The 72,089-nt window shown below is 38.8% G+C and overlaps 1 protein-coding gene across 1 annotated transcript; it reads left to right on the top strand.

Moving 5' to 3' along the window:
- The first annotated feature begins 30,419 nt into the window (after positions 1–30,419).
- On the top strand, positions 30,420–64,184 carry LOC121383678 (chitin synthase chs-2-like). Its single transcript, XM_041513770.1, has 15 exons — positions 30,420–30,481; positions 31,010–31,081; positions 36,663–36,758; positions 39,590–39,727; positions 40,972–41,194; positions 42,462–42,593; positions 43,420–44,729; positions 45,639–45,827; positions 47,063–47,142; positions 48,212–48,329; positions 55,612–55,765; positions 59,631–59,690; positions 60,335–60,572; positions 61,416–61,610; positions 62,060–64,184. The coding sequence occupies exons 1-15, from the start codon at positions 30,420–30,422 to the stop codon at positions 63,907–63,909; spliced, it is 4,917 nt and encodes a 1,638-aa protein (XP_041369704.1). The 3' UTR covers positions 63,910–64,184.
- Positions 64,185–72,089: the final 7,905 nt, after the last annotated feature.

Raw genomic sequence — 72,089 nt, 5'->3', positions numbered from 1 at the left:
ACAACAGAGTCCTAACTGTGGTACGAATAGAGTAATCATTAAATTCAATAAAGCTGATATATTGAGACAGTAACCAATTATTCTCTATGCCACCTCACTTCAAACTAGGGACAAACTACGACTATTTAGTGTTTATTGTATGTACGGTGTCAGTTGTTCTGTGATAACATTGAGTAATCTATTTAAATTTGGAAACGCTTCAAATGATGACCGGTGAGGAAGGAAGGAAGGAAAAAATTAATATTTCTTTCAGCTCATTTAAATCCACGATTATAGAGAGTATTGTACTGACTGGTCATTATTCAGTTATCTATTTAAATTCGGATAAACTTGAAAGTTTGACTCGTTGAGGAAGGAAGGAAAAAGGAAATACTTGATTCAGTTCATTTAAAACTACTAGTGTTTATTGAGAGAGAGAGAGAGAGAGAGAGAGAGAGAGAGAGAGAGAGAGAGAGAGAGAGAGAGAGAGAGAGAGAGAGAGAGCAAGTGGGTACAAAGAGGATAGAGAGAGAGGGGGGCGCTAACATCATCGATATAGCAGCAAGGGATCTTTTCTATGCAATTTCTCATAGACAGTACATATTGCGGCCAGTTTGTAGGAAGGGGAAATAAATCGATTCCACCGAGGGTGATCGATCTTGCGACCCGTCGTACCTCAGGCTAACACTTCACCACTGAGCTACATCACGCCCTTTGATCCGGTGAGATGTCTTCCCATGTCTTGGACACATTTTTCGGCCAACTCGGAGGTTGTGCAGAATTCAGACGTGCTTGAACCTTCAGTGAATGTAAACACGTGTCAAATGGTTGGTTGATTGATTGGCGAGGTGCCATTTGACTTTGAATCTAATGGTAGTAAGATAATTATATTGATCGCAGCTGGCGATGTTTGACGTTTAAGGACACTGTTTAGAAATATACTCGGATCTAGGAAATATTTTAGGTGGGTGGAGGACTAAGGGAAAATGGGTACATTAACCATACTGTGAGAAGGGCAAACTAATGAAAATTTAAAATCCTACAAACCAACAACAAACATAACCCCCCACCCCACCCCAACCAAAACAAAACAAATAAGAAAGGCACTTGAATATATTTAGTGGTCTCCTTGGATCAGCGTCGGCAAAATTAATTGGGCATTTTCATATAATTAGGATCCTTTTTTTTTTGTCCCGTTCGGAAAACTATTTGTTGCATAAAACAATTAGTCAAACTTGTGTCATTCATATGAGTAATAACTATTGCCCAGAAACGTTTGGTCTCTATAATCTACAGACATTTTAAAACTATTTCAAATAAGCTGAGTGTTCCGGACGGGACAAAAAACACACAATTAGACTCTTATACGAAATGGACCAATTAAAGACCAGCATATATTTTCGGCATGTTTTATATATATATATATATATATATATATATATATATATATATATAGTATTCTGGCCCTTAATTAATTTTGAGTGTATATAACGCCGTGGTAGTATCTGAAGAGATACGATTGAAAAAAAAAAAAATATATATATCGCCAACTTTTACTGCACCTTGTGTGGACGTAAGACTATTTCAAAGAGAAAGATATTTTTATCGTTTTATAATTCTGGAGACACTGATATTTTTGTAATTTAAATTGTTGATCAACGGGTGTACATCCGTGTATGTTGGTTATGTCCTTATCGCAAAACACAACCTGTCAATCAAATATTTAATCAACTACTTCAATAATGTATAAACATTGATCCAGCTAATATCTTCCTGTTTGGTAAAGCAAACCATGAGCGTTCGAGACGAGGTGGAGGGGTGGGGGTGGGGGTCAACTGCACTCTCCCTCCTTCACAGTGCTTGAACAAATCCTCGAATTCGGACAAAAACGAAAGAAATATTTGGACTAAAAGTCCTTACCTGAAACCTTTTTTGGAGGAATTTCTATCATTCTATTCTTAATATTAGTTGTACAGAAATTGTAGTGATTCGGTTTGAACCGTGTAATAGCTGTTTGTTAGTGATACAGATATGAATAAAAGTTGTTATCCAGAATCGAGCATTTTCGTTTAATTCGGGCTAACATCAGCCTACCCCCAACTCCAGCCCCACCCCCATCCCCACAACAACAACTCACCAGTGTGAGTAAAAAAGGCAATGTTTGTGAATCTGTTGTTAAATCTATTATGATTAGCAACTTGAATAAGCTAACATACCATTTTGTAGACAATAAAAATAGCAATACTGAGTCCAGTCAGTCTAAATGTCCCTTTCACATGTTTTACATAAGATATATTGCGTGTGTAAACGAACGCGTGTACGCGCGCACGTATGGGTCAATGAACGATAATACGATCATTAAATATTTTATTGTAAACAGATGAAAGTGTCACTGGTATAAAATTCTCTCATAAATTTACTTTCCGTATACACGTTGCTTTTATCGCCAGTGACATTTGGTCGTTAAAATTCAGTTTAAAAACCAACAACACCCCCTCCCCCTAAAAACAAAAATAAAATTAAATTAAATTAATAATAATATAAAATCCCCACAAAAAAAACACAAACAAAAACCAACAACTACTAACCAACAACAATAACAAAAACCGAAGCAGACCCCACCCCCCACCCCCGCACCAAACACCAAAGCACACTCACAAAAGCGGCAACAAAAATCCCAAAACCAAAACAATGGTATTAGCTAGAAAGGATAGATTATGGACATAACTCCCTAGAAATGCAAAAATGTAATCTAACTGACTTAGGCCAACCGCTATGATATTGGCTGGAAAGGCTAGATTATTGATACAACTCCTTAGAAATTTAATGTACCGGTAATGTAATTGACTAAGGCTCGGCCTCGGTGGCGTCGTGGTTAGGCTATCGGACATAAGGCTGGTAGGTACAGGGTTCGCAGCCCGGTACTGGCTCCCACCCAGAGCGAGATTTAACGACTCAGTGGGTAGGTGTATGGCCACCTCTTCTCTCTCACTAACCACTAACAATTAACAACTAACCCACTGTCCTGGACAGACAGCCCAAATAGCCGAGGTATGTGCCCAGGACAGCGTGCTTGAACCTTAATTTGGATATAAGTACGAACATAAGTTGAAATGGAATATCTAAGGCCAACCGCAATGATATTAGCTAGAAAGGCTAGACTATGAACACAACTCCATAGAAATGTAATGTAATGTAATTGACTTAGGCCAACCACTATGATATTAGCTAGAAAGGCTAAACTATGGATATAACTCTCTGGAAATGTAATGTAATTGGCTAAGGCCAACCGCTGTGGTATTAGCTGGAAAGGCTAGACTATGGGCACAACTCACTGATATTAGCTAGAAAGGCTAAACTATGAAAACAACTCCCTAGAAATGTAATGCAATGTAATTGACTTAGGCCAACCGCTATGATATTAGCTAGAAAGGCTAAACTATGGATATAACTCTCTGGAAATGTAATGTAATGTAATTGGCTAAGGCCAACCGCTATGATACTACCTGGAAAGGCTAGACTTTGGACACAACTCCCTGATATTACCTGGAAAGGCTAGATTATGAATAGAACTCCCTGGGAATGTAATGTAACTGACAAAGGCTAACCGTTAATGTATTAGCTAGAAAGGATAAACTATGGACCCAATTCCTTGGACATTCGGAGGATGCGTATGTTCCCAGGTCACGCGTTCTTGAACCATCTCCGTGGATGTAAACACGTGTCAAATGCTTGATTGATTAAAAGGTGTTTGGGTTACTAGCTGTCTATAAAACGTCTTGTAATGTAGTGAAATATTTTAAGATAAAACCATTCCTGTAAACAGATTTTAATGAATACTTCTTTATCTGAGATAGAATCCTAGATCACCCATTCATCGTAGAAACTATTTAATTAGGAATAGCGATGGCCAACACCTGCTGATTCCAACCCGTCAGTGCTTGTTTTCATGTTCTGAGCTTTTCTGCAGTTTCTGTTTCAAGAGTGACACGAAATGGCTTTCGTTTTTTTGCATGACCCCAATGTCATCAGAGGCGTAGCCGTGTCTGGTCCAGGGGCGGGATGTAGCACCAGTGGTAAAGCGTTCGCTTGATGCGCGGTCGGTCTAGGATCGATCCCCGTCTGTGGACCAATTGGGCCATTTCTCGTTCCAGCCAGTGCTCCACAACTGGTGTAACAAAGGCTGTGGTAGGTATTTCTGTCTGTGGGATGGTGCATATAAAAGATCCCTTGCTGCTAATCGAAAAGAGTAGCCCATGAAGAGGCGACAGTGGGATTTTTCTCTCAATATCTGTGTGGTCATTAATCATATGTCTGACGCCATATAACCGTAAATAAAAAGTGTTGAGTGCGTCGTTAAATAAAACATTTCCTTCTTCGGTTTGGGGCGGGACGTAGCCCAGTAGTAAAGTGCTCGCTTGATGAGCGGTCGGTCTGGGATCGATCCCCGTCTGTGGACCCATTGGCTATTTCTCGTTCCAGCCAGTGCTCCACAACTGGCGTAACAAAGGCCGTGGTAGGTACTATCCTGTCTGTGGGATAGTGCATATAAAAGATCCCTTGCTGCTAATCGAAAGAGTAGCCCATGAAGAGGCGACGGCGGGATTTCTCTCTCAATATCTGTGTGGTCCTTAAAGGGACAGTCAACTCAAACAAGCGCCTTATGTGTTGGAAAGATGCATACCAACACATACTGACACTTTAACAAATGAAAAACGTGTAATTAATAAAAACCATGGTTATTCCTGCTAACTGGGGGCAGCCATTTTGTTTCGTTTTCGTGGCGTCTGGTGCTATAGCTTGGGGCGAAGTGACGTTAGCTCCGACCAACTCCTGTATGCACAGTGGAAACAAACGCTCTAATTGACAAGGCGCTTCACTTTCATCAACCTGACTTGTAAAACAGCATAAATGACTTGATAATAAACTATTTAACTAAATATATTTCAATTTGCATCAATAGAACGAAATGCAGTTATAGTATTTTTCTCTCTTAAAAAATCCAAAGAAAAAATACATATTATTAGGCCTATTGGTGGAGTACGTGGGAGCAAAAACGACCACTCACGATACCCAAGTGATAATTTTCTTTTCTTTGAGACTATGTAATTTGTCAGTTTTGTGATTTTTTATGGGAAAGTCTACCTAATCAAGGGTTTTACAGAATTACTTACACTAATAAAGCAGGACGGCTGATAATGTCCGTTACGATTTTAGGGGTGTCCGCGCGGTTATCACACAATACCCTGTGATCTTAAGAAAAGAGACACGTATTTTTAGTGTGTCTAGACACATCGACTGGGGACCGTCTAAATATACACCTGTCAAGCAGGAACCACGGGTACAGGCCAAGGAAAGAAAAGACTATAGACAAAGCATTATACAGTTATTTCGACATTTTGACAATGGTGGTTTATTTTGTATTGAAAAATAATATATACTTATTGCTGGGATGGATATTTTACAGAACATTGCGATGCATCCGCAAAAATCAGGTACGTTTTGCTTCTTCAGTTCTAAGACTATTTCCTGACGTGACACGTTAGGTATTACGTAACCACTGGCTCGCCAGAGGGCGTATTCACTGGGATGGTACAAAATGGCTGTGCCCGTTATATATAATAGCCGTCACATTTAACCGTTTTATTAATTAACTATATGATTATACTTGTTGATATTAAGCAATAATGTGCATTATATATCGTTGAATATGTATACCAGTCCAAAGGCCATATAACCGTAAGTAAAATGTGCTAAGTGCGTCGTTAAATAAAACATTTCCTTCCGTGTCTAGACTAGGAGGGTTCGAATATGAGTGAACCAGTTTGTTTACATTTGTCTTTGGACACCTATACGAATAGCCTAATATTGCACTGTTTTAACTTCAGTGGGAATAAGGAGTAGGAGTTGGGGTGGGGTTCGTCCTGGAACCCCATGACCTCCCCAATCTACGCCCCTGACCCTCTTCATAGATACTGCGGAGTGTAGTTCAGTGGTAGAGCACTCGCCTGGCGTTTGATGGGTCGTAGAATCAACCACTCCTTGTGGACCTGTCATTTTTTAACTGAGGTTGTTATTCAGATTTTGGGCATTTTCGTTTATTTCGGGCAAACATCAGTCTGTCCCACTACAAAAATGAGAGCCCTGTAACGCCGCATAGAGCTCCCCGAGAAGCTCAATGGGAGCTCGGCTGTCCCACTAACGCGTCATCGTCCCGCAAAAATATCACCATCGTTGTGGACGCCATCAACATCATCAAAAACAACAAATCACCATCGTTGTGGACGCCATCATCATCATCATCATCATCACAATCATCATCCGAATAATCATCATCCATGTTCTAAAACTTTCGTCTGCGATCATTTGCCTCTCATCAATGTAGGTTAAAAGTTATCTTTGGCTTAACATGTCGATTAAATTATGGCTCGAGAGATCGGTGTCCCGATTAAAAATGATTTTCTCTGTGAGATAATAAATGCGTATGAGATTACTGGCATGGTGAATTCCATCTCTTACAAATGCAGGGGTCTACTGTGTGATATAATAATGGAGCACATTCACCGAGGACCAAATAGGTAAAACCGAAATACGTTTCGCTACAAAGTCCAGTATAGGCGCTGCTGTGACAAAATGGTACACCGCATGATCAATATGTTTAAAAAGCTATTAGAATTCGCAGAGCATCATAGACATTTGAATTATCTATGTTTCTATACGTTATAGATTTTAAAGCCCTGGTCATACATTCACATGTGGATGCCGACTCACGCCGACTATTCGTGGAGCTGTTTGTCATACTGGGTCGTGTTGAATCGGCATCTACTACCCGACTCAACAAGACTCACGACGACTTAGTACGAATTAGCCACAAATTGTTTTTGTCGTCGTGATTCGGGGTGCATTGTCCCGATTCGTACTTTTGTCGTCGCGGGTCGTGTTACATCGTCCTGAGTCGGCGTGAGTCTTGACCGTTGTCATCGTGCATCGTACTGGTATCGTACCAGATCTTGGTTATTCGTGATTAAAAACTGATGCCGACTCAGGACGATTCATCGTAGTATGCCGACTCGCTATGACCAGATCTTGGATTTTCGTGATTTTTGAACATTTCAAAATAGTCGGCGTGCTTTCCCGACTTAGCAGGACTTAGGACGACTTACCAAGATTCAAGCCGACACCAGCACGAACCATCAGCGAACCAAGTCGTAGCCACCGTGACAGTGTGACCAGGGCTTAATGTCTGTGATGCTCAACGGAGTCTAAATGATACGTACTGTAAGATATTGAGCATGCATTGTACAATTTGGTCGTAGCGCCACCTACACTGGACTTCGTAGCGAAACGCCCATTCGTTTTACCTAGTTGATCCCACGTGCCATGGATCAAGAAGCTATTCATCAAGAATTTGATATTATTGAGATACTTCTGTACACAACGCAAGAATAGCTATGATGATTATTTAGACACCGCATATGATGATGTTAAGGGTTGTACTGATTACAGTGAGTCGTTATCGGAAGTGGGGAGCTCTATGCGTCAAGGTGAAAGACCCATTTTAAAGTTGATGTGTACCTTCGATCCATAGAGCTCGCGGGAGCTCTATGCGTTGTGGCCTAACGCATAGCACTCCCTGGGAGCTCTATGCGTTGTGGCCACAACGCATAGAGCTTCTCATGGAGCTCTATGCGGCGTAACAGAGACTGTACGCTTATGTGTGCAGACCATGGTCCATATGTATGACGGCTAAATACGTTTAAACCCGAATATCTCCTATATCAACAACAGTATGTTCTGTTTAACGACAACACCAGAGGCCATTGATTTATTAATCATCAGCTAATGGATGTCAAACATTTGCTAATTTTAACATTTAGTCTTAGAGGGAAAACCCGCTACATGTTTCTATTAGTAGCAAGGTATCTTTTACGTGCACCATCCCACAGACAGACAGCACATACCACACCACGGCTTTGTATATACAAGTCGTGGTGCACTGGCTGGAACAAGAAATAGCCCAACGAGGAGCCCACCGACGGGCATCGATCCCACATCGACCGCGCATCAAGCGAGTGCTTTTCCACTGGGCTACATCTAGATAACTAAAGTATATCCTCAGATTAGCTCGCTTCAACCTTAGATAGTTAAACACACGCAAATCAAGATGGACTGTACGAAGGTTTTGCAGAGAAGGAACGAAATTAATTGTAATGTTTGATTCTACAGGTTAACAAATGAAATTTAAAGTTTGTTTTGTTTAGATAACATTGATTTATTAGTCATCGGCTAGTGGATGATGCCAAACATTTGGAAATTCTGACATAGTCATAGACAGGAAAGCACTGCATTGTTCCATTAGTAGCAAGAGATCTTTTATATGCACCATCCCACAGACATGGTAACATACCACAGCCTTTAATAAAACAGTCTTGGTGCACTGGCTGGAACGAGAAATAGCCCAATCGGGCCCACTGACGGGGATCGATCCTACACCGACTGTGCATTCGGCGAGCGCTTTACCACTGGCGAAAAAAATGAATTATTAAGCCAATAGTTGCTTTGAAATTGTGATGCTTGGTCTTGAGTATAAAGATCGTACCCCTCCCCCCTCCCCCAAATCCTATAGTTTGCCTTACTGCTGAGCATGGGCTTTTGATATACTAATTGTACGACACTGGCTGCGATTGCGAAACAAATGAGGCAAAATATATTTAAGCTATACTTTATTAAAGACTATGATTAAAGAAAAATAGCCAAGAATTATATGGCCACAGACCAAATAGCAAACCCTGTATATGGGCACAGCCGTTATGGCAAATTTTGTCTGTGGGCACAGCCGATATGGCAAACCCTGTCTGTTGGCACAGCCAATATGGCAAATTCTGTCTGTCACAGCCGATATGATCAATCATGTCTGTTGACACAACCGATATGGCAAATTCTGTCTGTTGGAACAGCCAATATCGCAAATTATGTCTGTTGGCACAACCGATATGGCATATTCTGTCTTTTGTTTGTGGGCACAGCCGATATAACAAATTCTGTCCCGAGTGGCGGTGTCGGTTTGTCAAACAGAAAGGTAAACGAGGATTATAGCCGGTATCAAGAGGAACTCACCAGAGCTGGTCATTTCAAATCCGTTTCCAATGGGGAATTGTAAGACATGTCTCGTTGCACAATATTCTAGTAGACTAGGTAAAAGAGTATACTTCGAAACAGATTGACGCGTTTCCACTAGCGCGCTTGAATAACTGCGCTATACTGGCGATCAGCGATCCATTTACGCGACCAGTTATCGTCCCAGCATTATGCAAATCTCGTTGGAACATGCTTATGCCTAGCAAGGTTCTTATTTGCATGACGACATCCCAATCGTTCAACTCTGCAGATCTATCAGTAACGTGCAGGTTCGTCATATTAAACGGATTCCTCTTCAAGATACTTACAGTTTTATCAACGATTAACCGTATGGCCCCTTTTATCGTATTTTCAATCATTTTGGGTGTTCTGTCAATTGCTATTACTTTGAATTTAATTATTATTACGAAATAAAAAAACCCATGCGAGCATGTTCCATTAAGCAAAGGATACTGTCGTGCGCATTGAACTTCCAAACAGGAAAACTGAATTTTACCATTTTGGCTGCAATGGATTTCCTCAAAAGGAAATATCTTTTTTGTCATTGTGATCTTCCATATTCCTTTGCTGACATTATATTCTAAGACTCCTGGATACTTGATGCCTGAGGGTTTGTCCAAAGATTTCATTTTAGGGACCGTGCATTGCATTTCTGCACCGGCGCACATTAGACAGTATTTGTTTGGAAACACCTTAGATCTGGGTCCACCTAGAACAAAGGACCAAAAGGCCTCGCACTTTTCTCGGATCTCCGTCGGCTGACAATTAGACTTGACTGAGCAGGTATTCTCCTCCTGACGAACGCAAAGTCTTGTCGTCGACTCGTCAAATGGTGCTTTCCAAAAAATAATGGAGAGATCCCGCATCGACTGGAATAATCCTTCTTTAGTTCTTGCTTTAGCTATCTGGTCCCTTCGAAGTGAAAATGTACCCGACCAGCGCACGGCAGTCCCGTTTACTACATTACACCGATGACAGTAAATATTCCTAAAATGATTTCCACTCTCAAGATCGGTAACTGGAACAAATTCTTCGAAGGAATTCCACTCGTCAGAGTGACATTTTTGGCTGATTTCGTCTTCCACACTGATATCTGAACAGCCGCTTATGAACGTTTGACCCGGATACCCAGAGCACGTTAGATTGACGGGGAGAATGTCTGACCATTTTTCCAAACTCTCCTTGCGCAGACTCGGGCACTGTTGGTTGAAGTCTTCGCAGCAGGTGCGGTAGATGATGCAACGTCCATCGCAAGAACAAGGCAACGCCTGCAAGCGTCCGCATTTGTTCTTGCAAGACCACGGCGTTTCGTCACAGATGGACACGTTTTGAGATGTTGTGGTGTTGCAGACGTCGATGTCATCGCTCGCCACTGACCCAGGACACAGCAGCAGTGCTTGTAACGCAACCATCAAACGGAACCGGTACATAACTACCGCAATTAACCACATCTGCAATGTCTAAAAGGTTAAAGGATTCCAACAGTTCAATCTCTTCAGTGTAATAATGATGATGACTGCAGGTTTCTGCTCTAAAACTGTACCAACATTGGTTGTTGACTATGGCTTCAGCACCTAACAGACGTCGATCAAAAAGTGAGCTGAGGAATGTTTAAGCATTCAGTTCCTTCTCATCTTCTCCATTGATCTAATGTTTACTGTTTGATTTCACAAGTCTTGTCTTGCGTCCAAGAATAGTGGTGACCGCTGCTAACCAATCATTTCTTCAGCGAATAGACGACAATACTGTGTTGGGCGTTGGCGAAGATAAAGTTTCTTTCGGAAGTGCATGGAAGGGCGTGGACGCGTGGTCTTGCGTGGTCTTGCGAATAAATATACTGATAACTATGATTAAATCTGCTGTTGAAAATATATATGTTTTAATTTTAAGCATTTAAAAGATTTTATTTTATTTTACTAACACCACTAGAGAAACATTGATTGATTAATTATCTGCTATTAGATGTCAAACAGTTGATAATTCCGACACGTAGTCGTTAGAAGAAATCCCTTACATTTTCCCCGTTATATCTTTCATATCTTCTTTTTCAATACGGCCTTTCGTTGGTCACTGGCTGAAATGGTGAAACATATGAGGGATGGTTCAACTCTACGATAAAAGCACCCCAGGCGAGCTCTCTGCCAATGAAAATATGTCATGCACAATCGGTGTAGCTACACGGTGCAGTAAGCAAAACCAAATGCCGAGAAGACTTATGATGCATGAAGGTAGATCGCGAAAAACGTCATAACTGATCAAAACTAAGGGCCGAATTCATAATGTCTGGGTGCTTTTTTTATTATATTGAAAATGTATGTAGTTACATACGTGTAAGGCAAAACCGGCGTTTTACTTGTGATTTTTATTACTAAATTTGATAGAAATCGGAGGCTGCATCGCAGTTAAAGGGACATTTCTGAGTTTGCTGCATTGTAAGATGTTTCCGACTAATAAAATATTTCTACGATTAAACTTAAATATTAAATATATTTTCTTGTTTAGATGTTTCAATGTGTTTCTGGTAGTCTTAAAATTTGTAAGGAGCCCAAACTGAATTTTATCATCAAATATTTTTTAGGAAATAAAATGAAATTTAACCTAGTACAAATATTAGAACGATCAGAAACACGTTTAATATAGAGCCACTAATATTTTATGCAGAAAAATATATTTGATATGTTATTACAGTCGTCAAAACGTCTCCGTTAGTCGATAACAATTGCAGCAAACTCAGGAATGTCCCTTTAATGACACGTTGTTCTTTTGTTTCCAAAACCCACCAAAATAAGAACATCAAGCATTTGGTTATTCTGGCTAACTGTGTCCATAGTACAAAAAAATAAAAATAAAAATATCGCAAATGAAAACTCCCTTATACAAAGACACTACTATAATCCATTCCACAGGGAACGCCTTTTTCATACTATGAAATTTACTATAAGTTATTTATTTCTGAGCCGATTGATTTGTAAATTGCACACAAAAATAGTATGTTTGTGTTATTTCCAAAACACATATTTTACTTGTCTTCTTACGTCAAACCAAAATGAAATTTACTTTGTATTTACAAAATGTATTTACAAAAAATATTATTATAGGATGATGGTACGGACTATAGACTACTAGATCGATATGAGTACATCGTGTCGTGAAGTTATCTTGAACGGCTATTTGTGAATTTGGTTATTCTGGCTATTTGTTTCCATAGTAACATAAACAAAATATCGTAATGAAAAGTACCACATAGCAAAAGACCACTAGATCAATATGTGTACTACCGTCATGTGTACTTGAAGTATGCTTGTAAGCTAGCAGTGGTGGTGTTTGTTAGATATGTTCCCCATTATAAACAGACCAGGACCAGCTAAAATGGTTTAGCACATACAAGATCCACTACACAGTTGATTTGTCCTTTCAGGTAGCCCAGTGGTAAAGCGCTCGTTTGATGCGCGGTCGGTTTGGGATCGATCTCAGCCAGTGCACCACGACTGGTGTAACAAAGGCCGTGGTATGTGCTATCCTGTCTATGGGATGGTTCATATAAAAGATTCCTTGCTGCTAATCGAAAAGAGTAGCCCATGAAGTGGCGACAGCGGGTTTCCTCTCTCAATATCTGTGTGGTCCTTAACCATATGTCCGACGCCATATAACCGTAAATAAAATGTGTTGAATGCGTCGTTAAATAAAACATTTCCTTATTTGTCATTCCAGGCTGCTTGGAGGATTCATCGGACTGGACAGCAAAGTAAACGCTTACTTCATATGATATCTTGACGGATAGGGGCGGGATTCAGCTCAGTCGGTTGAGTGCTCACTTGAGGTGCTTGCGTCGCAGGATCGAACCATCTCAGTGTATCCATTCAACTGTTTGGGTTGTTTCTCGTTCCAACCAGTGCATCACAACTGGACAAAGGCCGTGGTATGTGCTTTCCTGTCTGTGGGAAAGTGCATATAAAAGATCCCTAGCTGCATTAGAAAACAAAATGTAGCGGGTTTCTAAATGTTTGACATCCAATAGCCGATGATTAATTAAACAATCTGCTCCAGTTGTGTCGTTAAACAAAACAAACTTCTTGAGGTATATTGGTTGTAAGAGCCAAGGAAATCAAATCGAATTGTTTGAGATTTGCAGCTAAGCCATTCCTACCCTGTCAAAAACTAAGCTGTCAACTATCGTTGCTGCCACAATTCAACTGTACATCACGTCTAGGAATGCTGCAGAAGCACCATCGAATCAGCCTGTTGTAGTGTAGTCGGTGTTGTGCTCAACCATGTTCTAGGTCTCTTTCCAAAATTAGTTCATGGACTATCTAAAGTGTAACTCATTTTTCAGTACATGACACTGCTAACTCGAACCAGTCGTAAATATGATATTACGTATAGGGGAATGTCCGAGTAACTCTCCATTACTGAAAAATACAGGAGACGAGGCCAGCTAGGACCGAGTCCCATTATTTTTCAGGAATAAAGAGTTACAAGAATATTCTCCTACTTAAAATACATCAATAAAAAATATTATGTATCAAATATACTCTTCAAAAAAAGAAACGCAAAAGGGTACAAATGGGTTATAACTCCGATTTTATGTTTCCTACCGGTTCATGCTTTGTGAATATAAGGTCATTGCATGTCCCAAACACATTCCCACGGTTACATTCGATAAAACGCAGCTACTGTACAATAAAGTTCCAAAATGTGAATATTCGCAAAAACGCAGCAACGTGCAAACCATGTCACCACTGCACGTGCGTTGTCTGCACGTGCAACATGAACACCGACAGTATAAAAGTGCAGGGTGTTCGCTTGCCTGGCCTCTGTATCTGGCCGACAGTTGACAATCCAGGACATGCCACGTCTCAGTGAACCGCAGAGAAACAATGCCATCGGCCGACTAGACGCAGGCGAATCCAGAACGGCCGTTGCCAGGGCATTCCATGTGTCCCCAAGCACCATCTCCAGACTGTGGGACCGTTACCAGCAACATGGATCAACACGTGACCTCCCTAGATCCGGTCGACCACGGGTCACTACCCCCTGGCAGGACCGCTACATCCGGGTACGCCACCTTCGGGAACGATTGACTACTGCCACCTCCACAGCCGCAGCAATACCAGGTTTGCGCAGGATATCCGACCAGACCGTACGGAACCGCCTACGTGAGGTAGGAATTCGTGCCAGGCGTCCAGTTCGAGGTGTCATCTTAACACCACAACACCGTCGACTCCGACTGCAGTGGTGCCAGATTCATCGACAATGGCCTCAACTGCGATGGAGACAGGTGTGGTTCAGTGACGAGTCCCGATTTCTGCTCCGACGTCATGATGGAAGATGTCGCGTGTATAGGCGTCGTGGTGAACGTTATGCGGCAAACTGCGTGCAGGAAGTGGACAGATTCGGCGGGGGTAGTGTCATGGTGTGGGCAGCCATCTCACACACTGGCAGAACTGACCTGGTCCACGTGCAGGGCAACCTGAATGCACAGGGCTACATTGACCAGATCCTCCGGCCACACATCGTTCCAGTTATGGCCAACGCCAACGCAGTGTTCCAACATGACAACGCCAGGCCTCACACAGCACGTCTCACAACGGCTTTCCTACAGAACAACAACATTAATGTCCTTCCTTGGCCATCGATATCACCGGATTTGAACCCAATTGAGCATCTATGGGACGAGTTGGACCGACGCCTCCGACAGCGACAACCACAGCCCCAGACCCTGCCCGAGCTGGCAGCAGCCTTGCAGGCCGAGTGGGCCACCATCCCCCGGGACGTCATCCGTACTCTGGTTGCTTCAATGGGCAGGCGGTGCTAGGCAGTTGTCAACACACGCGGAGGCCACACCCGGTATTGACTCCAGATGACCTTGACCTTGGTGGTGTGTCCTATCACTTACTCACAATGGACTAGAGTGAATTGTGAACAATCCTGCAACATTTGGTAATTATCGGACTCACCATTCAATAATTAAATCAATTCTCCAAATGTTACGACAATGTGGTTTTGCGTTTCTTCTTTTGAAGAGTATATGTAAGTATAGATTTTAACGTTAGTGCTTCTGGAGGGGTAATAAACTAGTGGGTTGTTTTTATCCATTACTGAAAGGTAATGACAGATTTTCAATGGCTTAACAGTGCAGGTGTATTGTAATCTGCAGCCATAACTGGGTTTTTTACTAAATGCTTGAAACGGGTAACGTAACGAATGACTGTCACTGAAGAGAAACGGATAGGATCTTTTAAAATTATCTTCTAACATATCATACGATGACTGGCCTATCTAATCTATACTCCAGTGGCATTTCCTCGCCGTGTAAAGTAATATAACAAATGATTTTTTTTTAATGCAAAAATTGCAACCATTTTTCAGTCTTCTTTGCTGAGCAGTCCTTAACCATATGTCCGACGCCATATAACCGTAAATAAAATGTGTTGAGTGCGTCATTAAATAAAACATTTCTTTCTTTCTTTGCTGAGCACGTTTGCCAAGCTGAATAAAAAAGCAGGCGATAAATCGTATCCATAATATTAGGATTCGAATCATACCACCCTGCATCTTTGTAATAACACAAAATGGCCACATACCCATGTTACGGTTGGTCACGAGTACAATTAAAAGGTCTAGATCTGGAGAAAAATACAAATGGTTTGTGATAAACACCTATTTTCTTAATATTGTTTTCCCACTACCGGAAGGAAGGAAATATTTTATTTAACGACGCACGCAACACATTGTATTTACCGTTATATGACGTAGGACATATGGTTAAGGACCACACAGATATTGAGAGAGGGAACACGCTGTCGCCACTTCATGGGCTACTACTTTTCGATTAGCAGCAATGGATATTTAATATGCACCATCCTACAGACAGGATAACACATACCACAGTCTTTGATATGACAGTCGTGGTGGATTGGCTGGAGCGAGAAATAGTCCAAAGGGCCCACCAACGGGGATCGATCCCAGACCGACTGCTCATCAAGCGAGCGCTTTACCACAGGGCTACGTCTCGCCCCACATCAAACGAAGTACTAGAAGAGGAAAGAACGACATATATGCAGCGACCGACCGCGCATCAAACGAGCGCTTTACCACTGGGCTACGTCTTGCCCCACATCAAACGAAGTACTAGAAGAGGAAAGAACGACATATATGCAGCGACCGACCGCGCATCAAACGAGCGCTTTACCACTGGGCTACGTCTCGCCCCACATCAAACGAAGTACTAGAAGAGGAAAGAACGACATATATGCAGCGACCGACCGCGCATCAAACGAGCGCTTTACCACTGGACTACGTCTCGCCCCACATCAAACGAAGTACTAGAAGAGGAAAGAACGACATATATGCAGCGACCGACCGCTCATCAAGCGAGCGCTTTACCACAGGGCTACGTCTCGCCCCACATCAAACGAAGTACTAGAAGAGGAAAGAACAACATATATGCAGCGACCGACCGCGCATCAAACGAGCGCTTTACCACTGGGCTACGTCTCGCCCCACATCAAACGAAGTACTAGAAGAGGAAAGAACGACATATATGCAGCGACCGACCGCCCATCAAACGAGCGCTTTACCACTGGGCTACGTCTCGCCCCACATCAAACGAAGTACTAGAAGAGGAAAGAACGACATATATGCAGCGACCGACCGCGCATCAAACGAGCGCTTTACCACAGGGCTACGTCTCGCCCCACATCAAACGAAGTACTAGAAGAGGAAAGAACGACATATATGCAGCGACCGACCGCGCATCAAACGAGCGCTTTACCACTGGGCTACGTCTCGCCCCACATCAAACGAAGTACTAGAAGAGGAAAGAACGACATATATGCAGCGACCGACCGCGCATCAAGCGAGCGCTTTACCACTGGGCTACGTCTCGCCCCACATCAAACGAAGTACTAGAAGAGGAAAGAACGACATATATGCAGCGACCGACTGCTCATCAAGCGAGCGCTTTACCACAGGGCTACGTCTCGCCCCACATCAAACGAAGTACTAGAAGAGGAAAGAACGACATATATGCAGCGACCGACCGCGCATCAAACGAGCGCTTTACCACTGGGCTACGTCTCGCCCCACATCAAACGAAGTATTAGAAGAGGAAAGAACATCATATATGCAGCGACCGACCGCGCATCAAACGAGCGCTTTACCACTGGACTACGTCTTGCCCCACATCAAACGAAGTACTAGAAGAGGAAAGAACGACATATATGCAGCGACCGACCGCGCATCAAACGAGCGCTTTACCACTGGGCTACGTCTTGCCCCACATCAAACGAAGTACTAGAAGAGGAAAGAACGACATATATGCAGCGACCGACCGCGCATCAAACGAGCGCTTTACCACTGGGCTACGTCTCGCCCCACATCAAACGAAGTACTAGAAGAGGAAAGAACGACATATATGCAGCGACCGACCGCGCATCAAACGAGCGCTTTACCACTGGACTACGTCTCGCCCCACATCAAACGAAGTACTAGAAGAGGAAAGAACGACATATATGCAGCGACCGACCGCTCATCAAGCGAGCGCTTTACCACAGGGCTACGTCTCGCCCCACATCAAACGAAGTACTAGAAGAGGAAAGAACAACATATATGCAGCGACCGACCGCGCATCAAACGAGCGCTTTACCACTGGGCTACGTCTCGCCCCACATCAAACGAAGTACTAGAAGAGGAAAGAACGACATATATGCAGCGACCGACCGCCCATCAAACGAGCGCTTTACCACTGGGCTACGTCTCGCCCCACATCAAACGAAGTACTAGAAGAGGAAAGAACGACATATATGCAGCGACCGACCGCGCATCAAACGAGCGCTTTACCACTGGGCTACGTCTCGCCCCACATCAAACGAAGTACTAGAAGAGGAAAGAACGACATATATGCAGCGACCGACCGCCCATCAAACGAGCGCTTTACCACTGGGCTACGTCTCGCCCCACATCAAACGAAGTACTAGAAGAGGAAAGAACGACATATATGCAGCGACCGACCGCGCATCAAGCGAGCGCTTTACCACTGGGCTACGTCTCGCCCCACATCAAACGAAGTACTAGAAGAGGAAAGAACGACATATATGCAGCGACCGACCGCCCATCAAACGAGCGCTTTACCACTGGGCTACGTCTCGCCCCACATCAAACGAAGTACTAGAAGAGGAAAGAACGACATATATGCAGCGACCGACCGCGCATCAAACGAGCGCTTTACCACTGGGCTACGTCTCGCCCCACATCAAACGAAGTACTAGAAGAGGAAAGAACGACATATATGCAGCGACCGACCGCGCATCAAACGAGCGCTTTACCACAGGGCTACGTCTCGCCCCACATCAAACGAAGTACTAGAAGAGGAAAGAACGACATATATGCAGCGACCGACCGCCCATCAAACGAGCGCTTTACCACTGGGCTACGTCTCGCCCCACATCAAACGAAGTACTAGAAGAGGAAAGAACGACATATATGCAGCGACCGACCGCCCATCAAACGAGCGCTTTACCACTGGGCTACGTCCCGCCCCTCAGATTACCGTACCTTCGGAAATCCCGCAAGAATGTTTTGTAATACAAGATCCCGAGTCTGTGCACCACTGGTTGCTTATTCTAGCCAGGACGTGATAGGAGTTTTCCTAGCAGTAGCACAGTTTTATCTGGGAGGAAAGGTATGTTTGTTTTGTTTAACAACACCACTAAAGCACATCGGCTATTGAATGTCAAACATTTAATAATTGTTACATATAGCCTTAGAGAGGAAACCCGCTACATTTTTCCATTAGCAACAGGGGATCTTTTAAATGCACCACCACACAGACAGGATAGCACATACCACGGCCTTTGACATACCAGTCGTGGTGCACTGGCTGAATTATCTGGGAGGACCTGAACAGACTAAGTAATTTAATTCCTTTCGTTACCTTCCTAATATGTTTTTGAATCATTTCCTCTATAACATATACATGCATGTATTAATAGATCTCCTGGGTTGAAGATTAGTAGGGTACGCTCAAGACATCATTCCCAGTCTGGAGCTCCACGCGGTAAGACGTGTTTGTTTCGCTGGTGCACACTGCACGTGCTTTCGTGCTCGACTTAGGAATCCTTCATTTCGTTGTTTTTGTCAGCGAAATGAAAGAAAGAAAGAAAGAAGTGTTTTATTTAACGACGCACTCAACACATTTTATTTACGGTTATATGGCGTCAGACATTTGGTTAAGGACCACACAGATTTTTAGAGGAAACCCGCTGTCGCCACTACATGGGCTACTCTTCCGATTGGCAGCAAGGGATCTTTTATTTGCGCTTCCCACAGGCAGGATAACACAAACCATGGCCTTTGTTGAACCAATTATGGATCACTGGTCGGTGCAAGTGGTTTACACCTACCCATTGAGCCTTGCGGAGCACTCACTCAGGGTTTGGAGTCGGTATCTGGATTAAAAATACCATGCCTCGACTGGGATCCGAACCCAGTACCTACCAGCCTGTAGACCGATGGCCTGCCACGACGCCACCGAGGCCGGTCTGCGAAATGAAGTTTCTACTGGGATGTATGCGGCCATTGGAACTGATTGAACGCTGGAACGTTTCTCGTTTCGACAGTCTGCACCACCAGGTTGGATTCTTTTTCAGCGAGATTCCTCGCCTCCACGTCATTTCTCCGTCTGACTATGTTGACTTGTTTTTTCGTGACTCGTATGACGGCCATTCTGCAGAACGCCACGGTTGTTCGCGTTTAGTCTCTACATGTCCGAGCCTGTCCTAACAGCACTGGAAGATTGACCGCCCCACTCTAAGAAGAAATAGGAAGCGGGGTCGGCCCCTACTACTCTTAAAAAAGACTTTACTTTGCTTTATAGTGATACCATCTCGTATCCTCCGGAGTCGAGCCCGTCCGCACCACTATACCAACCCATGACGACTGGACTATACCCTAGTCTGATATTCTCTCTCGTTCAGACGGATCCGGCTTCTCAAGATCTGTATTTCAGCACATCACTACACCTTCAACGTCTATCGACTGTCAATCTAGGGGTTTTCTTGACGGGATGCAACCCATCTCGTCCCTATAAGTTGTGCACACAAACGGCCTTAACGAGGCCACTCACGTGGACATATCGATCGGACTTTAAACTTTTAGATCTGCGTTCAAAAGTTTATGTCGAAATTACTCTTTTTTTTATTATTAAATAGTCCGATCCTCTCTTCTTTCTCTTATTTAATTTTGGACTGTCCTAAAATGCTCCAAATTATATAAATATTCGGACGAGCAGTCAATTCTTTTTATTTTTGGCTTGTAACTTTTTTTTTTTTTCTTCTTTTTTTTTAAAATTTATTCTATTAAACTAATTGCTATTTTCAAAATTCTGCCCATTTTCAACTCTACACCCCCCCCCCCCCCCCCCCCTTCTCCATCCCGAGTCAGGTCACCGATCTTATCGGAGGTCGGACTCGGGATGGGCGTGTTCGAAACCCAAGTGGTATATGGGCACGTTAAACAAGTTATCATTCATCATCATCATCATCATCATCAAGACATCACCAGTCAAACATGCAGACGCCAATACAAGGGCGGTTCTGGAGATTCTATCCTTATCCTCAGCTTCGAAGTGTCTGGAAAACGGTGTTTAAAGGGACATACCCTAGTTTTTAAACACTAAGGCAAATTTGTCACTATTAGAGCCGTTTTTGATAACTGAAATCATACTTTACTTAGATTTTATTGTTTAGATTATCCATTTCTGTACCTTTCTGTTTTTTGGTCATCCTTGTGTTTCTATCACAAAATGCATTTCTCATATTTTAAAAAATGCATATGCTTCTGAAAAGTAACAGTTATGGAAAGGAAATGTGTTATTTAACGACGCACTCAACACATTTTATTCACGGTTATATGGCGTCAAACATATGGTTAAGGACCACACAGATATTGAGAGGAAACCCGCTGTCACCACTTCATGGGTTACTCTTTTCGATTAGCAGCAAGGGATCTTTTATATGCACCATCCCATAGACAGGATAGCACATACCACGGCCTTTGATATACCAGTCGTGGTGCACTGGCTGGATCGAGAAATATCCCAATGGGCCCACCGACGGGGATCGATCCCAGACTGACCGCGCAGCAAGCGAGCGCTTTACCACTGAGCTATGTCCCCCCACTAACAGTTATGGAGTCGAGTTTTAGTCTATTTTTAGAGGCTATTTCACCATTTCAAAGTCATAGACTAATGTTTCACTGAATTTTAACTTTATCCAGATGTGTTACAGGTTTGTAGATTAACTAAACTTAGTGTCCATTTTCACGGGCTCAAACTAGGGATTGCGACTTTAACATATTAATATAATTCATTCATTCTTTTTAGAGGAAAATAATAGGTTGGAAGCTGGGTTGGGCAGTTTTCTTTGTGGAGGGTTGTTTGGGAGTTGTTTTTTTCTGGGTTTTTTTTTAATGCACCACGTTTGTAGAAAATAAACTTGCACCCGCTTATGAATTAGTTTTTTCAATATTTTCTTTTCTTTCTACTTGTCTGGTTATCTAACTCTGCCTTATATATAACGTTTGATAAAACTTTATTGAGTGAATGACAACTTCGCGTTACCAGACGTGTGCAGTAAGATTGATATGATGACCATGAGGCATTTGGTTTATCTAAGGTGACGGTGAGATTCCGGCTTAAAGTGAAGTCCCCTAACTGGCCAGCTGATAAGGTGTTCCGCTATTCGTCTAAAACAGTGCAGTCATAGTTTATTTATCCCCTGAATATTATCGACTGGGTATTAAAATTTGTAGATCGTTTCAAATGTCAGGGTAAGTTGTTCATTGTATTATTATTAGGTGGGTTTTTTTTATATAAATTGTCGATCATTAATATTGCTGCTACATGCTATTTTTATTTATTTATTTATATATTTATTTATTTATTCATTTATGATGACAGTGTTATCTTTACACAAAAAAAATATTTTTACTACATTTGTTACAATTTTACCGAAGATACTGACAAAAAGGTAAATTTGTGGAGATAAATAAAACGAACAGAATAGAATAGATGTTTAACGACACCCCAGCACGAAAAATACATTGGATATTGGGTGTCAAACTATGATAAACAAAACGGGCCATAGGTTAGTCAAAATTCAATTACAATGGTTGTCTATTGTTTTAAGGATTTCAGAATTATCAGCAAAACATTAGAAATGTATAGAATGTAACATAAATTAAAAATATTATGCTGAAATAGTGTGTTCTCGTGTATCTCAATATGGCTGAAATCGTGCCTCATACTACAGCATTGTCACAAACAGTTTTTACAAACTTACGTGTGATGTGGCTTCGGATCCATCGAGGCACATCGTCAGCTGTCTCCAATATAACAGTGCAACTCAAAAACACACATATTGCAGACCATGATCCATTAATTTCATGAATATTACTTTTGTTTTCGTGCTTGTGTTAATTGAATTTCTAAACCCGCTATCGGTGACCCACACCTCGGCTATCTAACTGTAAACCATGACAATGTGTTAAAGGTTAATAATAAAAGAGTGCCTTTGTACCTATAGGTTTAGCTTGTGTTTGAAACTCGCCGTAATTGATGGTTGAAGCCCGTATTGGGATACGAATGCATTACCAATATAGATTGTTATTAAATCTGTAATGTATTTAACCACTACGCCAACGCTTTAAATGGCCAATAAATTCCCACTATTAGTAATTGTACTGAAACAATACCCCAATAATGCAAAATGAATGCTGTAGCAATGGTCTATTGTGTATTGAGACTTAAATTGTAGGAAACCAATAATGCTTTAAAGAAGATAGAGTATTGATATTAGTAATTGTAGGCTTAAACAATACCCCAATAATGCTTTAGGTGGTGCTGTAAACGCTCGCTCGTGTACGCGGTCGGTAATTGGGATCGACCCATTGGGCCAATAATGCTTTAAATGAAGCCAGTGCACCACGTGTATTGACGGTATATCAAAGGTAGTGCTTATGTACTACCCCAATAATCTTTGGGATGGTGCATACCAATAGATCTACTTGTGCTAATTGAAAAGATTAGTAATGAAGTAGGCGAAAGCGGGTTTCCCAATAATGCTTTGTGTGGTCCTTATCCATAGGTCTGACTTGTGTATATGAAGGTAAATAAAATGTGTTGAGTGCGTCGTTAAATAAAACATTTCTTTCTTTGTACCAATAGGTCTACTTGTGTATTGAGAATATTAGTAATTGAAGTCTTGAAGAATACCCCAATAATGCTTTAAATGAATGCTGTACCAATAGGTCTACTTGTGTATTGAAGGTATTAGTAATTGTAGGCTTAAACAATACCCCAATAATGCTTTAAATGAATGCTGTACCAATAGGTCTACTTGTGTATTGAAGGTATTAGTAATTGTAGGCTTAAACAATACCCCAATAATGCTTTAAATGAATGCTGTACCAATAGGTCTACTTGTGTATTGAAGGTATCAATAATTGTATTCTTAAACAATACACAATAATGCTTTAAATGAATGCTGTACCAATAGCTCTGCTTGTGTATTGAAAGTATTTTTGAATGTGATCAGTCTATGTGGTATACATTTTCTATAAAGACACTTTCGAGCGTGCAAACGTATTTCCAAACACACGTGGTTACAATTACATTAGACAAACTATTAAAAAAATTTTTTATAGCAAAAATATATAGAGTATACTCCCCAGGTGTCTTGTGATATCATAATTTATCAGCACGAGTTGATAAAAGTATGAAAACCGAGGCGTGCTGATAAATTATGATATCACAAGGCACGAGGGGGGTATTCTTTTTATCATCCATTATCATTCTTTTCATTTGCGACAGTTGTAAACAATGTCAGTAGAATGTCAGCGGTAGACTCGTTAACTAGCAGAACGGCAGTGGCGTGACATCACTTAATGGTAGGTTTAGCGCTAAAACAAACACAGTAACGTAACAAAACATTGTGTTGTGATTAAAATTTTACCAATCAAGATTATAAAAAGCGATATGGGATAAAGCGATTATGGCATAAACGGTAAATTTTTAAAAATTATCTACCAAATGTATAAAGGCATAAAGTCATTAATATATGCAAACAATCAGAAATCTTCATTATTCCCATGCAGCAAACGGCGTCCGTCAGGGTGAAAATTTATCCCCAGTCCTATTTTCCTTGTATCTAAATGACCTAGAAAAATATTTAATTAATTTCGGATGTAAAGGAGTTACCCCCATTGATGAAAACCAACAAAACCCGCTCGACATCGGCATTCACTTACTTTGCTTACTTTATGCAGATGATACTGCTATACTAGCTACCAATGCCGCTGATTTACAACACACACTAAACGTATTCGATCAGTACTGTAATAAATGGAAACTAAAGATAAATATCTCAAAACCTAAAGTATTAATTTTCAATGGAAATGCCAGAGATTATAAATATACTTTCAAACTTGGAAAATATGTTCTTGAAAATGTGAAGGAATTTAAATACCTTGGGGTCACTTTTAGCAAATTAAATAATTTTAAAACGACCAAGGCTCAATTAAAACATCAAGCAACTAAAGCTATGCATTTTGTATTGGCGAAATCTAAAGACAATAATCTATCGATTGAGTGTAAAGTTAAAATGTTTGAATCAATGGTTCTCCCAATCCTGTTATACGGTTGCGAAGTTTGGGGATATGGAAAAAACCATATATGCGATTCTGTTCAAATAAATTTCTTCCGACACATCTTGCCAAAAAAAAAATCCACCCCATTATTTATGTTATACGGAGAATTGGGGAAAGTGCCCGTGGAATTAATTATTAAAAGAAGAATGGTTTGTTACTGGGCACGCATTATTTCAGGGAAACAATCAAAATTATCATTTCTTCTATACAGATTTATGTTGACAGATCATGTTACAAATAGAATAAATTATAATTGGCTCACTAGTATTAAAAATATTTTGGAGCATTTAGGAATGAGCGATGTTTGGATATCACACACCTTTTTATCGTTAACTTGGCTCTCACAACAAATTAAAATTGGGTAAAATGATCAATATTTACAAATATGGAATAATAGCATATCAATGTCATCAAGAGGCAAAACCTATCAACTTTTTAAAGAAGAACTCATTTTTGAAAAATATTTAAATATAATTCCCGAAAGGTTGTGGAGATTAATTATAAAATTTAGAACGTCAAATCACTATTTACCTGTCGAAACTGGAAGGTGGAAAAACATATTATTTGAAGACAGATTGTGTACTTTATGTGATGAAAGTGACATTGGTGATGAATTCCATTATTTATTTGTATGTATATTTTTTCATAATTCCCGAGTAAGATTTTATATCCCTATTATTATACTAGACCAAGCATCTACAAATTCAAAGTACTAATGAGCAGTAAGAAAATAAGTGTATTAAAGAAGTTGGCGAAATTTATAAATGTAATTTGCCAGGTTTTTAAACGTCCTGGTAACTGAATAACTCATGTCACAATCAAAACTGTTTCCTAGCTATATTACTATTATTATTATTATTATTATTATTATTATTATTACTGTACCATGCACTACCATTACTATTACTACTACTGCTACTATTATTATACTACTACGACTACGCTACTACCATTATTACTGCTACCACCATACTACTTATTATACTATACTACTACTACTACTACTACTACTACTACTACTGTACTACTAGTCACAGTTATTATCAATTAATATCATATACAAGTAAATGCATGTATTATGTATTATCATATGTTATTATTTCATCCTCCTGTAAACCATCTTGTCACGTTTATACTATTTATTATGTATGTTCCTCTAACGCCGTTGTGGAACGGCCTGAGTGTAATAAAGTTCTGTTTCTGTTTCTGTTTCCTGCGGAGAATATCGCAGGAGATATCACAAATTATAATGCCAGCGATATCTCCTACTAAAGCCTTTAATGGATGATAAAAAGTGATATCTCTTTTGTATAATCAAAACCTATTACACGAAAAAATTGGTATTTGTGTATTAACTCACTGAATAATACGACCTTAAAAACCGCTAAAGGAAGTCTACTGTTACTGGAGATTCACTAATATATACTCTTCAAAAGAAGAAACGCAAAACCACATTGTCGTAACATTTGGAGAATTGATTTAATTATTGAATGGTGAGTCCGATAATTACCAAATGTTGCAGGATTGTTCACAATTCACTCTAGTCCATTGTGAGTAAGTGATAGGACACACCACCAAGGTCAAGGTCATCTGGAGTCAATACCGGGTGTGGCCTCCGCGTGTGTTGACAACTGCCTGGCACCGCCTGCCCATTGAAGCAACCAGAGTACGGATGACGTCCCGGGGGATGGTGGCCCACTCGGCCTGCAAGGCTGCTGCCAGCTCGGGCAGGGTCTGGGGCTGTGGTTGTCGCTGTCGGAGGCGTCGGTCCAACTCGTCCCATAGATGCTCAATTGGGTTCAAATCCGGTGATATCGATGGCCAAGGAAGGACATTAATGTTGTTCTGTAGGAAAGCCGTTGTGAGACGTGCTGTGTGAGGCCTGGCGTTGTCATGTTGGAACACTGCGTTGGCGTTGGCCATAACTGGAACGATGTGTGGCCGGAGGATCTGGTCAATGTAGCCCTGTGCATTCAGGTTGCCCTGCACGTGGACCAGGTCAGTTCTGTCAGTGTGTGAGATGGCTGCCCACACCATGACACTACCCCCGCCGCCGAATCTGTCCACTTCCTGCACGCAGTTTGCCGCATAACGTTCACCACGACGCCTATACACGCGACATCTTCCATCATGACGTCGGAGCAGAAATCGGGACTCGTCACTGAACCACACCTGTCTCCATCGCAGTTGAGGCCATTGTCGATGAATCTGGCACCACTGCAGTCGGAGTCGACGGTGTTGTGGTGTTAAGATGACACCTCGAACTGGACGTCTGGCACGAATTCCTACCTCACGTAGGCGGTTCCGTATGGTCTGGTCGGATATCCTGCGCAAACCTGGTATTGCTGCGGCTGTGGAGGTGGCAGTAGTCAATCGTTCCCGAAGGTGGCGTACCCGGATGTAGCGGTCCTGCCCGGGGGTAGTGACCCGTGGTCGACCGGATCTAGGGAGGTCACGTGTTGATCCATGTTACTGGTAACGGTCCCACAGTCTGGAGATGGTGCTTGGGGACACATGGAATGCCCTGGCAACGGCCGTTCTGGATTCGCCTGCGTCTAGTCGGCCGATGGCATTGTTTCTCTGCGGTTCACTGAGACGTGGCATGTCCTGGATTGTCAACTGTCGGCCAGATACAGAGGCCAGGCAAGCGAACACCCTGCACTTTTATACTGTCGGTGTTCATGTTGCACGTGCAGACAACGCACGTGCAGTGGTGACATGGTTTGCACGTGGCTGCGTTTTTGCGAATATTCACATTTTGGAACTTTATTGTACAGTAGCTGCGTTTTATCGAATGTAACCGTGGGAATGTGTTTGGGACATGCAATGACCTTATATTCACAAAGCATGAACCGGTAGGAAACTTAAAATCGGAGTTATAACCCATTTGTACCCTTTTGCGTTTCTTTTTTTGAAGAGTATTTAATAAGATAATTATTTGTGTTATGCAATATGAAAGAAACAGATTATTTCAGGGCCAATTTCAAAAGATGTAATAAAAAAAAAACATTTCGGAATACCAATTTGTATAATTTGTCATTCTGGTGCTAATTAAGGTCAATATTATGTAAACAGTAACGTATTAATGGAACTAGTGTTAGCACATTGCTTCAACATTTAGCATTCCTCATTTTCTTTCTCAAGTTAAGAAGGTGACCAAACGTACAGTTTCAAAGTTTCAAATCTTTGTAACCGTTACTACAGGTCGAAAATTGTTTTGTCTTGTGAATTTAATTTTGTGGAATTATTCACTTAACTTCAGGTTTATTCGAGAATGAAGTGATCACTTATTAAGTTTATAAAATAATGTAAGTTTTAGAAACATATTGCTGTTAAAGTTTTGGTAATTAGTTTCATCATTGTAATTATTAAATATAGTATTAGCATTATGCTACATAGTGTTTATTAATGTTTCCGATAGATCTTTATTAATATTACGAGTAGATGAACTTGCAGGACACTGAATTCTACGATGAAGGAATCGCTATTATGGTGGGAACAAAATTGAAAAAAAAAAAAAGATGAGCATAGAATAAAATGTGTATTGTTTTTGATATAATTTACCAGGTTAGGAGTTTATAAATAAATTTAAATGCATACACTAAATTTTCAAAGATAACAAGAACACAAGCATGCACTAAAACATTAATTAATTTTTTTTAACAATCTTTATTATACAGGCATTGGCACTTATACATTTTTCCTTTTTTGTTAGGCTTCAACGAGAACTCGGTTCATTTTAAATTGGTAGGATAAAAGGTCACATAAATGAGAGGAAAGCAATGAATTCTACGTTGAAGGAATAGAAAAATTAGTCTAGCGTTGTGCGGTGGAGACAACATTGAAAACAAAATATAAATAGATGAGCATAGAATAAAATATGTATTGTTTTTGTTCTTATTTGACATGTATACTCCAGAATATATGTCCTGTAAACTTATTCTTGGACTTCCCCTCGTATTTGGCTCGTGTGTTCACGCTGTACATTCCTAGTCTAAAGATCGTAACGATTGGACATGATCTTTTTTTGTGCGTGTGTCACAGCACGTGCTTTTCATGTACATGACTGCTCACCTTGGGCGTCCTCTATTTTGTTGTTTCTGAATGGAAATGAAGTTTTCTACTGACGATATATGCGATTATTTGAGACTGATTGGATTTTAAGACGCAGAACGGAACAGAACTTTAATACAACTCAGGCCGTTACACAACGGCATATGAGGAACATATAATAAAAATATTTTACAATGACATTATTACATAGTCTGATCCTCTCTTATATACATTTTTAGCCGAGCAGTCAATTATTTATGTTTCCTTAAAAACTAATTTTGGTTTCTTAACTTTTTATCCATTTTTTTTTCATTACGTTTTACTCCAAATTGTCCATAGCCCGCCTTTAACGTCCTTCCCCTTCTCATTTTGGGTATACACCCTGAATATGTCAACATTGTAAACAAATTGTATCAACTATATAGTGATGTAATACATTCGGTATTTCTATTTGTAGCACTTGCAACAACCATATGGGATTGACATGAGCCAGTTTTTCAATTCAACCTCCAGGTTTGATATAGCTCTTTAATGTAATGATGTCAGAACAAATTTTCAAAAGATAGTTATTTATGAACATAGCAAATAGAACTGCCCGAATGCATTAACCCTGACTAACTCACATATTACATGGTATTAACACGATTATATCATTTTAATTCCATATACTACTACTACTACTACTACTACTACTACTACTACTACTACTACTACTACTACTACTACCGGTACTACTGCTACTGCTACTACTACTACTACTACTACTACTACTACTACTACTACTACTACTACTACTACTACTACTACTACTACTACTACTACTACTACCGGTACTACTACTACTACTACTACTACTACTACTATTACTATCACTACAATAATAATAATATACTACCAATATAACAATAAAATAATATTAATGATGATGATGATGAAAAAAAGAAAGAAAGAAATGTTTTATTTAACGACGCACTCAACACATTTTATTTACGGTTATATGGCGTCAGACATATGGTTAAGGACCACACAGATTTTGAGAGGAAACCCGCTGTCGCCACTACATGGGCTACTCTTCCGATTAGCAGCAAGGGATCTTTTATTTGCGCTTCCCACAGGCAGGATAGCACAAACCATGGCCTTTGTTGAACCAGTTATGGACCACTGGTCGGTGCAAGTGGTTTACACCTACCCATTGAGCCTTGCGGAGCACTCACTCAGGGTTTGGAGTCGGTATCTGGATTTAAAATCCCATGCCTCGACTGGGATCCGAACCCAGTACCTACCAGCCTGTAGACCGATGGCCTACCACGACGCCACCGAGGCCGGTGATGATGATGATGATGATACATCTCTATCGTATTTTCATGTTGGCAACCAAATAAAATATACGATTCAACTGTACCTCATCTTCCTGTTAAGTCTACCTAGGACAGAGATTAATGGTGTAGTGTCACAGACAAAAATCACTGTCGTCACACAGGATACTCTTAGCAATTTGATGTAAAGCCAGTTTGACACGCAATATCGTCTATTCCAGAGGTCGCATGAATCCCGTGTACGAGGGTGATCATTATACCATACCCGAGTCGCATCTCCAAGGATACAGGTAAATGTCACGTGATTATGGTTTTGTGATCCACTTCATCACTACAAACAATATGATAACAGTAAAGTGAAAAAACAAACAAAAACAATATCTAATTGAAATGATATAAAATACAATTATTTTATTTTAAATGAAATTGTTTTTGTGGTTTTATTTTTATTTATTTATTTTTATTTATTTATTTTTATTTATTTATTATTATTAATTTTTTTTATATCATTTATTATTTGATACTGTTTTGTATTTAATTAATTGTTATTCTTATTAAAGAAAATAAACCTGTTGTGTGAATCCGTAAGACTAGTGACCGCTTACATGACCAATATTTCGCCTGATTTTTTATTTTTCTAAAAACACACACTCAGTTTCTATTACTACTACTACCACTTCTACTACTACTACTACTACTACTACTATTACTACCACTACCACTACCACTACCACTACCACTGCTGCTACTACTACCACCATTATTATTATTATTATTGTTATTCTTGTTGTTGTTGTTGTTGTTATTATTATTATTAGTCCCAGTGAGCTGAAACCTCTTGAGGAATATGACGAACCCCCACAAGACTATTCGCCTGAACCACGGAAACGGTGAGCGTCATTTATTTAATCAGTAACTAGTAGCCAACTTCAATTGTTTGTTGTTATCGCTATCGCTTGTGTGGGGTTGCTATAAAACACACAATGACCCCAACCCTTCCGTGCTTATAAACTTTTAGTCCAGACTATAATGACGTCACACGCATACAGGTCTTGTGCTTATAAAAAATTTAAAGACTAGACTCGATACTAATAGTCTGAGACAGTAATGTCATGACAGCGCCATACAAATTGTATGCGTGTGACGTCACTTGAGATTGAGTCTGTAATAGAGTCTGAGACAGTAATGTCATGACAGCGCCATACAAATTGTATGCGTATGACGTCATTTGAGATTGAGTATGGGCTCTACAGGTTTTATAAGCACCAGGCCTGAGATTATTTCTTGTTTACCAGAATACACCCAGTCTTACAATTTTCGTCTCATATCATTTTTTGCCACTACAAATCTGACTGGTGTGTTTTCCATGGAGTTCCGTATAGGTATTTTGGACTTCTGTGAAATAGTTATATAAGTAAGACAACAACTTTAAGACTGAACAGTGTTACTGTTTGTAAAAACCTCTTAGGAGCTTACGGTAATTAGTTAATAAATACATTCCCTAAGCTGTGTTCACACTTTCACCACATGTGGGCGGGATTTAGCTCAGTCATTTGAGTGCTCGCTTGAGGTGCTTGTGTCGCAGGATCGAACCACCTCGGTGGATCCATTCAGCTGATTCTGGGGTTTTTTCTCTCGTTTCAACCAGTGCACCACAACTGGACAAAGGCCGTGGTATGTATTTTCCTGTCTGTGGGAAAGTACATATAAAATATCCCATGCTGCATTAGAAAACAAATAGCTGGTTTCCTCTGATGACTACGAGTCATAATGACTAAATGTTTGAAATCCAATAGCCAATGATTAATTAATCAATGTGCTCCAGTGGTGTCGTTAAACAAAACAAACACTTTTACAACTTCAACTGGTTTAACTATACTGATTTAACTTAACCACTTTGATTTATTTAAATTTATTTTCGTGCTTAAATCCAATTAAGGTTCAAGCACGTTGTCCTGGGCGCACACCTCAGCTATCTAGGCTGTCTGTCCAGGACAGTGGGTTAGTTGTTAGTGGTTAGTGAGAGAGAAGAGTGTGTAGTGGTCGTACACCTACCCATTGAGTCGTTAAAACGTGTTCTGGCTGGGAACCGGTACCGGATTGCGAACCCTGTACCTACCAGCTTTATATCCGATGGCTTAACACGACACCACCGAGGCCGGTGTTCAGTTAACAGTTATCCGCGCATTTCACAAGACGTCATGACGAGAATGGACTACTAGTGTGTGTTAGTCCGTTCCTAACGCACTTACTGCTTATTCTGACTATGACGTCACTGTCATCTCGCCTTATACTAGTTTATCTAAAACAATTTGCGTTCACACTTTAGCTATACCGGTATAGTAAAAAGACCGCGTTCACACTTATATTTTAAACTGGTTTAAACTAGTTTAAAGTGTAAGTGCGAAAGCAGTCCTAGACTTCAGATAGTAACCTATTATATTAGTATTCAGATATGAAGGCGTATATCGATTTATCTTGCAGTCACTTTATGTATTGTTAAGGTATGATGACTAGATAAATTTGCATATTGTCTGTCAGTGACCAGAAATATAGTTTTTTGGGACCGAACTACTTTTATACGAGTTATGATCAGCAGAAGAATGTTATATTGTAGAAAGTTACTTATATTTTACTTTCCAGTTGATTGTTTTGATTTCTAAAAAACATTTTGAAGGCGATTTTTATTTTTAAAATAAGAAATAAATTACTATTAATTACTATAAATTACTACTGTGAATTAAAACAGTTCATTTCATTATTTTTTCGTTTTATGTGGACTGCAGGATAAATAAAATAACTGGTTATTGTATTCCGATATCGGCTTTATCCTGTTTAGGTCGAATGGCGTATGCTGCTCGACAGAGCCTCGCAGCATTTGCCATTACAACCTGAGCAAGATAAAGCCGATATTTCAAAGAACCAGTTATTCTCTACATAATCGTCTGAGGTTTCACGGTAGTAAATATATTAATCATGTGACTCTGTTCATACTACTAAGTGAAAACAATTTAATAAGAACAAAGTTTGTTTTGTTTAACGACACCACTAGAGCACATTGATTTATTAATCATCGGCAATTGGGTGTCAAACATTTGTTAATTTTGACATATAGTCTTAGAGAGGAAACCCGCTACATTTTTCCATTAGTAGCAAGGTATCTTTTATATGCACTACCCCACATAAAGGATAGCACATACCACGGTCTTTGATATACCAGTCGTGGTGTACTGGCTGTCACAAGAAATAGCCCATTGGGCCCACCGACGGGGTTAATAAGAACAAAGCGATTACATTTATAACACAACAATAATTTGTTTTTATTTTATGTTCATTAATTCAAATACCCCATTTAATTTCAATCCATAAGCATTTTACAGTGCTCTTAGTGTATAGTTCCATATCGTCCGTATCACTTTGTATTTCCCATTCGGCCTCAAAATTAATTAAAAAAAAAAAAACGTTTCCGGGAACACGATCCTACCTAAAAATAATAGCCGACAATATATATATATATATATACTCTTCAAAAAAAGTAGGGGAACCTGAAATATTAATGTTAATATCAACTATTAGACCGAACATACGTTTTGACCACAGACATCCTAGTAAAGAACGTTCAGGTCTGTTTATCAAAACACCGAAACACATTCCATAGCTTGTACGTGCATCACACAGTTGCCCCGTATACGTGCGTGTGGTGTCATTCTCGATTTTAACAATTTCCAGGAAGGTTGATTAATCACTGTGGAACATTATTTATGTCAATCTTTTTCATTCTGTTGATCATACAGTTGTTATTGTTTTGGTTTTATTCATTTTTATTGTTTGAATTTGCGATTTACTGTTAAAAAAACCCCGTCAACTTTCAAATTTCACTTCTGACCCCAATGGTCCTTCAAGATCGTTGGTGGTTATAAAACCTACTGTGATACTGAACTACCTGTTGTAATATTTGCCCAATTAATTCACTATTATCATATAACCATTCCCCACAGCTAATATACCGTACAATTTTGGCAATTGTAAATTTTTATTAGAATCCCCCTACTTTTTTTGAAGAGTATATATATCACGTCACAACCCATTTATTAATTAGTATCCATACACACCGACATAATATATCTGAGTATTGTAGAGCATTAACAGGATACAGAATGTCTAAATTGCGATCTAAAACATCCCAAAATATTTATGTTCAGGCATAATATTATAATAATTTATTTAAATATTTAAGTTGGACCAAGGCGGACATGTTAACAAAGCAATGCTAACGTGTTTTACGCCTTATCTATGTTGTGTAGCCAGACTGAAACCGGGTAACAAATGAAGGTGATACGGGTTGGGGTTTTTTCCTTCCTGGTTAAGCAAAGCCATGCATGATTCAATCACGTGAACTCCGATCATATCATGTATCAATAATGCTGAAACCTGGTAACAATACTATGACTATCAGATGGATGTAGGGGGTAGTGTTAAAGTATTGATAAGATAAGTTTGTATTCTTAGCGGCATAGCGACAAAAATACCCCGAGTAACCCAGAGTTCAATTCAACGAGACAAAAACAATTCAGTGATTGTCGATATTGCAGTCTTAATGCCATTTATAACTAAAACATGCCAGTGGAAAGAAAAATGGTCTTCGGTTATTAACACAAACAGGTCTACGAAATATAAAAATAACAAGATATATATATATATATATATATATATATATATATATATATATATATATATATATATATATATATATTGTGCAAAACCAATTTGGGCATACCAATGTAAAATTAAAACTAAAGTTAAATGTTCTAAAGGCATGACTAGATCATCATTTGTTTACTTTAACGTATAAATTGCCGATCTAATAATGTAGTGAATAACGAATTATACTACTATTAATAAAAAAAATCAACGCTGTTACAAGATGAACATTTCATCTCTCTAGCTAAAGACAAAAAAGACCCCCACAACTCCTCCCCCCACAACCCCTCCCAGAATAAACCCAACCCAAAAGCCCTCCAATAGGTCTCACCAGGAAAGTAAGGTAGCGTTATTTTAATTGGTGTGGGTTTTGTTTGTTTGTTTTATTTTGTTTTGTTTAGGGGGGTGGGGTGGGGGATTATTATTGTTTTTAAATATCATTGGTGTAATCTATGTAAGAAAGAAATAAAAAAGCCCCCCAAAACAATCAAAACAAACAAAACAACAACAGCAACAAAACAAACAAACAAAAAATCGAACAACAATAACATTAGTATAACACCCCCCCCCCCCAAAAAAAAAACACACAAAAAAAACCCTCCCCCCCAACCCCACAACAAATAAACAAACAAAAAACCAACCAAACAAACCAAACAAACATCATATAACGCCCCCGTCTGCACGGCCCACCTTTACCAGACAACGGAACCATGGGAACGCCACTACAGCGATAGCGTTAAGAAAGGTGATTCCCCTTACAAGGCCCAGGTCCGGTTTCTAATGAACGTAATTATATATATGGCAGAATTACAATTTACAGGCCAAACAATATCTAAATATAGTATAGGGTCTATACCACCAAAGCAAATTCCATAGACGGCAATAGTAACATACATGTATGTGGCTAAAACTCCTACCTGCAGCGTATCAATCAACATATCCACCACGGTTATAAATAGTACCACCCCTTGCCCTTAAAGTGAATCAGAAAACAATGGATGTCAAGCTGTTCATTTCAGAGATAACGGGTAGCGTCTATGACTACCCTAGGTAGTTGCGCACACAATTTGAATTAAAAAAAATGTAAACAGGTACCCCATACATGTTTCAAGCACAAGGCTACTTGACACAGTAGTACTAGATGAAATAAAATTAAATACATTTTTTGCCCAGAATAAACCCAACACACTCACATTTATAATCAATCACAGGACTTGTGGTATTAACTACTTTATCAAACGTTCGGTGCACCTCGAACTTTGACCCAGCCGGAAGTTATTTGGTTTAGTACTACCTATAATTACTGTCATAAGGCTAACTGGTAGGGCCGTATCTAGGTGGGGGGGGGGGGGGGGGGTGTCAAAAAGGCAGTTCTTCGTCCCAGGAAAAATAAACATTAGAACTGCCATTTTAGTTTGAGAGTGCCCTTTTTTCCAGCATCGAATGCTCGGTTCACACTACCCACTGTCACGACGGACTTGGTCAACTCGACAGTGGCATTGCAATTTCCCCACTTACAAGTTATGACGGGTGCGCTCATATTAACAACTAATCAGTCATAGGAGTTGTATACGACTAGAATCGAGTTGTAAGATCGCTCAGACTAGCAACAGGACACGACTAGAATCGAGTTGTAAGATCGCTCAGACTAGCAACAGGACAGTCGTAAAGTCGTGAGATCGGCGAGTTGACCAACTCCGTCGTGGCAGTTCGTAGTCTGAGCATAGCATTATTGGCCGTGTCTTGAAATCTCCTATTATTTATTTTAAGATCACACCAACCGGCATGCCCCTCAGATGACGAAGACAGCGCTCTTGGAAGCATGGGAAAGCAGACGTCGCCCTATTGTAAACCAGAACATCGAGAGTGTGTACTACCTATATTATCACTAGAACTATTAGAACTCGCCCTATTGTACACTAAGAACATTGAGAGTGTGTATTACCTATATTATTACTTACAACTCGCCCTATTGTACACAGGAACATCTAGAGTGTGTATTACCTATATTATTACTGGAACTCGACCTATTGTACACCAGAACATCGAGAGTGTGCATTACCTATATTATTACTAGAACTCGACCTATTGTACACCAGAACATCTAGAGTGTGTATTACCTATATTATTGTAGCATATAGGTTAAATCCCTCAAGAGAGTGTATTACCTATATTATTACTTGAGCTCGCCCTATTGTACACCAGAACATCTAGAGTGTGTATTACCTATAATTACTAGAACTCGCCCTATTGTACACCGGAACATCAAAAGTGTGTATTACCTATATTATTACTAGAACTCGCCCTATTGTACAACAGAACATCTAGAGTGTGTATTACCTATATTATTACTAGAACTCGCCCTAGTGTACACCGGAACATCTAGAGTGTGTATTACCTATATTATTACTAGAACTCGCCCTATTGTACACCAGAACATCTAGAGTGTGTATTACCTATATTATTACTAGAACTCGCCCTATTGTACACCGGAACATCTAGAGTGTGTATTACCTATATTATTACTATAACTAGCCCTAGTGTACACCAGAACATCGAGAGTGTGTATTATATATATTATTACTAGAACTCGCCCTATTGTACACCAGAACATCGAGAGTGTGTATTACCTATATTATTACTAGAACTCGCCCTATTGTACACCGGAACATCTAGAGTGTGTATTACCTATATTATTGCTAGAACTCGCCCTATTGTATACCAGAACATCGAGAGAGTGTATTACCTATATTATTACTACAACTCGCCCTATTGTACACCAGAACATCGAGAGTGTGTATTATATATATTATTATTAGAACTCGCCCTAGTGTACACCAGAACTTCGAGAGAGTGTATTACCTGTATTATTACTAGAACTCGCCCTAGTGTACACCGGAACATCGAGCTTGTGTATTACCTATATTAGTACTTACAACTCGCCTTATTGTACGCGGGAACATCGAGAGTGTGTATTACCTATATTATTACTAGAACTCGCCCTATTGTATACCGAAACATCGAGAGTGTGTATTACCTATATTATTATTAGAACTCGACCTATTGTATACGGAAACATCGAAAGTGTGTATTACCTATATGATTACTAGAACTCGCCCAATTGTACACCGGAACATCTAGAGTGTGTATTACCTATATGATCACTAGAACTCGCCCAATTGTACACCGGAACATCGAGGGTGTGTATTACCTATATTATTACTATATCTCACCCTATTGTACACCGGAACATCGAGGGTGTATTACCTATATTATTACTATAACTCGCCCTATTGTACACCGGAACATCGAGGGTGTGTATTACCTATATTATTACTATAACTCGCCCTATTGTATACCAGAACATCTAGAGTGTATATTAGCTATATTATTATTAGAACGCTTATATATTGGCTGGAACGAGAAATAACCCAATAGGCTCACTGACAGGGATCGATTCTAGACCGACCGCATCAGGTGAAGGATTTACCACTGGACTATGGCCACGCCCCAAGATCCGAATGAGCTACAACACGACCATATTGAAAACCATATATGTAACGACGCACTTTGCGTCTACCTGAGCTGCCAGGGTTGAAGGATAAGTAGTTAGCAAAACCCTCACTATAGCGTAATAAGTCAAAAGTGTCGTGACTCAGAAATGTAACCAACAACAAAATGACCCCTACGCTAAACAAATAAGCACACTGCTTTCTAATTCCTTAATAAATTAATTGAAAATTTCATTTCTTCATAGTCTATACTAAATTGTGTTTTGTCTAAATATTAACTAAAAATAAGAACGACAACAGTACAAAATGATGATAAGCATGTTCCAGAATATTTTATTTTTTTATCTAAGTACTTAGAAAAAAGCAAATATTACATTGTAGACTTCGTCTTGGCATCAGTGATTTAAACGGCCACAGGTTTTCGCGTTTTATATCAGATGAACCTACTTGTGGTGTGGACATAATATTGCTGAAGATTCTGAACAGTTTATTGTTTATTGTCCTCTATACACTGAACTTCGTGACAGGATCATATTACGGAATAAACATCTTGATTACTATCCTGTCAGAAAATCTATTTTATTTGACACATGAAAAGGTGTTTATGTTCAAAGCAGTTCAGATTCATTATTGAAAGTAAACGGTTTGATGTGTAATGTAACGCCACACCCACCCACACCCACCCACACACACACACACACACACACACACACACACACACACACACACACAGTCGGTGGTAGGCAAACATATATAACTCAGGAACGACGAACGACCCTAACATTGTCAAAGAACTGGTTTTAAAATACTTCGTATCGTACAAAGTGGTAAAGCACCCGTTTGATGCACGGTCGGTTTGGGATCGATCCCCGGCGGTAGGCCAATCGGGTGTTTCTAGTTCCAGCCAGTGCACCACGAATGATCTATCAAAGGCCGTGGTATGTGCTATCCTGTCTGTGGGATGGTGCATATAAAAGATCCCTTGCTACTAATGGAAAAATGTAGAGGGTTTCCTCTCAAGACTATAATTCAAACTGACCAAATGTTTAACATCCAATAACCGATGATTAATAAATCAATATGTTCTAGTGGTGTCGTTAAACAAAAACAAAATTTAACTGTTAATAAAGTGTAATTTAACGGCAAAAAACTGTAATAGTCGACAATTTCTGGTTTATTTTTAAGAAAACCGAAGAATTCTCTACAACCACCGGAAGCATCATCCTCTCCTACAACAACAACAAAGCGCCTGGATGACGATGCTAAAGATTTTGGGAACTCTGAGAATCGGACGTCACCACCTGATAACCCAGAACAAACCGAGTATGTACTAAACTGTATTAATTGTTGGTAAAAAGGTGTTATTGGTAGTAACGACAACATCCATTTGTTTCACTTTCTTATCTTTGACGAGGGATCTGGCAGTGGTCAGAACCTACGCCCAAGAAAAGACGTTGTCTTAGTGACCTGGGCCCGTGCCCATAAAACCTTTAGAGTCTAGACTCGAGACTCCAATAGAGTCTGAGACAGTAATGTCATGACAACGCCATACAAAGAGTATGCGTGTGAGGTCATTAAAGATTGAGTCCGGATTCTAAAATACCAGTCGTGGTGCTCTAGCTGGGACAGTGGAAAGCCCAATGGGTTACCCGGAGGGTTGGATACTACGATCACATGCCTCGAGTGAGCGTTCTTTCCCTGACCTATATTCCACCCCTACGAAACGCTCGCTAGCCATATTTTAAATACGATAAGGCGAATACCAGTCAAATTATGAGCGGAAAGGAAAGGAATATTTTGGGCGCGTTATTTAAACTCAGCGCCAAGTAGCAAGTCCCTAAACAACGTTCTGCCGATAACAGCGCTGCATAATAAGCGAGAGCGGGCGTGAGATAGAGAATAATAGGCCTACATGAGTGGCCGTGAGATACCATTATCTTACGAGTTGTTTTAAAATGTATCTAACGAGCGAAAGCGAGTTTGATACGTTTTAAAACAACTCGTTGTGAGATAAATGGTATCTAACGGACACGAATGTATTATTCTATTTCTTACATATCCTCAAAAACCAGGTTTTAAACAAATTTTAACATCTTTTTCGGCTAAAAGTTATTTACAGCAGTGGTATCTGTAGCTGACTTATGCGTCAGAGACACATGAATGTCAGGTTAACTATACGTCACAGTCTAATCGATTTCCATCGTGTAGTTTTTGATGGGATTGATGACCTGGCCATTACCTAGGAGCAGCCAGTCGTATGTTCTGAAATTGTTAACACACGTACGCGTGTTAACAACCATGTGTAACCAAAAATAATACATGGTGTTCTCACCAACGGGTGTGTATGAAACATGTTTTCTCCTTTGCCGAGAAGGAATTAAACATTGCGAAAAATACTGTATGGATGGAACATATATGGATGTATGGATGGAATTAATGGATGGATGGATAAATAGATAGTAATCATAATATAAATATTTTTGTGCAGTGATTTCAAAAACAAAAACAGCACCATATATCTGTAATAGGTGACATGGCTAGTTTTGACAATACTATTTTGTGTTCAGGAAAGAAGCTCTTCTGACAAACCCGAACGATATCGAAGACTGTGAAGAAACTGATGAGCAGCCATCATGTCTAGACGGGCTGGGTGAACGTATGACGAAGTGTCTCAAGGTGATGACGTACATCTTTCTGCTGGTCACAGTCCTCGGCTGCGTGGTCGTCAGCAGAACGACGCTGTTGTACATGACGCACGAGTACGGGAAAGTGAAACACGCGGGGAAACAGGTGAAATTGAATTTATCATCCACAATTATATACAACACTAAATTGTACTGTAAAAACGCGTCTCTGAGCATCTTTTCTTATTTATTTTATATGTCCCTGAGTGTAAACTGGTTATGCACGTGGGGGCGAACTGACATCCTATTTGGGGTGAACTGGCTGGGGACGAACTGGCTGGGAACGAATTGACAGGGGGCGAACTGGCTTGGGGACGAAACATCTGGTACCCAGTATATCCCGCAAATCCTAGATCTCGCTCCTTTTGGTAGCTAGGTTCGAACTTGTCCTTTTTAGAATTTTGTGACCCCCGTCCCCCCCATTACAAAATCCTGGATCCACCCCTGTTTTTTGTGATTATGTTTGTATCATGAATGAAATAATTCAATTTAGAATGAGCTTTCGTATGCGGAAAATGGAAGTTAGTTCTCGAGGAACATAAACGTGATACTAGGGCCCTGTAAGCCTGTACCTAGCGGGGGTGGGGCGGGAGGTTGGGGGGGGGGGGGTAAGAGTGGAGATGACCTTCCTCTCCAATAAATACAAATAAGTGTTCTTGTCCAGCTGGAGAATATCGTATACTTACTGGACTCCGTTGTTTTCTTTACTGTCCTCTTAGTTAAGGGGGGCGAGATGTAGCCCAGTGGTAAAGCGCTTGCTTTATGCGCGGTCGGTTTGGGATCGATCCCCATCAGTGGGCCCATTGGGATACTTCTCGCTCCAACCAGTGCACCACGACTGGTATATCAAAGGCCGTGGTATGTTCTATCCTGTTTATGGGATGGTGCATATGAAAGATCCCTTGCTGCTAATCGAAAAGAGTAGCCCATGAAGTGGCGACAGCGGGTTTCCTCCCTCAATATCTGTGTGATTCTTAACCATATGTCCGACGCCATATAACCGTAAATAAAATGTGTTGAGTGCGTCGTAAAATAAAACATTTCTTTCTTTCGTCCCTTAGCTAAGGGTAGGTATAGCCCCCAGGGTCATACCTAACTGGGGTGGGGGTATTAGGAAAAGAAATATAACTTCGCAAACAAATCTGTTTAGTTTTAAATTTCTGTATATTATGTATTTGTTTATTTATTTTATTTATTTATTTTTAATTATTTTTTAATTATTTTTTATTATTTATTTTATAGTCGTTAATTAATTTACTTTTGATTGATTGATTAATTGATTGATTGATTGATTGATTGGGTGGTTGGTTGTTTGATTTGTTTATTTGTTTGATTTGTTTGTTTAAGTACATGTTTGTTTGTTTCTAAATCAGCTGTGGAGTGACCACTACACCTACCTGCTGGTCGTCTGTCTGAGTCTTCCTGACTTGACGAAGATCGTGTCCTGTAGCTTTTCGCTGGCCTTTCGGACCGAGGCTAGACCGTCACTCTCTGTCGTCATCGTGGTGCGTACATCTTCACTAACAGGCCCGTAGCCAATGGGGGGTCGGGGGCGGTCGACCCGACCCCCCTACCGGTGGCTTTTTTCAATATGCCCTCGGACTCCCCAAAGCAACTCGGGAGCTTCGTGCCTCGCCATAAGCCTAAACTTCCTTCCTCAAAATCCTGGCTACGGGCCTGACTAACACACGCTCGCTCACATCCTTATTAACAAGTACGGGATATAGGCAAATTTTAAAACCTATAGGTGTATATTACAGCTTGTATTTAGGTTCCTATACATCTGAACCACAAAACCGTATTCCCTGAGAAAAATCGTATCACTGCACAAGGCAGAGTCGAAAGGATAATAGTCAAAATCGCGATTGCTTCTATCATCCACTAATTAGGTGCTCATCCTTAGTAATAGGATGTTTCATCCTTCCTGCACCGCCTGTAAGAGGACTGCCACTCTCAAGATTACCTTTGAAAACCCAAACATGCACAGGAGAGACATGGTATCTGTAAATGTTTAGATGTTTTACTACTCTATTTTTAATAAGTAAAACGACATCATCATCGTCATCCTTATCATCATCATCACCAATACTACATATAAACATTAGGATGACCATAAAACCACATTGAAATACACACGCTGATAATCAAAACTAGAAACTATAGTCAGTATGTTATTTTAGTTGTTAAAATATTTTATCAGTCGGAACCATCTTCGGATAGTCCCTTAAACTTTATTATTTAAAAATACTATTAGAGGAATGTCTCTACTCACTTCCCCTTCATGATTGCTCTAGTATTTATGTACTAGCCATTTCTTGTTTTCTTTTACAGCACTGTGTACAAGAAATAACACATATAATCATCGTTTACGGCTTTGTGTTCAAAGTACTTCCATTTGTGGACAGCATCAGCGCATGTGCGTTGATGATGGCAACGGGATTTGCTCCATTTATTGCAAACACTATTTCCACGTGGCAGAGTGATTCTCCAAACCCCACCAGCAATGATACCTCTGGGATCCAGGATACTCTACACCTCACGAATACTGAGGTCACTACCTCAAATCACTCAAAGAAAGAAATATTTGACTACAACCAAGAAAAATCTCTGTGTGCCAAATTGACAAAGCTGCTCAGACGTTATGTGAATATTTTCAAAGTGTTCTTCATCATCCTACAAGCAGGATCTGTTTCTCTGTGTCTATATTCGTTGCTGCTTTATAACGATAAATACAAACCAATGCAAACCAGAACTGAATTTATGTCATGGAATGTATTGTTTCTACTTCTTGTTTCCATCAGATGGATGAAGAATCATTTCGTGAAACATTTGGAAACGGACATGGCTGACCACACTGGTCAGTGTATGTCCATGTTTTCATCTCGTCGAAGCAATCTCACAACGCTTATTTCGTCAGTTCTGCGACTTGGCACTGCTGCCATTATATTAAAGTTTTATTTGGAGAGGAATCTTGGAAATCCAGTTAATGCATTTTCTGTGTCGAAGCTCCAAACATCTTTTCGTTTGACCACAACCGAACGCACAACCTCACTGAAATTAGAACTCGGTGGAATAAACAGTACCGTTGGATATCATTTCAGCAGCATTACAACATCATCTGGTAATTTTTCTGAATCTCTAGAAAATACTACGATACAAACTATACTGAACCAGACGGGATCACCAACGAAAGCTGCAATTGCATCACAGAACAGTACAGCAAAAGTTAATGATTCTAACTATAACACCAACACAGCCATGCCATTAAAATTGCCATATGTCTCTATGCATGATGACATCGCCTTGTATCCAACGCTTGTGGTAGCTGCAGCTCATGTAGTATCCACTTGGTTGTGTTACCATCTGGCGCAGCTCGCCTGCAAGTTGTGCATGCAGACAGTAGCCTTCGCCTTGCCTCTGTGTCTCGCTGGACCGGCGGTCGTTGCTGTCCTGCTGTTTACTCCAGACTTCGCCACCTTGTTTCTCTTTTCGGATCACTCCATTAATTTCGTGCTCCCAGATCCGGATATCATGCATCTGTTAATACTGGCAGCGTTTGGAAGTGGTTTTGCTTCACAGATATTCCTTTGCCGTCATGTTTGGACAGAAATGCCGCGCGAGAGACTGTCATTTATAGAAAAGTTAGTACATATATATTACGTATTTATGACAGTTTCAGGATAATTTCGGCTAATGTATTAAAATTATCGCTAAAATAATTTTCAAACAAAACACATATTAGAGCCTATAATATAAACGAATTATTCAAAGCAGTTATGCTAATAGTAGGTATTTTGCACTACCATTGAAGTATGACCAAATGAAAGTAAGGTTGAAGATTTTTTTTAAAGTAATTTTAAAAATATACAAATATAAATACAAAATCATCCATAATTATGGGAGACCACATTCAAAACATACTTTTTATATGTGGGAATATTAGCTGTACATTCGTTTTGATTCATTCTTGTCAAGTAGTAATAGCCAGATAAACATTAAAGAAGTCGCCATCTTGTTCTCTTACAGGTTATTCACGCTGCCTCACTACTGCAGCCCTCTTCTGGACTCTTTTGTACATTCATGTTGATTCATTCTTGTCAAGTAGTAATAGCCGGACAAACATTATTTAAAGAAGTCGCCATCTTGTTCTCTTACAGGTTATTCACGCTGCCTCACTACTGCAGCCCTCTTCTGGACTCTTTTGTACATTCATGTTGATTCATTCTTGTCAAGTAGTAATAGCCGGACAAACATTATTTAAAGAAGTCGCCATCTTGTTCTCTTACAGGTTATTCACGCTGCCTCACTACTGCAGCCCTCTTCTGGACTCTTTTGTACATTCATGTTGATTCATTCTTGTCAAGTAGTAATAGCCGGACAAACATTATTTAAAGAAGACGCCATCTTGTTCTCTTACAGATTATTCACGCTGCCTCACTACTGCAGCCCTCTTCTGGACTCTTTTGTACATTCATGTTGATTCATTCTTGTCAAGTAGTAATAGCCGGACAAACATTATTTAAAGAAGACGCCATCTTGTTCTCTTACAGGTTATTCACGCTGCCTCACTACTGCAGTCCTCTTCTGGACCTGTCCCTACTTCACAGCAGACGGCGTAAGGACCTGGTGCAGCAGAATCAGCAGACGGACCCGGACAACTTCCCCATCATAAAGGCGTGCGCTACGATGTGGCATGAAAACGAGAAAGAGATGACGCAGTTTCTACAGTCCGTGTTTAGGTAAAGGCATTATGATTTGATCGATTGGAATCGGCTATTCTCGAACGAGGTACTCGTATCGTATGGTGTCGTATTACGAGGCCTCCGTTTTAGCAAGATTAACCATGATTGGAAGGAAATGTTTTATTTAACGATACACTACACTCAACATATTTTATTTACGGTTATATGGCGTCAGATTTAGAGAATAACTAACGAGCTACGAGGAATTACGAATTATCTGTCCCGAGTGAATGAATGTTGTAAACCCGAGCCTTTGGCGAGGGTTTTACAACATTCATTTACGAGGGACAGATAATTCGTAACTCCTCGTAGCGAGTTGGTTATTCTCTTTATTACCCATTGTCAATTTTAACTGATTTTTAATGTAAAAATTCCTCTGCAGTCTACAACAAAGCCATCAGCCATTACGTCATATAATCTTACGCGCATTACATGACGTAATGTAAGTGACGTCATAGCATTAACGACGTTCTTTTTACAGCCAAATGTTTACAGTACAAAATAATACAACTGTATTTGCATTTGAAAATAATTATTTTTATATATTACTAAAGCCGCTGCTTATGAAAATATACCATTTCATGTTTACGAAACAAATGAGTCCATTTTTTTTTGGTAAATCTGTGTAGATCGTATAACGTATACATGTGTAATCTGACTCATGAATGGAAACATATGAATGAAAGTGAAGTTCCGGCCATAGCAAGCAACCAACCAAACGTCTTGAATTTTAAGCCAGCCAATCAGTGGCTGCAGAAGCAATCTGCACACTGTGCAGAGATCGAAAAAATATTACCCCGTATATTTTAGCCCATATGGGTAATAAATATGGTTAATGACCACATAGATATTGAGAGAGGAAACCCGCTGTCGCCACTTCATGAACTACTCTTTTCGATTAGCAGCAAGGGATCTTTTATATGCACCATCCCACTGACAGGATAACACATACCACGGCCTTTGATATACCAGTCGTGGTGCACTGGCTGGAGCGAGAAATAGCTACATAGCAGATACTACGGTCTTTGGTATACCGGTGCACTGGTTGGAGCCAGAAATAGCCCAACGGTCGCACCGACGGAGATCGATCCCAGACCGACCGCGCATCAGGCGAACGCTTTACCACTGGGCTTCGTCCCGCCCTCTGTACTATATATAAATACATATTTAAATGTTTACAAATAATTTCAAGTATAGGTAAGTAAACGAAATTATTTTATTTTGCACTGCAGACTGGACTTTGACCAAGGCGTGAGGCGTGCTGCGAGAGATGAAATGAAGAAAAACGTGGATGATTATTACGAATTTGAAGGTTAGCGTAAATCCATTTAGCATGTGAGTCATGCTGGACCACACTACAGCTGCACTATATCGTAGACTTGATAGAGAAATAAGAAATTAAACATGCTTTGCCAGTGTCAGGCAATGTAGCAACGTTTCAGAAATGTAGAACTATAGAGCCCTAGCTTATAATTATCTGTCTTTTGTCAGTGCTTCGGTGTTTTGTTAGTAATTATAGAACAGCTATAGAAATGGGACCATCCAGGCCATTACCAAATCACTGTGGTAGAACAAAATAGGGATCACAACTTAACTGTAAAATATTTATTTTTTTAAATGTCACGATTTCGTTGTTCGAAATCAATTAAAGGGACATTCCTGAATTTGCTGCATTGCAAAATGTTTCCGATTAATACACTATTTCTACCATTACACTTACATGTTAAATATATTTTCTGGTTTGGAATATCAGTGTATATACATTCGATGTGTTTCGGGTCGTCATAATAGTTTTAAGTAGCACCAAACTAAACTGGATTTGGTATCCCAATAATTTTGTACGTACGAAAAAAAAAATATATTAGGGAATAAAATTAAGTTTGACCTAGTACAACCGTTAGGACGATCAGAAACACGTTTAATATATGGTCAGTAATATTTTATTTAGAAAAATATATTTAACATATGATTACAGTTATTAAAAAGTCTTTGTTGATTCACACCATCTTAACAATCACTTAAAACTCAGGAATGTCCCTTTAAGAAAATATTCTAAATGAAAGAAAACAAGAAACAAATGTTTTATTTAACGACGCACTCATTACATTTTATTTACGGTTGTATGGCGTCAGACATATGGTTAAGGACCAAACAGATATTGTGAGAGGAAACCCGCTGTCGCCACTTCATGGGCTCCTCTTTTCGATTAGCAGCAAGGGATCTTTTATATACACTATCCCACATACAGGGTAGTACATACCACGTCCTTTGATATACCAGTCGTGGTGTACTGGTTGAGACGAGAAATGGGCCCACCGACGGGGTTGTAAATGAAATTAAAATTATACGTGTATTCAGGGATATATTATGTCACATTCCAGTCCATATAATGTTTGATGATGCACTGATGGATGAGGTGTACGATAAAAAGAAAACAGGACGACGCGTTCCAAATGAGTACGTCCTACTACTTCTTCAACTGATGGATGATGCACTCAGGTAAATGTCATTTTAGAACCATTTTATAAAGAATACGAAGGATGGGGACGCCAACAGCACTGAATTTTTTTTTAAAGTTTGTTTTGTTTAACGACACCACTAGAGCACATTGGTTTATTAATCATCGGCTATTGGATGTCAGATATTTGGTAATTTTGACATATATTATAGTCTTAGAGAGGAAACCCGCTACAATTTTCCATTAATAGCAAAGGATCTTTTATATGCACCATCCCACAGACAGGATAGCACATACCATGGCCTGTGATATACCAGTCGTGGTGCACTGGCTGGAACGAGAAATATCCCAGTGGACCCACCGACGGGGATCGATCCCAAACCGACCGCGCATCAAGCGAGCGCTTTACCACTGAGCTACGTCCCGCCCTCACTGAATTAAAGATGTCCTAAACAAAATTAATTAAAAAGCCAGTAGATTATAAGCCATGTTCACACTTACACATGTTAAAGGGACATTCCTGAGTCTGCTGCATTGTAAGATGTTTCCGACTAATAAAATATTTCTACGATTAAACTTGCATATTAAATATATTTTCTTGTTTAGAATATCAGTGTCTGTATATTCAATGTGTTTCTGGTCGTCTTAATATTTGTAAGAAGCCCAAACTGGGTTTTGTCTTCAAATGATTTCGTACATACGAGAAAACAATATTTTAGAAAATAAGATTACATTTAACCTAGTACAAATATTAGAACGATCAAAAACACGTTTAATATACAGCCACTAATATTTTATGCAGAAAATTACAATCGTTAAAAAGTCTCTGTTAGTCGATAAAATCTTAAAAAGTGCAGCAAACTCAGGAATGTCGCTTTAAACTGCTTTAACTATACTGTTTTAGCTAAAACACGTTTGGTTTGAAATGACCAGCGTTGAAACATTAACAGCTATACCGGTGTAAGGTGGACGTGTAGTTGTCCGTACCTGCGCAAGACATCAAAACAAACAATGGACTACGAGTATGTTAGGGTAGCAGAATACAGTTAGCTCCTGTGTCCCGCACAAAGAGTTCGCTTGTTAATTTTACACAGATCCATGTTTGAAGGGTAAAAAGTTAGAATATGAAGCAAGGAAGGAAATGTTTTATTTAACGACGCACTCAACACATTTTATTTACGGTTCTATGGCGTCAGACGTATGGTTATGGACCACACAGGTATTGAGAGAGGAAACCCGCTCTCGCCATTTCATGGGCTACTCTTTTCGATTAGCAGCAAAGGATCTTTTATATGCACCATCCCACAGACAGGATTGTACATACCACGGTATTTGTTACACCAGTTGTCGAGCACTGGCGGGAACGAGAAATAGCCTAATGGGTCCACCGACGGGGATCGATCCTAGACCGACCGCGCATCAAGCGAACGCTTTACCACTTTGGAATAGGAAGTAAATTCGTAAGGGAGTCCTTTTTGAAAAGGACAATTGGTTTTTTACCAGCAATGCAAACGGTTTAGCTGTAATGAAGCTTAGTATTCATACACCGGGTTTTCCTTGTGACAAAAGTGTGGCGCGGGCATTTTGGGTAATTTTCAAACAAGCTGATTTTGTGAAAAATTAAATTGCTAAACCTTTATTCCAGCGAGAGTTTTGTAAATATATATGTGATATCCGCCAACTCCCGCTTTGGTGTGAACATTGTCAAAAATGCACCCAAAATCATGCAGTTAGGAATCATTATGATGTAAGTAACACAGACATGTAACTAAACATATTTTAAATGAGTCCTCTTTATAATTATGACCCTTTTTGTAATTTCCGTGAGACTAAAAATTCCTGTATCTTTCTTTATTTTTAAACCTTATGCGGATATTTAGGATGTCAGGAGCTGGCATGCATAAATCTCAACTGAAGATTCACAAATAACTGTGGTCTTGTACCTAGGACGTTGCTAGCGCGCTTACTGCTTATTCTGACTGTAACGTCACTGTCACTTCCGCCTTATAACAGTTTATCCAAACCACATCCCGAAGTGCTTTAGTTATACCGATTTATTTGAACCGTTATAGTGAAAAGATAGCGTTCACACTTACATTTTAAACTGGTTTAGTTACTCCAGTTTTGTTAAACCAGTTTAATATATATGGTACAAAATACATTTGGTTTTGGTTTTACAAAGAACACAAAGCTTGAACCACTGGTCAAAATGTACTCAACATTTAGAAATGATCAATAATCAAAATTTACTAACATGGCAAAAAGGAAACACCTTACCAAAACGTCTACTAACCATAATCAATTTTGTTCAGTATGTAATGTTCTTTACGTAATTGCGCTTTGGCAACGTACATATCACTATTTGAATTGGCGAAAAAACTATAGAAATTATTTTATTTAGTTGTGTTTGTTTGCTGGATGTAATTACGCACATGAAAGGATTGTCAATTCTACTGAATATCTAGACAAAATAGTGTTGATGTATAGTCTTGGGGAATACGTGTCAATCTACAGCGAAGCACTGACAGTGATTCATTGAAACATACTTCCATGACCTTGTCGAAAACCTTTGATCTACTTTCTACAGATAATATACAAACATGAATGTGTTAAAGCTTTTAATGTGCAGATTTACTTTTTGTTATAGCATTTTCAATTAATACCGTACTTTTGCATTATCGTTCGTATTAAGGTGTTTATGCAAATCAAAGTAAGTTTTATTTTTGTCAAAATTGAGTTACGGGTACAATTACCATATATTACTTTGCCCACACAATATGAACAACAATTTAGTAAAAATATCATTCTTCATTACTTCCATATTCCACCTTTTGATGTTTGAAGCAAAACAAGTCATTTCTAAATATTTGTGTCCAAAATAACATGACGTAATCATCTCAGTAAATCAAAAGTTATGTTACAACATTGGCTGTTCACTCTAACTGCCGCTATTAGTAGATTCTAGGTATAATTTGAGAAGATTATTTATTTTTTGTGAAACAGTGACGAATCAATGAATTCCTATGGGTGTGGAATAAAACAAAACAAAAGCACAATAATTCGCTAATTACAAATTTCAATATAACCTCTAACATCAAATTGTTAATAAATCTGGATTGTTTTCAACGAGGATAGGATGAAATGAACAACTAGTGGTTATGATCACAATCCTGAACGATTGTGGAGTGTGTATTAAACAAACAGCAAGGCGTATCTTATGAAGTTCCGAAAGGAAATTGAATGAAAATTTATCTAGTCAATCATCGCTATCATGACAGTCGTTTTAACTAAATAAAGCAAGTTTCACATGCTAGAAACAAACCAAGGCAAATCTATAATGATGTATAGTCCATTTGCGTGAAAAGGGAACCGATGAATTGGCATATACATGTATCTGTATTGAATAATGTAAAAACTTACATTAAACATATTATTGAGTTTTAAATCCATACCAAGTAATTTTTTTCACCAAAAATGTATAAGTAATTAAAAAAAGTTTCTTAACAAATTATATAGATTAATTTCATTTCAATACAGGGGTGAAGATTAAATGCTAGAACAGCCTTAGCTGCATTGTTATCGAAGTAATAATGGACATAAGGCTGGTAGGTACAGGGTTCGCAGCCCGGTACCGGCTCCCACCTAGAGCGAGTTTTTACGACTCAGTTACGACTCTCACTAACCACTAACAACTAACTCACTGTCCTAGACAGACAGCCCAGATAGTTGAGCTGTGTGCCCAGGGCAGCGTTCTTGAACCTTAATTGGATATAAGCACGAAAATAAGTTGAAATGATAATGCAGTGTGTTGCGTTGGCTGTTCCATCAGTTGTCTTCATAGCTGCATTGTAAAATAAGATTTAACCTAGATGCAATTTGATGATAATTTGTTAAGAAATGTTTTTATTTACACTGAAATATTTAAAAAAAAATATTAAGTTGGTATGGGTTTAAAATTTAATAACATGATTTTTTATATAAATTTTAACTTTATTCATAATAGAGTTGTATGTCAGATCATTGGTTCCCTTTTGACATAAATAGACTATATTTATAAATTACCTGGTGGTGCCAAATATTTTTATATATTAGTAAGAACAAACTAATTGATGCAACATTTCTTTCTAACGCGTAAAGTCGTGTATAAGAATAATATATAGTAATAATAATAATAATAATAATAATAATAATAATTATTATTATTATTATTATTATTGTAAAAAAACAAACTGGCGTATCCGTGATTTTATATTGGAGGGTTTCACCTAAGCTGTCGATGAATTTGTAAGGTCCTGACCCCCCCCCCCCCCCCCCCCCCAAACCTCCCATCTTACCTGCATACTGGCTATAGGAGTGACAAAGCAGAAGTTTTAAAAACTGTAATAAAATGGATTTGCCTTGATGTGCATGAATTCTCTTCGTTTCATCATCTTCAATGGCTGAATGGGTCTTGGTCGTGTCATTTGGACACCTGCAGGCTCGCAACCACACTAACAAAAGGTAAATATTTACATTTATCACCAAGTAAAAATTATCCTTTTAACGTTTTTTTTATTATATCATAAACCTAGTTAACTATTTTAATAGTAAAGTTAACATCGGTTTCGGACAAGAAAAAAATTAGACACAACGCGGGCGGTTTGCGGACGTGTAGCAAGAAGCTTGCGGCAAGCTGTACTCGAGCAGAAATACGTAACATGCGTCTGGCAAACAGCACATCACACACTCTCTCCATGTTCCTAGATCATATGTTGTTATCTTGCTGTCAACAATTATGACTACTAATAAATAATGTAATAGTACCTCAGATGATGTTGTATGAAGATTTGTTTTTTAGATCATACAGAGAGGGGTACTTTGGACTTCAACAATTGGCGGGGCGGGACGTAGCCCAGTGGTAAAGCGTTCGCTTGCTGCGCGGTCGGTCTGGGATCGATCTCCGTCGGTGGGCTCATTGGGCTAGTTCTCGTTCCAGCCAGTGCCCCACGACTGGTATATCAAAGGCCGTGGTATGTGTTATCCCGTCCATAGGATGGCGCATATAACTGATCCCTTGCTACTAATGGAAATATTAAGCGGATTTCCTCTTTAAGACTATATGTCAAAATTACCAAATGTTTGACATCCAACAGCCGATGATTAATAAATCAATGTACTGTAGTGGTGTCTATGAAAAAAAAAGCCAATATTGGTGAGATATGCAAATAACTGAGTTCACCGAGAACGACCGATCGTGTAACCCTAGCCCATCAATCGAGCATTCGCTCAGTGTGAAATACAACCTTCCCATATATCTACACATTCAGACTACTGATACAAGCCAGGCTATATTTAATTATCATTTCAAATCATATAGCATTGGGCAAATTGTGGACGAAATTTGATGCTTTTATCTGGAACGTCTACATCATTTTACTGGGCTTCTTGAAAAATATACTAAATACGGTCGCCATTTTGATAACGTCATTTGAGCATGTTCCCCTTCAGGAATTCTGGGTAATTTTCACCTGTGAGATAGTCAGGACATATACTATCAAGAAATACCCCAATTAGCTGGTAGTACGGTAGTTGCTACTTGACTCCCAAACTGAACGTCAATCTGCACGCCTGCTAGCCCCTCATGCGAACTATCACCTACTGTGAACTACACCTCGTCCCTAAATCTACACATCCAGCTAATAATGAAACAAGCCAGGCTATATTTAACGATTATCTCATCCCCTAGCGCCTCGTGCAAGTATTCGCCCGTTGTCATCGTGAGCTACACATTTGATATACATGTACTTACAAACAAAATTAGGTCCATATAGTAGTTTTAAATTTGGTATTAGTACTTTTTTAAGTTTTAAAGAAACATAATAAATATTATACGTATAACAATATATCAAATCATATTATATCATATCATATCACATCATATCACATCATATATCATATCATATATCATATCATATCATATATTATATATCATATCATATCATATCGTATCATATCATTTCATATCATACCATATCATATCATATCACATCATGTATCATATATCACATCACATCACATATATCATATCATATCATATCATATCATATATCATATCATATATCATATCATATCATATCATATCATATCATATATCATACCATACCATACCATACCATACCATACCATATCATATCATATATCATACCATAGCATATAGCATATAGCATATATCATATCATATATCATATCATATCATATCATATCATATCATATCATATCATATCATATCATATCATATCATATCATATCATATCATATCATATCATATCATATCTCATATCATACCATACCATATATCATATCATATCATATCATATCATATCATATCATATCATATCATATCATGTCATGGCATAATACCCATGCGTACCCATGATTATTCTTTGCCGTGAGCCGTCTTTGTATTTAAGGGACTTGGAGGTTGGGGAGGGGGCAGTCTAAAAACCCATATAGTCTCTGTGCGGCGTATGAGTGCATCTGATGTATCTTCGGCTTGCGATTTGGGCACATACACCATATATAATTATTTCAATGCGGCTGGCCGCGTGCGTTTTATAGACACACGCATCGCATGCTACAGTCTAGACGCTCTCATTGAAACTTATGCATTTTGACTGTTTTTAATCAGACCGCACGCACGCGCCGCATCCAGTCTATATCAATCTGATTAAAATTAGCTCTACTGGGTCTACCAGAAGATCTAACAGCATTGCGTGGACTCCCATGTCCAGGTGACATTTCATTTATAAATAACAATTTAAATATCGACCAATTGCATTTCGCCTTTTATTGCTTTATTCGGGAGCATACAAATTCTAAAAATATCGGGCGAGACTATTTATGCAATAGGCGCACTTGTTGGTCTGTTTCAACATTGAAAAAACAGGGGGAAAAGTTCAGTAATAAACTCTGGATTGTATACTAGTATAAACAGATTTTATGGCTATACCATCATGGTTTTTTGTTTCGTCTTGAAATGAATTTTATATAAACGTTTATATTGCAATTAGTTTCCGGCATACTTCGTAATTCACCCGAATCATTTCGTATACCCTCGGCATAATCCCGAATGTTTTCAAATTCTTTTCAAATTACTGGCATGATTTTGCAAGTAAGGTTTTGATTGGTTGAATGACAGGTCAACTGGACATGAGCTCCAACGGGCTGCTGTTTGGTCCACATGTAATAGTGGAACTAATTTTAATTAGATTGAGTCTATATGAGCCTTAACACATTCTGATAGCAATAATACAAGCCTATATACATATCTAACGATTATTTCAGCCGCGTACACAACAAGCATATAGGACTGCCGGAGCCAGACAAATACATGACACCATACGGAGCCCGATTGGAGTGGACACTCCCTGGCAGAAACAAAATGATTGCTCATCTCAAGGACAAGACGAAGATTAAAGTTAAAAAGCGATGGTCTCAGGTATGCTTTACAGAAATCTAGCATGGGGGACAGTTGCCACACACCACCTCTAGTTAAAAATCTGAAACAAAAGCAGAAAAAGTCCTTATAGTTTAAAAATGACCCTTTTGTCTGCCTGAATTGCAAGCAAGTATGGCACTGTGATGACGCTGATAAGATGCTTTATGGAGCAAAAAGTAATAAAACAGACCGAGGCCGGATACCAGCTAGGGTTCAGCTTCACGAAGCGATCTCATCGCTAAGATCACCTTAAGTGCATAAAGTAGCCATATAGTGATTTTAGCGCTAAGTTCGCTTCGTAAAACGGGATCTTGGTCGATATTTGGGGGTTTTGCGCTCCATGAAACGGCGTCTGCCTGGGAAGAATTTTTTTTTTAATTTGGTTAATACTGGGATGTAACACACACACACACACACACACACACACACACACACACAACAAACAACACACACAACAAACAACACACACACCACACACCACACAACACACCCACAACACACAACACACAAACACACACACAACACACACACACACACACACAAGCACACACACAACACACACACACACAACAAACACAAACACATACACACACAGCACACACATACAACAATGTTCTTATTTTGCACTGTTTGATTCTGGTCCAATCGTATGTTCAAATATGTTTTGACAAAAATACACATGTACAGTATAACTACATTTTTGCTAAGTATTAACATTACTGAACCGCAAATGAATGCTAAGGTAAAATCATGTTATTATTAAGGAGTTGAACGATAACATCTGTGAATTAAAATATATAAGCAGCATCAAGTCCATTGTTAAAACTATTCTATTATATTGTTTTTATTATGTGTCAGACATCGCAGACCCGTAGGAAAGATATCGTGGGGGAGGGGGGGGGGGGGGGGAATAATCTCGTGGAGAGGCACCATCTCTAGTGGGGGACACAATCCAGTTTTTATCTTTATTAATACAGATTAGGCGAAACACGTACATTTTTCTCCTGGAATAGAGGGCACAGCCCCCCATACACACACATACACACAGATATATATACATATATATATATATATATATATATATATATATATATATATATATATATATATATATATATATACGTAACTGTGACTGAATTGAAGATGAGTACACTTTTATATTGATATCATCGTTTACAGATTTGAGACGAAAAGTAGTTAAAGATATATTTTAGGATTAGACCGTCTATGTTAAAAGTTTTACAATTCCAAAAATAAAAATGTACTATGCAATTTTGGAAAACATCCGTTTAAAGGTATTAGTACAATTAGATTGCGATATGATACGTATCCCGATATGATATGCATATATTAGTGTGTGTGTGTGTGTGTATGTCGGGGGGGGGGGGGGGGGGGTGTTCAAGCCGAAATATATGCTCCCATGCATAAAAAAACACTAACTGTGGTACCACTATATCGGACACACACACATACACACACACACGACACACACAAAAAACACGCACACAGACACACACACAAACACACATACCACACACACACACACAAACACACACACGCATCACCACCACCACCACCACCACCACACACATACACTCACACACACACACCACCACCACCACCACCACACCACCACCACTACACACACATATACATAACACAACACAACACACACACGCATGTGTATCCGTATTTATAAAACTATTAGTCAATGTTTTTGGACAGTTCGCTATTAAGGTATGCACTTTACATTCCCTTAACCTGATTAAAAGGTAATTAACAAGTACCGGCACGTAGATAGATCTCAACTGGTAAATATACCTGAGTACCATCACGTAGAAACTAATATTAGTCCATTTTCACAGGTTTTCTACGTACCGGGTCATAAACCATAACATATCACATCAGTGCAGTAATTGCTTAGTATTGTGCTCCGCCTCCTTTAAAGGAACATTCCTGAGTTTGCTGCAATTTTTAAGATATTATCGACTAACTGAGACATTTTAACGAGTGTAATTACATATCAAATATATTTTTCTGCATAAAATATTAGTGGCTGTATATTAAACGTGTTTCTGATCGTTCTAATGTTTGTACTAGGTTAAATTTCATTTTATTTCCTAAAATTTTATTTTTTCGTACGTACGAAATTATTTTGAGATAAAATCCAGATCTACGGATCATATCTAGGATCACAAACTCTTGTCAGCTAGCTAACGAAAATGTGTAGATTGCTGCGATAATCGCGGTGATGACAACTTCCCCAAATCTGAGAGCGACTATCAGCGACTATCTTAGACCGATCATATGAGCCCGATTATATGGCTTGTTGGCAAGTTTGTCCGCTAAGGTTGTGATACTTAAAATGATTTTTGGTGATAAGCTTTTAACAGAACGCCGGTTCTATTTTTTCGAAAGAATGTTTTTTTTTCCACCTGGGTTTTAGTTGTTTTAGTTAGTAGCCTATTTATGCTTCTTATTTTAGAAAACGGAACGTAGCCCAGTGGTAAAGCGTTCGCCTGATGCGCGTTCGGTCTGGGATCGATCCCCGTCGGTAGGCCCATTGGGCTATTTCTGGTTCCAGTCTAGCTTAACAAATGCCGTGGTATGTGTTATCGTGTCTGTGGGATGGTGCATATAAAATATCCCTTGCTACTACGTTTATTGACATGTAAGCAAACGTACTACGTCAAACAAAAACAATGTCAATAGTAATTTTACAATGAAAGTTGTCCAGCCTTCTGAAACCAAAATAACGCCATGCACTAGTTTATTTTTATGTAAGGATATCTGGCGTCGTTCTCATTCAAAACGACACCGCATCACATGTTCATACATCATTTGAATATCAATTAATGGCAATCTTACTGATTTGCGGTGGAAGCAAACTGTGCCCCACCGGTGGTGCAGGATATGGTCAACTTTCGCGAACACCTTCTATCATCACTGTTTTGACAGTGATTAATGAGTGCGTGTCATCACATAGTTCTGTATTTATTCCAGTGAGCTCTATCCTTTGCCAGTTTTGATTTAGTAAACTAGGTTGGGAATGGCAGTCCTCTTTGTGGTGGTGAAAATAATCTCCTCGGGAGTGGCTGTTCTCCTGTAGACGCGGCACTAGACAGATTCATGGAATCTACCACTATTTTGTCAAATGTTCATTCGACTCTACTTTGCGCAGAGATACAGTCTTGATCACGGATAACAGTTTCGTCATTCAGATTTACAAATTATGTTTTTGGCATATGAAATAAACACTGGAAACTGTCAGTTCTCACTATCAATAACGCTGTATATGTGTTACTACGCACACTAGGTTACTAATTTGATTACCAAATCTGCTTTTTATTATTATTTGTTGGTTTGAATAATAATAATAATAATAATAATAATAAAAAATATAATAAACCCAAACCCATCTGGTTTCTGCTTCCAGATAAAGTCGATACGACATCGATTCTCTAAGCAATAACCAGTAATGTTCTCTGTCTGCAGGCAGGAGGTGCATATTAACGATCCATTGCAGAGGGGTTTTTTTTGTGTGTGAGCGTGTGGTTTTTTGTGCTTTTCTTTTTTGTCAAAATGTATTTCCGGAAACCCGAACTGGTCTAAAAATGGCACACCCTAAACATTTTTCAATGTATTTTTTGTTCGATGTTTTAAAAATTAATATATAGGTGAAAAGCATAAAAAAGGTAGCTAATTTTATGTTTAAAAAGCAGACCTACACTACATAATAGTTTTTGGCACGTTCCCAGAAACATCATTTGTTTAGGCCGCGGCACATGTCACGTTTTCAACGCCTAATAGTCACAGCTCAAAAGTCGTTGTCGCCTCGTAACGCAGTCTTTGCTTTCCATTTCAGGTCATGTACATGTACTACTTACTTGGATTCAAGCTGCTGGACGGCGGGACTGCAGATAAAGTTGACACGGTGCACAGAATGCCAATAGATGTTCCTAAAGATGTATGTACCATCATACACAGGTTTAGATTACGAATGGTAACGTCAGAGTACGGCATCAGGCATCAGGCATAAAGCGAGAACACATGCAGTTTTCAAACATGCAGTAATTTGTCTTATCGTCAGCCTCTGCTCTCTCACTAACCACTAACCATTAACCACTAACCCCCTGTCCTGGACAGACAGCCCAGATAGCTGAGGTGTGTGCCCATGACAGCGTGATTGAACCGTAATTGGATATAAACACAAAAATAAGTTGAAATGAAATGAATATCTTGTCCTGAAACTTACCTTTGGTCGACTTCGTCTGCTGGTTTTGGTTCATTGCAGTTGTGTTAACCCGGCTTGCTAATTAAAGGAGTTTGACAATTAGATTTATATGATCAGTTCTTTACGTTGATTTTTGTATAATGATTAAAAAAGAAAACATATACATAATATGCTTGATGGTCGTAAATATATATCCCGTTATGTTTTATATCCTGAATATCTTTGACCATCAGAATATGTCGCTTGTATAGATTTCAGTAGGTGATAATTATTTATATATTTACACTTTGGAAACATTATAGTGCGAACAATGGGTTCCAATGCTGCACAGGTAGGATCCAGTTTATCTATCTGATGGATCTAAACGGGGTTTTTTGTTTTTGTTTTTTGTTTTGTTTATTTTAATATATCAGAACTACGGTAATTATACATTTCAGGTAACTCGGACATACATTCTGGCCTTGGATGGGGATGTGGACTTTGAACCAAGTGCTCTGTTGTACCTGCTGGATAGAATGAAGAAGAACCCAGTGGTTGCAGCGGCGTGTGGGAGAATCAAACCAAAGGGCTCAGGTGTGAAGATTGCCTTGTCTATGTCTCGAACCAGCAAACATTTTAAGTGTTTAATGTTTTCCCCAAATTATTCCAGTTGGTTTGACAAAAACAGGAAAAATAGTTTTCAGTACAACAAAAGTGTTCTATTTTGCATTTGTCTTCATATAAACGAAACACGATAGTCACCCATAGTGAAGAATGTCGTCTGCTCATATTGTCTCTTCTATTCTTTTTTTCTTTATTTTTTTGCATCCTACACACATATAAAGGTTATTTCAAACTAATAGATACATATTAACAAAATAATAAAAATAGAGTTTAGTTTGATAAACTGATCAAGAAAATATAATTTCAAACTCCTTGGGAAGAGGGACATTTTAAACTATGTGTGAGTATTCGTGTGTTATGACATATAGCTTTTCAAATCGGACACGTAAATATAATATTTTTGTTGTTTCCAAACCTCTTTCCCTTTTTATTTATTAAAAATATTTAAATTGTTTACTTTAAGCAAAACTGGAATTCTTTCTTCAGCTCTCTTCGTCCTCTTTCTGTCACTTTCTCCTTGTGTTGTATCAATGCATGTACGCTCAAGAATCACTGGGACTAATGTAAGTAAAGTATTATTATATTACAACGCAGACATAGGATATTGTCATATGGTTAAAGATATTTTTTGTATAATTCCCATACGTAATTGGCACAACTAATCAGTTTATATCAACACAATTTACCTGGATTTGCAATTAATGTTATTCAAGAATTGATAAAATGATAGCGGGAGAGGCATTCTACCAGTATTTAAAGAAATTCCACCATTGTATCAATCGCATAGACAAAATATAGCGATATTTATTTCAGGTCCTGTTGTGTGGTACCAGAAATTCGAATACGCCGTGGGTCACTGGCTGCAGAAATCAGCTGAACACGTGTTTGGCTGTGTTCTCTGCAGTCCGGGCTGCTTCAGTCTGTTTAGAGGAAGTGCTCTGAGGACGGTGATGAAAACGTACACACGGAAACCCACGACTGCACGACACCATCTGCAATACGATCAAGGTGAATGAAAAACGAGAGAGCGACACTGCCTTCATATAATGTATGCATGTTTTCTCACAATATAGCCGCATCATGGGTACGGTAATAGAACAACAGACAAATGAAAGGAATGATTGTTTAACGATATCTCAGCATGTTTTACATCTTAGGTGTTTGGTGTCTTGACATATGGGCATTGAGAGAGAGAGAGAGAGAGAGAGAGAGAGAGAGAGAGAGAGAGAGAGAGAGAGAGAGAGAGGAGGGAGAGGGGGGGGGAGAGAGGGGGGTAAAGAAAGACGGAAAGACAGAACGAATCCATCCAGGACGATCGATTATGCGACTGATCGCACCTCATGCGATCAATCTATGACTGTATCCCACCCTCAAAGTCCAGTAATGAGTAAATTAAACATAATTTGTTAGTATTAAGCATGGTGTTATATTCTTCAGTATTTATGTTTTTCAATTAGGTGAAGACAGATGGCTGTGCACACTCCTGCTACAGAAAGGATACAGAATAGAGTATGTTGCGCCATCAGTGGCTCTGACGTATGCTCCTGAGAACTTCACGGAATTCTTTAACCAAAGGAGAAGGTGGCTGCCGTCCACTATGGCCAACATCGCAGATCTAATCCAGAGTCGGGCGTTAACAGTGGCAAAAAATGAAAACATATCAAACCTTTACATATTCTATTTACTAATTCTATTTGTATCTTCCATTCTTGGTCCAGCAACAGTCCTCTTAGCAATGGAATCATCCATTGAGTCTGTATTTAGTCTGCCCAGTTGGGCAGGCTATCTCATAACGTATGGTCCAACCGTGAGTTTTACTGTTGTGTGTTTACGGTTAAAATCTAGCACGCAGATTCGTATCGCCATCGTTCTCAGCACTCTGTTTGCGCTGTTCATGATGGCTGTTATAGCGGGGACCCTAGTCAGCATCGCACGAGAAGGCTGGATCACCCCGGATTCTGTGTTCATGTACGTTTTGATTGGTGCCTTCGTACTAGCGGGGATTTTACACCCACACGAACTCTCGGATCTGGTCTGGGGGATTCTCTATTTTCTGTGCATTCCTGCTGGATACCTCTTCCTGATCATTTACTCCATATGCAATTTGCACGTAACATCATGGGGTACGAGAGAAACGAAATCAACAGACGAGCAGCAGGAACAGTTCAGCATCAAGAAGGAGCTAGGAGACCCAGCCACCATATATCTCGCTCAGGCAGCTCGAGCTCTTCAGGTGAGGTTGCAAGAAGATAGGAGCGGTGCAGGCTGCTGTAGCTGTATCACAGGTATGTTCAGACGTGCCCGCAATCGTCTAACAACCAATGCAGTTCTCTTGTTCATTCTCCAAGCCTTGCACAGGCTCGAGACGGAAAGAACAGCATCGAGCTCCGAAAACGATACAGGACAATCCATCGATCAAAGTGGAATTGGAAATACATCTGGTTCTTCGCGTGTTGATATTGAATCTTCACCTGCAACAAGTCCAGGTAAAGTTAACACTACTGAGTGGGTAATAGACGAAAAAATAATAACTGGCAAAGTGCATTACTTGAAGGAAGAAGAAACTCGCTTCTGGGAACATATGATAAAGATCTACTTAAATCCAAAAGATAAAAAGACCGATACTGAAACCATTGAGGTGATAACTGCTATGACAGATTTTCGTAACAAATCGGCGTTTGCGTTCTTTTTCGCCAATGGACTGTGGCTGGTGATCATGACGGCTCTTCAGGAAGTTAAACAGGAGCTGAATATTGTGATTCATCAGACATATGGAGCTCCAATCATTGTACATCCACTGGGAATGTTATTTCTAGCCATATTTGCCATTCTACTTGTGTTGCAAATGATTGCAATGGTGAAACACAGGTACGGAACTGCACTGCACGTTCTGGCATTTACAAAGATCAAGAACAAGCTGGATATCGTAGAATATGCAAAGACTTTGCTAAATGCTGATGGTGTTGGTAAAAGCGTTGACAGTGCTCCTCCTTTTGCGAACAGCTCTCTTTATGGAACGGCTGTCAGCGAGAACAGTATCTCTAACTCTGTTCAGCCTATCTCTGCCGTCCAGGTTCACCAGGAAATACGGGATGATGGATTTCTACAGCATGATTTCAGACGCTATAAAAAGAACAAGCAAAGTAGGACCAGACGCTACGATCCAGAACTGCACAACACGCGTGCCCGTAGCGTGTATCGTATAGATTCAGAGTTTAGTCAGCGATACAACACGGTAAAACAGAATTATGAAACATACAGACAGAAAACAATAGGCAGGCGTGGAAACATACCCACAGGATGGTGATTTAGAGACAAATGAAACCCATCGAAATGATTATGATTTGATTTGTTTGTCCTTCATAATGGTGTACAGGCGTATGTTAAAAATAATAATGAAAAGCCCAAAACAAACAAAAATAGTCTAGAGGCAGAATCCAAAAAGTGGCTTAGAAAAGGATTTCGTTCTACCCGAGAAAGTCAAAGTGACCATCATGTGCTGCACCATATTCCAGTAGAGGTCAATTTTGAAAAGTGTGTGTGGGGTTACCAGAAGTCATTAAAGGTCAATGGGGTACATATTTGAAGCAAACATTATTTTATTTTTTTCTTCATAAATATTATCTTCATAGTTCTACCTTTTATGTGGAATTACTTGTAAATACAAATACCTCATTGAAGTAGCCAAACTATTGCTTTAACTTTTTGATTTACATAGTGTTCAGTACAGAATCTCAACTTTAACGTCAATTTTCTCAACCCATTACCAATGTTCAACACTACTGAAGAAAACAAACTTTTAAAAACTAAATATAATTAACAGAGTACATATATATGATATAAAACTATAAAATTAAGCATTTCAAATATAAATCTATATACATCTATATAATTATAGATTTATAAAATGAATAATTTCAAACACAAATATCTACATATATACTATAGATTATAAAATAAAGCATTTCGAAAACAAATATCTAAATGTATATTATAGCTATAAACTTTCACAAATCGATGTTTTTTAGAATGCATTTCTTGTCTTTTAAGAGACACTAGAGATTCAGAAAAACATGAATTAAAAATTACCCTGTTAATTTAGCTAAAAACAAGACTGTACATTGGTGTTCAAAGATTATGGCGTTACTGCTACACCTAGTTACCATGGAAATTGTAGGTGAACGTTACCTCCATGTACACTAAATGATGCATCACTGTAAGGGTTGTATCTAGATATACTTTGTATTATACACACACACACACATACACACACACACACACATGCACACATATACATACACACACATACACACACATAGACACACACACACACACACACACACACACACACACATATATATATATATGAGAGAGAGAGAGAGAGAGAGAGAGAGAGAGAGAGAGAGAGAGAGAGAGAGAGAGAGAGAGAGAGAGAGAGAGAGAGAGAGAGAGAGTTGTTTGTTTGGTTTTTGGCGGTTTTGTTTTTACTCGGGATAGACGTGGCGTTGTAAGTCTATTAGTCAATGCAAGATGACGTCAAAACACTCTCTAAAATAAAGAAAGTTAGATATAAACAACAGAAAAGAGCTCATATTGCAATGTTTACAGTTTCATATCGCAGTCATACGGCAAGCTGTATAAATAGAAAACATTAATATATTCTCTGTATTTATTATATTTTGATATTTTGCGCCGATTTAATATACAATGCGATTGATGTAACAGATCGAGGAGTTAGTTGTAGCGTGTGTTATTTTGTAACCAACGACCCATTTTGTAAAAAAAAATTTACCCATTCTGTAATAAAAGTAGGTGCCATTCTGTAATAAAATTAGGCCCATTTTGTAAAACAAAAAACCGTCCCATTTTGTAGTATGTACCCATTTTGTAATAAAATTAGGCCCATTTTGTAATAAACAACAGGTGCCCCCATTTTGTAATTAAAAAATACCCATTCTGTAATAAATGTTTAAAACGTTAGACTATATTCAATATTAAACTCATTTAAATACGTCTAAACACAGGACTTTCATAGAACTCGGTGATAGAACTTATTGCGCGAACAGTCTAAGCTCATCCTACCCCCCCCCCCCCCTCACCCCACCCTTAGACACATTAATCTTTCTCGTCCCGCCCAGTCCTACACGATTGGTGCATAAAAGGCGAGGTATGTGCTATTGTCAGTGGGAAAGACTTCCTGTGTACCCAAAGGAGTAGCAGTTTCATGTAGTGGTCTTTGAGTCATAGCAGCTGCTGTGATCCCTAAAATATTGGGGGGTTTTCACGTAGACACTGTAGTTACAGATATTGCACATGCTAAACAAACTGAGCAGATAACTAAATTAAGAATCCCTTCTTTATACTAAAAAATATAAATATTTTACAGCAAATGACAGACTCTAGCCAATGTAGACGAAAAGCTTGGTCTATTCTAAGTGGTTAAATAATGGACATGAACCCCGAGTTTGCAGCTTTAAAGGGACATTCCTGAGTTTGCTGCAAGTTTTAAGATGTTATCGACTAACATAGACTTTTAACGAGTGTAATTACTTATCAAATATATTTTTCTGCATATAACATTTTAGTGGCTGTATATTAAATGTGTTTCTGATCGTTCTAATATTTGTACTAGGTTAAATTTCACTTTATTTCCTAAAACATATTTTTTCGTACGTACGAAATTATTTAAAGACGAAATCCAGTTTGGGCTTCTTACAAATATTAAGACAATCAGAAACACATTGAATATACAGACATTGATATTCTAAACAAGAAAATATATTTAATATGTAAGTTTAATCGTAGAAGTATTTTATTAGTCGGAAACATCTTACAATGCAGCAAACTCAGGAATGTCCCTTTAAGATACATGCATTTAAAGCGGCAGTCTCAGTTGCATAATAATAATATTTATTATATAAGATTTAGTGAAATAACTTAAAATATCAGTGAAATAAAAGTGTTATAAGTCACTCAGTGACGATAACACATTTTAGAGTGAAAATTTCACTATTTCACTCTAAAATGTGTTATCGTCACTGTAGAAAGTGTTATCTTCACTGTAAGAAAGCCGGAACTATTTTGCTGCTGGCATTTTAAAAATAAAGGTAAATTGTCAAAATTTATATAATAAATAGAAAATTTCATGGGTTTTGTTTTGTTTGTTTTTTGTCAAATATGATTTATGTCTCATTTCGTGAAGTTTCAATCATAACACAGTCGTCGCGCAAACTACCGGCCTCTGTGGCGTCCTGGTTAGGCCATCGGTCTACAGGCTGGTAGGTACTGGGTTCGGATCCCAGTCAAGGCATGGGATTTTTAATCCAGATACCGACTCCAAACCTTGAGTGAGTGCTCCGCAAGGCTCAATGGGTAGGTGTAAACCACTTGCACCGACCAGTGATCCATAACTGGTTCAACAACGGCCATGGTTTGTGCTATCCTGCCTGTGGGAAGCGTAAATAAAAGATCCCTTGCTGCTAATCGGAAAGAGTAGCCCATGTAGTGGCGACAGCGGGTTTCCTCTCAAAATCTGTGTGGTCCTTAACCATATGTCTGTCGCCATATAACCGTAAATAAAATGTGTTGAGTGCGTCGTTAAATAAAACATTTCTTTCTTTCTTTCGCGCAAGCTCGACTCATGAGATATGACTGCAAACTTCACTCGATGAGATATAAATCATATTTGACAAAAAGTATGAAATATCCTCTATTAATGTTTCTGTTGAAGTGTAAATATTATACCTTGAATTAAATACAGACTCCCCCCCCCCCCCCCCCCCCCACCTTCCGAAAATAATACACTCCAATAAGTTCATTTATTTTTTTCAAATTTATATTACTGAAACATCCATTAAAGTGACACACCCTAGTCTATAAATAATACGGCTTAGTGTTCACTATTAACTAAAATCATACTTTACTTAGATTTTATTGTTTAGATTATCCATTTCGGGTTTCCTTTCTGAGACTATATGTCAGAATTACCAAATGTTTGGCATGCAATAGCCGATGATTAATAAATCGACTAATGTGCTCTAGTGGTGTCGTTAAACAAAACGACTTTAAGGATGGCCCACAGGTTATGATATGATTTTACATTTTGGATTTGACAATCTAATTAAAATTAGCTCCACTATTACATGTGGATCTAACAGCAGCCAGTTGGAGCTCATGTCCACCAATCAAAACCTTACTTGCAGAATCATGCCAGTGATTTGAAAATAATTTGAAAACATTTCGAATTATCCTAAGAGTATACGACATGTTTCGTATGAATTACAAATGCCTTAAAACATGTTTTATTTTATAAAATAAATAATTTGTAATGTAAAACTGAAGACTGATTTAGTTTTTAGTTTTTTTAATAAATAAATAATTTGTAATGTAAAATTGAAGACTGATAACCCATCCCGTACGTATTGGTATGGTTCGCTGTACTGCGGCCACTAAAATAGACTCGCCCGATATTTTTAGAATTTGTATGCTCCCAAATAACATTATAAAAGGCGAAGTGTGATTGGTCAATATTTAAATTATTATTTACAGACGAAATGTTACTTGGACATTGGAGACTATGCAGTGTTGTTAGCAATCTGATTACAATTAGTTCTACTGGTCTAAATAAGGCATTCGTAATTCACATGAAACATGTCGTATACCCTCAGGATAATTCGGAATGTTTTCAAATTATTTCAAAATCACTGGCATGATTCTGCAAGTAAGGTTTTGATTGGTGGACATGAGCTCCAGTTGGCTGCTGTTAGATCCACATGTAATAATGGAGCTAATTTTAATTAGATTGTGGATTTGATAAATAACTGGCTGTTATTTTAATGCATAAATATCTTTATGTATTTTATATTTTTTGCATCCATCATCATTCCTGCCGGTGACGGACAATGGATTACTAGTATATTACTGTGTATAGTTTTATGCTATATTTATTTTTTGTCAGGCGCTGATCCAGTGAGTGGGGAGCGGGAGTTGCGTTTTTCAATGGCATTTCGTTAAGTTACGTCAATTGTAGAAGACGTTACCATAAAAACGCAAACATTCCTTTGACGTGACGTCAACAATACTTTGACGTTTTAATATGCTTACTGAAGTCAATTTGATACAACGTACATTCTTTTTGACATTTATAAGCATATTTAGTTTAAATGACGTCTACTACTATCACTACTACTACTACTACTACTACTACTACTACTACTACTACTACTACTACTACTACTACTACTACTACACTACTACTACTACTACTACTACTACTACTACACTACTATTACACTATTACTACTACTACTACTACTACTACTACTACTACACTACTACTACTACTACTACTACTACTACTACTACACTACTACTATACTACTATACTACTACTAATACCACTACACTACTACTACTACCACTACACTACTACTACTACTAGAAAACTACTACTACTACTACCACTACTACTACTACTACCACTACTACTACTACCACCACCACTACTACTACTATTACCACCACTACTACTACTACTATTACTACTACACTATTACTACACTACTATTACTACTACCACTACACTACTACTACTACTACTTCTACTACTACTACCACTACTACTACACTACTATTACACTACTATTACTACTACACTACTACCACTACTACTACACTACTACTACTACTACTACTGCTACTACTACTGCTACTACTACTGCTACTACTACCACTACTACTACTACCACTACACTACTACTACTACTACTACTACACTACTACTACTACTACTACACTACTACTACTACCACTACACTATGACTACTACACTACTACTACAACCACTATTACTACTGCTACTACTACTACTACTACCACCACTATACTACTACTACTACTACTACACTACTACTACTGCTACTGCTACTGCTACTGCTACTACTACTACTACTATTACTGCTACTACTACTACTACTACTACTACTACTACTACTACTACTACTACTACTACTACTACTACTACTACTACTACTACTACTACTACTACTACTACTACTACTGCTGCTGCTGCTACTACTACTACTACTACTACTACTACTACTACTACTGCTACTGCTACTGCTACTGCTACTACTACTACTACTACTACTACTACTACTACTACTACTACTACTACTACCTAATGACAACATCGAACTACTGTGCTTATCAGTTCCAATATTTTCTGCAAATGTTGAGTGGGTGTATCAATAAAAGTACTGGGCCCCGTCCCACGAAGCGATCTTAGCCCTAAGATCACCTTAAGTGCATAGCTACCTTATGTACATAAGGTTATCGTAGCACTAAGATCGCTTCGTGAAAACGGGGCCCTGGTATAGTAGTAAGTGTTTGATTGTATTTTTGTTTAGTTATTTGTTTATCAGGACTGATGTAGGCGGTTAGGTGATTAGGCATTGTTTGATTATAATTAATAGTTAGTATGCTTATACTGGTTGTTAGTGGGAAACATTATATATATATATATATATATATAGAGAGAGAGAGAGAGAGAGAGAGAGAGAGAGAGAGAGAGAGAGAGAGAGAGAGAGAGAGAGAGAGAGAGAGAGAGAGAGAGAGAGAGAGAGAGATAGCTTGGTGTTTCTGTGGAAAATTTAATCGTGTGACCATATTAAGAATAAAATGAATTATTACTACCTCCCACAGCCCCCTTCTCTTTTGAGAATACTTAATTTGTGACAATAAAAAAGATTGCAAACAAAAAGATAGTACCACCCCAACTCCCTTCCCTATCGAAAACTTCACAGCCTCATTGTGTCACCTGCTCGATTTCACGCTTCATCCGTCACGACATAATTATTATACATGGCTGCATCTTTTGAAGTCCTAAATTGTGATTATAATAGACTGACTCGTAATTACAAGTTCTTCTTGTTTACAATCCAGCTAATTCAGAATGTCCAGTTAACCATGTCAAAGTGGCGACAGCGGGTTTCCGCTCTCAATCTGTGTGGTCCTTAACCATATGTCTGACACCATATAACCGTAAATAAAATGTGTTGAGTGCGTCGTTAAATAAAACATTTCTTTCTTTCTTTCTGTTACGAACTATTGCGACGTGATATGTTGTAATTTATCGTAAGACGCATTGCACACTAAAAAAAAGAAGGTATATTGTACTAATTATTTGTGAACCATCCTTTAAAACTGATAATACGAGCTAATTTAGCCACTAAATTGTATTTAAATCTGTAATTAATAACTTAAATTAGTAAATATTTAATATTTTTATCATATTCTTCTGTTTTAAGCATTTATTACAGAATGGGTATTTTTTAAATTAAAAAATGGGCCTATTTTTATTACAGAATTGGTCGGATTTTATTACAGAATGGATCGGATTTTATTATAAAATGGGTAGGATTTTATTACAAAAAGGGTCTTAACAAACGTGCTTTGTAGGATACAGTTAATAGGTTTGATCACCAGCAACCAATCTTAAATTTATATTTTTGATCTTTAGAATTTCCATTAATAATTAATACTTTCGTTTTTGCAGCATTTATTTTAAGCTTCTATTTATGACATAACAGGTAAAACATGTTTAATGTGTGTTGTAAACCAGCAAGACTAGTTGCCATCAAAGCTGTATGGTCAGCATTTATTAAACAAAAAAAGGTGCACTCCAATACTTATAACTTGGGTTATTTGTATTATCTGGAATGGAGGAAATATCTTCACACCCATGGTTAAGTATTAACTAGGTGTTTTTTTTATGTCATTTAAGTTCAAGGAAAATAAAATCGGTGATAAATGTTCCCCCTGACGGACACCATTTATGCATGTGTATACATGTGTATGCATATTTCTTTCTATATTGACAGATGATTCTTAAAGGGACATTCCTGAGTTTGCTGCATTGTAAGATGTTTCCGACTAATGAAATATTTCTACGATTAAACTTACTTATTAAATATATTTTATTGTTTAGAATATCAGTATCTGTATATTCAGTGTGTTTCTGGTCATCTCAATATTTGTAAGAAGCCCAAACTACGTACGAAAACATAATATTTTAGGAAATAAAATGAAATTTAACCTAATACAAATATTAGAACAACCAGAAACACGTTTATTATAGTCACTAATATTTTATGCAGAAAATATATTATATAGTAGATAACATCTTAAAAATTGCAGCAAACTCAGGAATGTCCCTTTAAATAAAAAAATCTACTATTTATATAATTTCCTTTTAACTTGTGCTTAACATGTTTCTGACACCTATCTCAAAGGGAACTGACTAAAAGATATATAATATTATAAACAATTCTTACATATCAATCAAACGTTGATATCGATAGGAAGATAAAAAAGACTGTCATTTTGAAAACCATTATAGTTTTGTTTAACGACACCATTAGAACACATTGATTTATTAATCATCGGCTATTGGATGTCAAACATATGGTCATTTTGACACAGTCATAG

Source organism: Gigantopelta aegis, chromosome 10 (genome assembly GCF_016097555.1).
Source record: "Gigantopelta aegis isolate Gae_Host chromosome 10, Gae_host_genome, whole genome shotgun sequence".
In the NCBI taxonomy this organism is placed as follows: domain Eukaryota; kingdom Metazoa; phylum Mollusca; class Gastropoda; order Neomphalida; family Peltospiridae; genus Gigantopelta; species Gigantopelta aegis.
The sequence above is the reverse complement of the archived record's forward strand: the minus strand, read 5'-3'. Positions and strand labels throughout refer to the sequence as shown.

Excerpts from the sequence above, each read along its gene's own strand:
- LOC121383678 (XM_041513770.1), top strand. The coding sequence starts at position 30,420 with ATGAATCCCGTGTACGAGGGTGATCATTATACCATACCCGAGTCGCAT. Across the intron at positions 45,828-47,062 it reads TTTCTACAGTCCGTGTTTAG|ACTGGACTTTGACCAAGGCG; the intron begins GTAAAGGCATTA and ends TTTGCACTGCAG. Across the intron at positions 59,691-60,334 it reads ACGGCGGGACTGCAGATAAA|GATCCAGTTTATCTATCTGA; the intron begins GTTGACACGGTG and ends CTGCACAGGTAG.